At 45.2% G+C, this 72089-nt stretch overlaps 1 long non-coding RNA gene across 1 annotated transcript; it reads right to left on the bottom strand.

Moving 5' to 3' along the window:
• Positions 1–24190: 24190 nt before the first annotated feature.
• LOC135970112 (uncharacterized) lies at positions 24191–50821 on the bottom strand. The gene is made up of 3 exons (XR_010585561.2): positions 50491–50821; positions 48348–48533; positions 24191–24680 (listed from the first exon to the last, which is right to left on the bottom strand). It is a non-coding gene; the product is annotated as an uncharacterized lncRNA (long non-coding RNA).
• Positions 50822–72089: the final 21268 nt, after the last annotated feature.

Here is a 72089-nt window from a genome sequence, read left to right on the forward strand (position 1 = left end):
GAAGCTGTGGGTTAGGTTGCCTCCTGTTTATACATGTCTTTGAGCCCATGGGACAGATTTTGTGTCTTGGATGCTACAGAAGCCTTGGAAAAATCCTTCAGTGACTGCCATCCCAGCTTATAGGATGCCCAGCATCCTGGGCACCTATCCATGAAGCTCACCCATGATCAGAGCCTGACAGAGGCGTGGAGGCTCAAGAAGGAACTCCTTGGGCTGCTACAAAGGCTGAAATCAACCTCCTGCCACCAAACCTCTGAGGTACACACTCCAATCTGCTCCCAGCTGCACCAAAGCCCCTCATTTTCTTCCCACCTCTGGTTGAGCACATGTAGCTTCTTCTCTCTGGGATGCCTCTCTACCTTCTCAAATTCTCAGTCTCATGAATTCCTTTTCATCCCTGTCATCCTCACTCAATGCCTTGTGAAAGGCAAATAAATCTTGGGCCCCCCAAATCTCTAAGCTAAAGGGAAAAATCAACCTGGGAACTGCTCTGGGCCAACCTGCTTCCCATTCTACTCAAAGTCACCCCTCTGATCACTGAGATCAGTGCATATCTGATTGTCTCCTTTGGAGAGGCTAATCAGAAACTCAAAAGAAGGCAACCATCTGTCTCTTACCTACCTATGACCTGGAAGGCCCCTCCCCACTTTGAGTCTTTCTACCTTCGCTTCAAGTTGTCCCGCCTTTCCAGACTGAACCAATGTTCATCTTGCATATGTTGATCAATGCCTCATGTCTCCATAGAATGTATAAAACCATTATATGTGCTCTGACCACCTTGGGCATATGTCGTCAGGATCCCCTGAGGCTGTGTCCTGGGCACGCATCTTCAATTTTGGCAAAATAAACTTTCTAAATTGACTGAGACCTGTCTCAGATTTTCAGGGTTCACAGCCTTAATTGAGATTTAGCTCAAATCTCATCTCTCTCTGGCTGCCATCTCTATACCTTGCAGTGTGATGGTTAATTTTTTTTTTTTGAGATAGCGTCTCACTCTTGTTTCCCAGGCTGGAGTGCAGTGGTGCGATCTCAGCTCACTGCAACCTCCGCCTCCCCGGTTCAAGCAATTCTCCTGCCTCAGCCTCCTGAGTAGCTGGGATTACAGGCATGCGCCATCATGCCTGGCTAATTTTGTATTTTTTTTAGTAGAAACGGGGTTTCTCCATATTGGTCAGGCTGGTCTTGAACTCCCAACCTCAGGTGATCTTCCCACCTCGGCCTCCCAAAATGCTAGGATTACAGGCATGCACCACCATGCCCAGCCACGATGGTTAATTTCATGGGTCAACTTGGCTGGGTCATAGGACCCAGATATTTGCTCAGGCATCATTCTGGGTATTTCTGTGATGTGTTTTCCTTGGATAAGATTAACATGTAAATTGGTGGACCTTGAATGAAGAAGATGACCCTCTGTAACCCAGCTGGGCCTCATCCAATCAATTGAAGGCCTGAATAAAACAAAGGATCTCTCCCAGGCAAGAAGGAATTCTGCCAGCAGATGGCCTTTGAACTTGAACTGAAACATCAACTCTTTCTAATACACTTAATGTATTAAGGTCTCCAGTCTGTTGGCCCACCCTACGAATTTTGGACTTGTCAGCCTCCATGATCATGTGAGCATATTTTTAAAAATATTTTCTTTTTCTGCATACATATCCTATTGACTCAGTTTCTCTGGAGAGCTCTCATACACACAGACAAACTTAAGGACTCCTTCTCTTAAAAAAAAAAATTGAGGTAAAGTCTCCCTTTGTTCCCAGGCTGGAGTGCAGTGGCACGATTACAGTTCACTGCAGTCTTGATCTCCTGAGCTCAAGCAATTCTTCCACCTTAGCCTCTCAAGTAGCTGGGAATACACGTGTATACCACTATGCCCAAATAATTTTTAAATTTTTTGTAAAGATGGGGTCTCATAGTATTGTCCAGGCTGGTCTCAAATTCCTGGGCTCAAGTGATCCTCCCATCTCAGCCTCCAAAAGTGCTGAGATTACAGGCCTGAACCACTGCACCAGGCCATGACTCCTTCCTTTTAATTCTACAACATGCTTTGCCTGATAGCACTTAGGGCTTTTGGAAACCATTTGTTTACTTGTCTTCTATGTTTATAAGGTTCTTAAGAGTGGAAGCTGTACTATATATCTCTCTGCATCTCAGGGTCAGAAACAGTTGAACCGGAGTGACTCCATCTTGAATAGGGGCTGGGTAAAATGAGGCTGAGACCTACTGGGCTGCATTCCCAGGAGGTTAAGGCATTCTTAGTCACAGGATGAGTTAGGAGGTTGGCACAAGATACAGGTCACAAAGAGCCTGCTGATAAAACAGGACGCAGTAAAGAAGCCGGCCAAATCCCACCAAAACCAAGATGGTGACGAAAGTGACTTGTGGTCATCCTCACTGCTCATTATACACTAATTATAATGGATTAGCATGCTAAGAGACACTCCCACCCACACCACGACAGTTTACAAATGCCATGGCAACGTCAGGAAGTTACTCTATATAGTCTAAAAAGGGGAGGAACCCTCAGTTCTGGGAGTTGCCTTTCCTGGAAAACTCATGAATAATTCACCGCTTGTGTAGCATATAATCAAGAAATAACCAGAAAGAGCCAATGAGGAGCCCACGCTACTGCTCTGCCCGTGGAGTAGCCATTCTTTTGTTTCTTTACTTCTTTAATAGTCTTACCTTTACTTTATGGAGTAATTCGAATTCTTTTTTGGGTGAGATCCAAGAACCCTCTCTTGGGGTCTGGATAGGGACGCCTTCCCAGTAACATCAGCACCTAGAATTGTGTCTGGAACCTTATTATTACATGCAAAATTACTTGCCAGTGGAATGAATGAGTTTCAGCAGGAGGAAGTGCCGTGGTACTCCAGGAACCCTTTCTTCGGTTTCATTGTTCAGTCTCTGTCCTGCCTTGGAACCCGGAAAGAAAGAAGAGATTCAAATAATGATATCAGGGTTTAGACTCGGGACAGGGTAGGAATAGGGGTGATGAGGGGCCCAGCGAGCTGCCTGGAAGTGTAACCGCCCAATGGGTTCACCTTGCCCACTGTCTAGACAGAGCTGATTTATCAACACAGGGGACTGGAATTGGAGAAAGAGTAACTCACGCAGAGCCAGTTGTGTGGGAGATGGGAGTTTTATTATTACTCAAATCAGTCTCCCACGCATTCAGGGATCAGATTTTTTAAAGATAATTTGGCGGGTGGGGCTTGGGAAGTGGGGAGCGCTTATTGGTCAAGTTGGAGATGGAATCATAAGGGGTTGAAGTGAGATTTTCTTACTGTCTTCTTTTCCTGGGTGCGATGGCAGAACTGGTTGAGCCAGATTACCTGTCTGGGTAGTGTCAGCTGATCCATCTGGTGTAGGGTCTACAAAATATCTCAAGCACTCATCTGAGGTTTTACAATAGTGATGTTATCCCCAGAAGCAATTGGGGGCGGTTCAGAGGCTGCATGGCCCCTAAACTGCAATTTCTAATCTTGTAGCTAATTTGTCAGTCCTGCAAAGGCAGACTGTTCCCCAGGCAAGAAGGGGGTCTTTTGGGGAAAGAGCCTGTTATCAATTTTGTTTCAGAGTCAAACCATGAACCAAATTCCTTCCTAAAGCTAGTTCAGCCTACGCTCAGGGATGAACCAGGACAGCTTAAAGGTTAGAAGCAAGATGGAGTCAGTTAAGTCTGATCTCTTTCATTGTCATAATTTCCTCAGTTATCATTTTGCAAAGGTGGCTTCAGGAGTGGGGAGTCCATTGGATCAGGTAGAATGTAGGGATTCACAGTGTTCAGCTTCACGAAGCATCATGACGGGATAAGTCAGTCATTCACGCATTCATTCACCAAGTTGACTGCATACAATATCCCAGCAGTGAGCTCTGCAGACACAATTTCTGCTCCCAAGGCTATCCTAGATCACAAGTAGAGATATGCATTAAATAAATAAGCACATCAATACATATATCAAGCTGGGCATGGTGGCCCACGCCTGTAATCCCAGCATACTGGGAGGCAAAGGCAGGTGGATCACCTGAGGTCAGGAGTACAAGACCAACCTGGCCAACATGGTGAAACCCTGTCTCTACTAAAAATGCAAAACTTAGCCAGGTGTGGTGGCGGGCGCCTGTAATCTCAGCTACTGGGGAGGCTGAGGCAGGAGAATTGGTTGAACCTGGGAGGCAGAGGTTGCAGTGAGCTAAGATCACACCATTGCACTCCAACCTGGATGACAAGAGTGAAACTCCATCTCAAAACAAAACAAAACAAACCAAAAAACCCCACATATCATTATAAATCATAAAAGAAAATTGATGGAGAAATAAATGATGAATGAAGTGGGATCTGATTTAGACTGGCTGGGTCAGGGAAGGCCCTTCTGAGTAGGTGATAATGGAAACAAAGACTCGAAGGACCATTCTGGAACAGGGGATTGTCAGGGAGCCAGCAGGTTCACCCCCAAGGATTCTTCCCCTAAGCCCAAGACTCTCCAAGGGCCTCCAGTTTGAGACATTCTCAGACTTTGGAGTGCCAACTCCCCTAGAACCCAAGACCCCCTGGGCACCCCCTCATTTGCGTCAACCTGCCCTAGAGTCCTGAGCAATGGTGACACCTGTTTTAGGAATCTGTCCAAACTGAGTGTGACTACGCTTGGATGCTTTTCATCACAATGAGTGAAATCTCAGGCCACTAAGAGGCTACCCCAGGCACAGTCTTTTTTCAGGCCTTTTTATTCCTCACCAAAGGTTATCCTTCGAAGACTAAGCTCTGGTTTTTAAAATCTTGTCCAAATTCCTATCTAAGGGATCCGGGGAGTCAGGCCCTACCAACCATAAATTCTCATCAGATGGGTTTTATTTAACCCTATATATCGTGACTTTCTTTCCAACCTGACCCTGGCATAATATTACAAGACAAGGAAGAAAATCAAAATATTTTACCTGAAACATGTTTCTTTGCCTAATCTTGAAATGGCCCTGCAAGGCTGTCCTTTCTGGGGGAAAATTTGCATCTGTACATAGTCTCTATTCACACAGCTGGATCTTTTTCTTCCAGGCCCTCCCAGTCCTAAAGAGATTAACTAAAAGTCTAGCACCTTTTAACAATCTGAATAGGAAATACTTCTCATCTATTGTCTCTGAGGGCAGCCACTGTGAGACTTCAAAAGAACCTTGGTCTCCACAATCTTTTAACCTGAATGTTTCCTTTCTATTGATCCCAGGTCTTTAGACAAACTCAACCGATTGTCAATCAGAACATGTTTAAATTTGCCTATAGCCTGGAAGCCCTGAAACCCTACTTCAAGTTGTCCCGCCTTTCTGGACCAAACCAATGTATTTCTTAAATGTATTTGATTGATGTCTCATGCCTCCCTAAAATATATAAAACCAAGCTGCGTCCTGACCACCTTGGGCACATGTTCTCAGGACCTTCTGAGGGCTGTGTCATGGGCCATGGTCACTATTATTTGGCTCAGAATAAATCTCTTCAAATATTTTAGAGTTTTTCATTGACACCCTCAACTACTCTTCCAGGAGCGGATGGCAGAAGTTAAAACTCCAATCTTTGGGGTGTGTGTTGGTCTCCTCCAGGATTGCTTCCTCCTGTTGGTGGTGAAGAAGTTCAATGAGGGGGTGCCACATAGATTTGTGATGGGGGGACCTTCCGTTTCATGCAGTCCACTCCAGCATCTGGCAGGTCCACTTCCTCTGACTTCTCCAGAGAACAAAAGGCTGTGGTTTAGAATGAGATCTGCTCCCAGCTTCCCTGGAGTTTAATCCCATTAACTCCCACTGGGGGCCAAGTCTCTGGCAAATATCAAAAGAAAGGAACTAAGCTCTTTCCAAAGAGTTAGGGAGAAGGAGGGGGACGAGTGGAGGCCCCAGGAAAAGAACTTCAAAAGGGAGATTCACATACATTATTCAATCCTCCTCCGTGGGACCTCTGGCATAGGTTGTTTGGTAAGAAATGTGTTGTTGAAGGTCTCTATTGCCATAAGAAGGAAAATCACTCCACGGAGGAGGTTCAGAATCTCCTCCCCAGTTACCCTAGGCAGGCTGTGTGCACCTTGGACACTTAGCCCTGGCAATGGGTTCATGCAAGTGAGGAAACAAGGTGACCTTCCCAGTGGCCACCTTCCTTGTGAGCCACCACTCCCGGCTAAACTTTGTATCTCTTTAACAGCAGGTGATGTGGGCATTTTGCAAAGGTGGTTTCAGGAGTGGGGAGTCCATTGGATCAGGTAGGTGACCACTGGGAAGGTCACCTACATTTTACATGTGAAAAGAGGGAGTACAAGAACAAGTCAATTATGCGTTGCCTCAGACTCAGTAAGTCTACATTTTACATACAATAAAGTAAGCCATGAAAAGAAAGAGTAGAGGAAAAAGTCAGTTATGCATTTGTAGGCCAGGCACGGTGGTTCAAGCCTGTGATCCCAGCACTTTGGGAGGCCAAGGTAGATGGATCACCTAAGGTCAAGAGTTTGAGACCAGCCTGGCCAACATGGTGAAACCCCATCTCTACTAAAAAATACACAATTTATCTGGGTGTGGTGGTGGGCCCCTGTAGTCCCACCTACTTGGGAGGCTGAGGCAAGAGAATTGCTTGAACCCAGGAGGGCGGAGGTTGCAGTGAGCCGAGATCGTCCCCCTGCACTCCAGCCTGGGTGACAGAGCGAGACTCTGTCTCAAAAAAACAAAACAAAACAAAACAAAAAATAAACCCAAAAAACAAAAAACAATGATACCTTTGTTTTAGGGTAGATGGAGAGAAAATTTCTGGTCTTCCCCTTGTGCTATAAAGATAAGTTGGTAATTGTGTGACAATTCAACAGAGCTCAGGTTTAGAACTTACGGGGAGATACGTATTTTGCAAGGTTTAGAGGTTCACAAGGAATATTCCTCACAATATGTGAGGGAGAACATCTGGGGAGATATGTGGCCTTTGATTATTATCAGAACCTGGCTTTTGGATGAGGCTATGACACAGGGTTGTCAAATGACAGTTGTCTGTTTGGGAGCTAAAAGGAAGGCAGTGTTGTGTGGCTCAGTTCCCAAGTTGAACTTTCCCTTTGGCATAGTGAGCTTGGGGTCCTGAGATCCTGTTTTCATTCATGGAGGCTTCAGTGGTTTCCCGACAGCCACAGGTGCCTGTGCTCCTGGAAGCTGGCTTTTCTTTGACACTTTTTCCTCCAGGAACCTGGGTTGAGAGAGTAGAATGTTTCTGCCATGAAAAGAGCCATTCTCAGGAAACTAAAGGAAGGGAAGCTCTGAGCAGATGAAGGTGGATGCAGAAGACATGTACGGCACGATTTTGTGTATCCAAAGTTCAAAAACCATGCTAATTAATCCAAGGATAGGGACAGCTCTTCAGAGGCAGGTAGCGAACTGGAAGGGACCAGGGGCACCAAATGCTGATGGCGCTCTTGTTAGTGATCTGTGTGCCGCTTACATGGGTGAGCTCCCCTTGAGAGCATTCATCAAGCGGTATCCTTGTGATTTGACTGCTTTTCTCGGTGTCTATTGCACTTCAATCAAAATTTATCTAGCAAAGGGAAGGCCAAACACCAGGAAAGTCTGAGAAACTGTTACAGCCAGGAGAAGCCTAAGGAGTCATGAGGACTGAACATCACGGGGTATCCTGGGTGAGATCCTGAAACAGGAAAAGGGCATTTATTAAAAGCTAAGGACCTGTGAATACAGTATGGACTTTAACTAATAATAACATCTCGACATTGGGTCATGAATTATGGCCGATATGCCAAGGGAACGTAAGATGTTAATGATGGGGGAGTTTGAGCGTGGCATATGGGAATTCTGTACTATGTTTGCAATCTTTTTGTAAATGTAAAACTGTAATTTAAATGTGAAAACAGGGCCAGGTGCAGTGGCTTATGCCTGTAATCCCAGCACTTGGGGAGGCTAAGGCAGGAGGATCACTGGAGATCAGGAGTTTGAGACCAGCCTGGGCAGTATAGAGAGACTCTATCTCTGCAGAAAAAAAAAAAAAAATTAAAAAGTAGCTGGGTGTGGTGGTAAACACCTGTAGTCCCAGCTACTTGGGAGGCTGAGGCAGGAGGATTGTCTGAGCCCAGGAGTTCGAGGTTATGGTGAGTTATGATAACTCCAGCCTGGGTTACAGAGCAAGACCTTTCTCTCTCAATCTCTGTCTCTCTTTCTCTCCGAGAGAGGTTATATATATATATATAGAGAGAGGTTTCCCAGCCTCACAGTTGTAGAAGCTAGAAGACCAAGATGAGAATGCTAGCACGGTTGATTTCTGGTGAGAGCTGTCTTCCTGAATTGTACATGGCTATCTTCTCTCTGTATCGTCCCATGGTAGAAAGAGAGAGAGAGAGAGAGAGAGAGAGAGAGAGAGAGAGAGATCAAGCTGTCGGGTGCCTCTTCGTATAAGGGCACTAATCCCATTATGAGGGTCCCACCCTTATGACCTCATCTAAACCTAATTACCCCCAAAGACCCCATCTCCAAATACCATCACACTGGGAGATTAGAGCTTTGGCATATGAATTTTTGGGGAGACACAACTAATTTTTTTAAATTTTTAAATTAATTTATTATTATTATTTTAAATTTATTTACTTATTTATTTTGAGACAGAGTCTTGCTCTGTTGCCCAGGCCGGAGTCCACTGGCACCAATTTCAGCTCACTGCAGCCTCCACCTCCTGGGTTCAAGCAATTCTCCTACTTCAGCGTCCTGAGTAGCTGAGATTACAGGCATGTACCACCACGCCCAACTACTTTTTGTATTTTCAATAGAGACGTGGTTTTGCCATGTTGGCCAGGTTCGTCTCAAACTCCTGACCTCAAGTGATTTTCATGCCTTGACCTCCCAAAGTGCTGGGATTATAGACGTGAGTCACCACACCCAGCCATTTCCCTTTTTTATTGTTTTTAAATGAAAGGATCTTACTCTATTGCCCAGGTTAGGGTGCAGTGGTGTGATCATAGCTCACTGCAGCCTCGAACTCCCGGGCTCAAGTGATCCTCCCATCTCAAACTCCCAGGTAGCTGGAACTACAGGTGTGGGCCACCATGCCTGGCTAAGTTTTAAATTCTTTTATAGAGAGGGGGTCTTTCTGTGTTGCCCAGGCTGGCCTTGAACTCCTGGCCTCAAGTGATCCTCTGGCCTTCGTCTTCCAAAGAGCTGGGATTCCAGGTGTGAGCCAGCATACTACTGGCCTCTCTTTGCCTTCTTTTTAAAGCAACCTATTTGAAAGACATCAACCTGGAAATTCTTGAGGGCCTTGTTTCTTGCTGCATGGTTCACTTGAAGAGACTGATCACTGTCATGGCCAAAGGCGTGCTCCTAACCAGGGTGCACTGGAGCTGGCTTGTATTGATCACTAGAGCCAGTTGTATACATCTATTTCCAACTCCACCTTCAGTAATGTCGTTTCGGGAGTAGGAATATTGGTGCCACAGAAATCTGCAAACACCAGGAATCAGCCACCTGCCCAGAGCCCGTTGTTAAACAGTTACCAGCACACCACTGCTTCTAACTAACCTCCACTTAACCACCTCTGTCTGCTAACCAGTGCTCTTAGTTTCTTCTGTAAACACCCCTGACCAATGCCTTCGTCCCTCCGACGTTCACAGCTGTTCCAATCATGGAGACTGCATGCTTATCAAGCGTCAATTACACTTATCCCCAAACCTGTTCATGCAAATATATTTCTTATGGCAATTACAGAATTAGGTAAATATTGCAGTTCTGATGGAGTGTATAAAAGTAATAGAGTTGTCATTTCTAGGAAAATTAAGCTGAATGCTTGGGAGAGACTTAATAAAGGCAAATTACTTTGCTGCTGTCAAATTGAGTGCAGGCAAAGCAACTGTAAAATTTGGGGAATGATTATATAAACCTGGAAGGATTCTGGGCTTCAGTTGCTATAAGTGTCTTTAAGATCTTGCTCCATTTCAAGTTAATAAAACAGAAGATTTTAAAATAAGGCAGAACTTCAAGTAGTGAGTGTGTACTCAAAGAATGGATGCATATTTATACATGTTAAGCCAATCTATAAAATTGCAGGTGTGCTTTTATCATCATTTTATGACTCCACACTGTCACCCACTTTTGCTAATGATGGGCTATCAGTCCCAATCGTGCAGGCCAAGAGGCTTTTACTGTAACTTCTGTGGGCCAATCATTTCAGAGACACACAGTTTTGCTTTAGCTAAAGATCTAGCCACATAGTCTTAGCTCTGTCATCTTGAGGGTTTCTACTTGTCAACCACATGGTTCAGCCTGAAACTAGAGAAACAGAACCAATAGGATGTATGTGTGTGTGATTATCTATCATCTGTCTGCCTATCATCTCTCTATCTCTCTCCCTATCTACTTATCATATCTATCTATCTATCTATCTATCTATCTATCTATCTATCTATCTATCTACCTACCATCTATTATGTATCATCACTATCATCTATCTAATCTATCTACCTATCTCTATGTATCTATGTATGTATTATCTATTTATCTATCATCTCCATCATCTATCTAATCTATCTATCATATCTACTATCTATCTATAATCTATCATCTCTATTACCTATTTATTAATCATTTCTATTATCTATCATCTATTTAATTGATCATATCTATCATCTATCATCTATCTAATCTATCATCTGTATCTATCATCTATCTAATCTATCTGTCACCTCTATCATCTATCTAGCTAATCTGTCATCTCTATCATCTATCTATCTATCTAATCTATCATCTCTATCAATCATCACTATTATCTCTCTGTCATCTATCATCTCTATCAATAGATCTATCATCAATTCATCTATGTATCTATATATCAATTGTCTATCCGTTCATTTATGTATTTAAGTATGTATGTATGTGTGTATGTGTGTATCTATCTATCATCTCTATCAATCTATTATCCATTCATCTATGTATCTATGTATCTATGTATCTATATATCATTTATCTATCCATTCATTTATGTATGTATGTATGTATGTATGTATGTATGTATCTATCTGTCTATCTATCTATCTAGAGATTTATTTTAAGGAACTGGCCCATGTTTTGCAGAGGCTGGCAAGTCTAAAATCTGTAGGGTAGGCTGGCAGACTTGAGACTCAGGAAACGGTTGATATTGCAGCTCAATTTCAAAGACAGTCTGGAGGCGGAATTCCCCATTTCTCTGGGGTCGGACAATATTTTTTTTTCTCTTAAGGCCTTCAGTGGATTGGATGAGGCCCACCAAAATCATAGAGGGCAATTTGCCTTACTCACGGCCTACTAGAGTTCAATGTTAATCTCATCTAAAAATACCTTCATAGCAACATCTAGACTAGTGTTTGACCAAATATTTGGGTATCACAGCCTAATCAAGTTGACACATAGGATTAATCATCATACTGACATTTTAGCTTCCCCCATCCACTTCTTCCTTTAGTTGTGCCCCAGTTTGCTTTTCTCTTATGCCCCAGCTCCAGCTTCTACCATGCCTTTCATCTTTCATGCCTTTGCTCACACTGCTTCTCTTTCTTTCTCTTTCTTTCTTTCTTTCTTTCTTTCTTTCTTTCTTTCTTTCTTTCTTTCTTTCTTTCTTTCTTTCTTTCTTTCTTTCTTTCTTTCTTTCTTTCTTTCTTTCTTTCTTTCTTCTTTCTTTCTCTTTCTCTCTCTCTCTTTCTCTCTTTCTTTCTCTCCTTTCTTCCTTTCTTCCTGCCTGCTTTCCCTCCCTCCCTCTTTCTTTCTTTCGTTCGTTCGTTCATTTTTGAGACAGAGTTTTGCTCTTGTTTCCCAGGCTGGAGTGCAATGGCGCAATCTCGGCTCACCACAAACTCCACCCCTGGGTTCAAGAGATTCTCCTGCCTCAGCCTCCTGAGTAGCTGGGATGACAGGCATGCACCAACGTGCCAAGCTAATTTTTGCATTTTTAATAGCGATGGGGTTTTGCCACGTTGGCCAGGCTGGTCTCAAACTCCTGACCTCAGGTGATCCATCCACCTTGGCCTCCCAAAGTGTTAGCATTACAAGTATGAGTCACCATGCCTGGCCCTCTTCTTTCTTTCTGTTTTGGAGACAGAGACTTGTTCTATTTCCTGGCCTGGAGTGCAGTGGCATGGTCATAGCTCACTGCAGCCTCAAACTCCTGGGCTCAAGCAGTCCTCCTGCCTTAGCCTCCTGAGTAACTGGGACTATAGGCATTCACTACAATGCCTGGCTCTTTTCTTTTTTTTGTAGAGATGGAGTCTTACTATGTTGCCCAGGCTGGTGTCAAACTCCTGGCCTCAAGCAGTCCTCCAACCTCGACGTCTCAAAGTGCTGGGGTTACAGGTGTGAGCCATGGCACCCAGCCACTGCTTTCTTCTACGCTGCCTTCCCCCAGTCCTCCATGCAGCCTAATGTCCTATTCTTCCAAACCCAACTCTATCATCTCTTTCTTCATGAAACCGGTATTTATCCCCCGACTAGAGGTCATCTCAGTCACTGGCATTCCCAAATCATTTTATGTGTCTTACTAATGATTTGGATTATTTCTTAGAAAAAAATAGTTATTTTGATTATATAATTGGGGATCCATAGGAGCCTTGGAGATCCTGGCATCTACCTACCCCTTTGATTTTGTAAATAAGAAAACTGGGCCAGAGCTCTTCTGTGACCAACTTAAGGTTTACAAACAACCATAAAGGAGAGTGATACTGAGCTTGTAAATACCACCTCCCATGCGGAGGGCAGTGTGCACTGGGCGTCCTTCACGGGGCTTGCACACAGTAGGTGTGCATACATATTTTTAAGATTAGCCTTATTTTATTAAAATCTAGAGCCTCCATTTATTAAATAGCTCAGATTGGAAATAAATATATATTAATTGAAGATAATTTGGAAAATACAAAACAGCATAAAAAAGAAGCTATAGGTAGGGTGCGGTGGCTCATGCCTGTCATCCTAGCACTTTGGGAGACTGAGATGGGTGGATCACTTGGGGTCAGCAGTTTGAAACCAGCCTGGCCAATAAGGTGAAACCCTGTCTGTACTAAAAATACAAAAATTAACTGGGTGTGGTGGTGGGCATCTGTAATCCCAGCTACCCAGGAGGTTTAGGGAGGAGAACTGCTTGAACCTGGAAGGCAGAAATTGCAGTGAGCTGAGATCACGCCACTGCACTCCAGCCTGGGTGACAGAATGAGACTCTGTCTCAAAAAAAAAAAAAAAAAAAAAAAAAAAAAAAAAAAGAAGGAACTGTAAGTCACCTATTATACCAAGTCTTACTATTATACCAAGATAAGATTTTTTTTTTTTTTTAATTTTTAAAGACAGGGTTTTACTCTGTCTCCCAGACTGGAGTGGTGCAATCACAGCTCACTGCAGCCTCCACTTCCCAGGCTCACATGATCCTCCCATCTTGGCCTCCTGAGTAGCTGGCACTAAAGGCATGCAACACCATGCCCGGCTAATTAAAAAAAATGTTTTTTTGTAGTGGGGTCTCATTATGTTGCCCATACTGGTTTTGAACTCCTAAGCTCAAGCAATCCTCCTGCCTTAGCCTCCCAAAGTGCTGAGATCACAGGCATGAACCACCGAGCCCGGCCCAAGATTAAAATTTTTAATATTTAGGATTATTTCATTCATATTGGGTTTAAAGAAAAAGACAACAAACAAATCAGTATTATGCATAGATTAGTTACCTGAAGGAGTAAGTGGTTTTTTTTTTTCCTTTGAGACGGAGTCTCACTCTGTCATCCAGGCTGGAGTGCAACGGTATGATGCCAGCTTACTGCAACCTCCACCTCCTGGGTTCAAGTGATTCTTGTGCCTCAGCCTACCAAGTAGCTGGGATTACAGGTGCCTGCCACCATGCCCAGCTAATTTTTGTAGAAATGGGGTTTTGCCATCTTGGCCAGGCTGGTCTTGAACTCCCGACCTCAAGTGACCTGCCTGTCTTGGCCTCCCAAAGTTCTGGGATTACGGGTGTAAGCCACCGCACCTGGCCGGAAGTGCTTTTTGATTGAGCAAAAGAAGGGAAATGTTCCAAATAGTATCTCTGATTTCTATCCAACCACTTATCTACTCAGGAAATAAGAACCTGCCGGGGTAGGCTTTATGTCTGGCACCAGGGGTACAGAGATGAATTACATATTGCAGGTGCCAGCACTTGAACCTTTCAGAATCTAGTGGAAGAAACAGACGTGTAAACAGAGAATCACAATGCAGGCAGACAATAGGAAGATGAACAATTTCAGGCAGCTTATAATTACACGCCACATTACATGACACGGATTTTATGGCTGTAATAGCGGGCTGTAGTGGTTTATAATTTCTGGTATCAAATCAAAAGCCTCATAACAATGACCAGGGAAACTTTCTTTAAGGGTGATTGTTCATAAAGGGGAAATAATTGGAAATTTCACAAACCTGTAATTACAAAAGCAGGAAAGGTTACTATGGTCTATTTTATAACTGTAATCAAAAAAGCTACAGGGGGACTTTTAAAATGTGCCTTTAATTAACTCCATTAAAGGTTACTGTCTGGGATGAAAGATAGATCAACCTGAAATCGCACCTAATGAGAAGTTTAAGGGGATCTGAAATTGGGTGTTTGACAAATCAGCACCAAACTCGAATCCAAGTGTTTCCTGTGTCTGTCGGGTTGTTCTGTTGTGGGATTCAGTGATCAGTGAAGCCAGTCGGTTTTGTCGTGATTGTCCTATCACATGCGATGGCTTCTTAGGATTAAGAATGATATATGTTATTGAACTACTTTAAATATGCACAAGACTTTGGCCATCATTCTATGAGTCTTGTTTTCATTTCAGCCTGTCAGGTGAGTTTTTACTGAATTTGACGCCTTCCACCATATGGGATACCTGGGGTGCTGTCAGAGGGAGGGACTCTCAACATGATTGAAGTGAAGACGGGGCATGGATCATGAGAGAAACCAGTGGATGTGGGATTGTGGTCTCCTGGGACAGTACAAGGGTTTCAAATGCCGCCCGGCTTCTGGGGATGATAAGAGAGTAATTGGTCTCACTGCGTATTGCACGGGAATGTGTTTAAGTGTCAGCAGAGGTGGCCTGGAGTAACTTATAGTCCATCTGTGAGAACAGAAGTGGCTTGTTTCTGGGAGAAATGCAATTCTACCCAGTGAGATGGTGTCCAGCAAAGTGTGTTACCTGTGCCTTGATGGGGGACACGTCACTTCCCCATTTCGGGACTCATTTTCCTCTTCTGCAGAATAGCCGGATTCAACAAGATGATGTTTTTGTCTCTTTCCAGCTCTAAAACACTGAGAAGTCATGTTGGGTTTGGACGTGGCTTGGAAGGGGTGCTCTGTCTGAGCCGGAGGAGGCTGGAGCATCGTGCAAACAAACCCCTCTGCTCTCTCTCTGTTACTAAGAGTGACGGCCATTCACTCTTGAGAGAGTTTTGTTCTGTTGTCCAGGCTGGAGTGGAGTAGCATGATCTTGGCTCACTGCAACCTCTGCCTCCTGGGTTCAAGAGATTCTCGTGCCTCAGCCTCCCAAGTAGCTGGGATTATAGGCACGCGCCACCACATCTTGTTAATTTTTGTGTTTTTTAGTAAAGATGAGGTTTCGCCATGTTGGCCAGACTGGTCTCGAACTCCTGTGACCTCAAGTGATCCACTCGCCTTGGCCTACCAAAGTGCTGGGATTACAGGTGTGAGCCACTGTGCCCAGCCACCATTCACTTTTTCACTGTGGTGGCCATCCACATCTATTCTCCTGCCCCCCACTTCCAGGCTCCAATGCTGCTTTTCCACAATACCCCATGCCTCACAAAATTGATAGCCTCAGGCCTTTCTGCAGAGACTAGGTGGTATTCACCAAATCCTGATTTCTTTTGCTCTTCCCCAACAGGCAGGAGAACACTTTCCTGACTTGCTGGTAGGTTGAGATCACGTGACTGGGTTCTAACCCAGGAGGATTGGTAGGTTGAGATCTTTGCTGGTAGGTTGAGATCACGTGACTGAGTTCTGGCCCAGGAGGATTTGGGAAGAAGTCAAGTAGCCCTTCTAGTCTTGACTTGTAAAACTCGCACGACCCTTTAACTCTCTCTGCCCCTGCAATGGGGAACCTGAGCCACATACAGATTGGCGTAATCTGGCTCTTTCCCACCCGAAAGCAGAACGATTAGGGCAAAATCCAAGAGTTCCTTCCAAAAAATCAGGGCAAATCTTAGTTTTTTTTTTTTTTTCTCTCCAGTTTCCAGGTACTGCCCTTGAGTCTTCAAAGGGAAGGGGAATTCTATGGATTGGATTGAGCAGGAAAGGAGTTACTGACAACTTACCCACAAAAACATTTTGGCAACTCCTCAATTAATTAAACATAGAATTGCCATCTGATCCGGCAATCTCATTCCTAGGTATATACCCAAAAGAAAGGAAAACTGGATGTTCATATGAAAACGTGCCCCAAAATATCCATAGTGGCACTACTCATGTTAGCCAAAAGGTTGAAACAACCCGAATGCCAATCAATGAATGAATGATTACAACAGATACGGCACATCCATAACAAAGAATGAAGTACCCTCACAGGCTACCTTGAAAACATTACGCTAAGTGAAAGAAGCCAGACACAAAAGGCCACATATTGTGTGATTCACTTAATATGAAATATTAATCCAGAGAGACAGAAAGCAGGTTAGTGGTTGCCAGGAACCAGGGGAGGGAGCATAGGAAGTGATTGTGTAATAGGCATAAGGTTTCCATTTGGGGTAATGAAAATGTTCTCGGCGATGGTTACACAACACTGCAGACGTACTTAGTACCGCTGACTTCTACACTTTGAAATGATTGCAGTGGCATATTTTATGTTATGTGCATTTTTATCACAACAAAGAAAGAAAAAGTCTATAAACGTTTTGAACCAAAGAGGAGAGAAATAAACCCAACAAAACTGTGACTGGAAGGCAAATCAAGGTCAAAAGCACACAGGGAGCTTAAAGGTTGAGATGAGGTGAAAAGTCACCCAACAATGACAGAATATGAAAGGTGGAGGCAGGGAGCAGGTTGGACATTGGGGAGGCACATAGGGACTGGTGTGGAATGACTTTTTTTAGTGGGGACGTGGAGGGGTTGGAGAGAGACTCTGAAAACATTGAGGTGCTACCAGTGTATAAGTGCATTTGAGATTGCATTGGAGGTCGATGTTTCTGAATCCACCAAGAACAGAAAGGTAGCAAAAGGTGTTCTCTTTGTAATTTTTTTTTTTTTTTTAGACAGAGTCTTGCACCGTTGCTATGGCTGGAGTGCAATGGCGTGATCTCAGCTCACTGCAACCTCTGATTCCCCTGCCTCAGCCTCCCAAGTAGCTGGGACTACAGGCACCCGCCACCAGGACAGGCTGATTTTTTGCATTTTTAGTAGAGACAGCGTTTCATCATGTTGGCCAGGCTGGTCTTGAACTCCTGACCTCAAGTGATCAGCCCACCTCGGCCTTCCAAGGTGCTGGGATTACAGGTGTGAGCCGCTATGTCTGGACTTTTTTTTTTTTTTAATAACCCTTAAAAACATTCTTGGAAGGATCCTATGACTGCACCTGTGCCCTGTTTCATTCTCTTCTGCCTAACTTGGTCCATCCCACCACCCTTCCGTCCTGACTGCTGTACCTCCCACTTTGCCGTCTGTACTGGTGCCTTCCCTTCTGGAAGTGAACCTGTGCTGGCCAACACCATCTTAATTAAACTCAACCTACCTGGGAGATGCCACAGAGGAGGCGACATCTAAGCTGGGTCTTGAGGATAAGTATAATTTCACTTAGTGGAGAGGGGGAAGGACCTTTCAAATAGAGGGAAGTGCAGGCTTGGGAAGGGTGTGGTTTGTCTGGGGAATAGTGAGTGAGTTAAGGGCAAGCCTAGAGCAAAGAGCGTAGGTAGCAGTAGTCCTGGCTGTGAAGTAGCAATGGCCATGTGGTAAAAAGGCTTGCCATGTTATGTCCATGTGGCAGTGGTGTCCACTCCTATCTTTCCGCGCAGTGTTTACCAGCACCTTTTAGAATATTCCAACAGTACAGAACTTGAACTCCTGCACCCAACCCAGGTGCAACCTGGGAAATCAATGCACAGTGTCTTCAAAGTGCACATCTCGCTGAAATGCTGACTCGCATCATGTCAAGGAGTTTATTGGACAAAACCTCCTTCCAGAGGAACTCTGGTGGAGACACGGGTGCTCACCTGCACAAGTATGTCCTTGAGCATGGTATTGGCTTGGCTCTTTGTTTCTGACTTCTATTCTGGGCATCAGCATAAGGTTACTTAGCATATTCTTTTCCCTCTGAATCTGGACCCCAGCTCCTTCTAGGCCACTTGCAGATGACACAATGTAGGATCTGCATGGGTTGGGTTTCTGCTACCTTAACAAACTCTGTCCCCCATCTCCCCTCCCTGCCAACCACTTTCCTTCCTCAGAGGCTCTTGAACCTGAAGAGGCTCATTTTAGTTTCTTTACCAAATAAAAGAACTTGTTTGCCTCTGGTTGGCGACCTAGACCTTCAAAACATAATGGCTTCTTTACACATACTATGTTTGAAGGAAATGACACATCCAGAGGGCAGCTCCTCATTTCAGTTTTGAAATTCAAAAGTCCCTTCCTTCCTTCCTTCCTTCCTTCCTTCCTTCCTTCCTTCCTTCCTTCCTTCCTTCCTTCCTTCCTTCCTTCCTTTCCTCCCTACCTCCCTCCCTCCCACCTTCCCTCCTTCCCTTCTCTCCTTCTTCCCTTCTTTCCTTCCTTCCTTCCTTCCCTCTCTCCTTCCCTCCTTCCCTCCTTCCTTCCTTCCTTCCTTCCTCTTTCCTTCTTTCCTTCCTGTTTCCTTCCTTCCTTCCTTCCTTCCTTCCTTCCTTCCTTCCTTCCTTCCTTCTTTTTTTTGGAGACAGGATCTTGCTCTGTGGTCCAGGCTGGAGTGCAGTGGCACAATCATAGCTCGTTGTAACCTTGAACTCCAGGGCTCAAGCAATTCTTCCACCTCAGTCTTTCAGTTAGCTGGGATTACACGCACATGCCACCATGACTGGCTAATTTTTGTACTTTTTGGTAGACATGTGGTCTTGCTATGTTGCCCAGACTGGTCTCAAACTCCTAGTGTCAAGCAATCCTCTTGCCTCGGCTTCTCAAAGTGTTGGGATTAAAGGCATGAACCATCTCAGCCAGACTATTTCTACCTTTCTTATTGGACAATGGCACTTAACTGGTTGACCCCAAGGAGGTTAGATTTGATACCTAAGAGGCTTATTTACTTGCTTCTCACTGGAACCACACACATTCCCAAGAGCAGCTCATGGAATTTTCTGCTACCTCTGAGACTGAAGTAGAGATCAAAGCACAGTTTTCACTGTCAACAGGAATACAGCTATCCCAGGGAATTTCGAGTTTATCTTGTAGCAAATGGAAAACCATTGAAGATTGTAAAGGACAGCAGTGAAAAAACCAGAATTATGTAACAGAAAGAATTCTGATGGTCACTTACAGCAAGGCTCAAGGGTCAGCAAGAGTTGTTTTTTTTTTTTTGGTTGTTGTTTTTTTTTTTTTTGTCAAGGGTCCCATTGTGAATGTTTTCACCTTTCCAGGCATATGGTCTGATATGGTTTGTTCTGTGTCCCCGCCCAAATTTCATATCAAACTGTAGTTTCCAAAGTTGGGGGAGGGATCTGGTGGGAGATGACTGGATCATGGGAGCAGATTTCCCCTTTTTCTTTGCTAGTGATAGTGAGTGAGTTCTCATGATATCTGATTGTTTGAAAGTGTGTACCATTTCTCCGTTCTGTCTCTCTCTCTCTCTCTTTTTTTTCTCTCTCTCCTGTCACCATGTGAAGATGTGCCTACTCCCTCTTCACCTTCCGCCATGATTGTAAGTTTTCTGAGGCCTCTCAGCCATGCTTCCTGTACAGCCTGCAGAACTGTGAGTCAATGAAACCTCTTTTCTTCATAAGTTACCCAGTTTCAATTAGTTCTTTATAGCAGTATGAGAACAGACTAATATACACAGTCTCTGTCACACCTCCTCTTCTACGCTGTTATGGCATGAAAGTAGTCACAGACAATATGTAACTTTTGTGGCTATGTTTCAATAACCAGTTTCAATAAAGCTTTATTTATAAAAAATAAGCTTCAGGCTGGATTTAGCCTGAGAGCTATAGTCTGTGAGCCCTGGTACAGGATGGATGGGAGAAGGTGAATGTTAGAAACATAGGAAGCAATAAAGCTATAGTAGACATCTGTTTTGTTTTGTCATGTTTTGTTTCCATTGTTGTCCAGACACTACTCACTTTTTCTGGGTAATGGTACCTTACTTTTCCACTAAAAAAACATTCTGTCTACCACTGTTAGCCCATGTGCTTCAGGTGCAATTGACTGCACATTCATTTCAGCACAGGCATATGACCAAGGCTTGCATATTTGGAGTATTGCATTTTCCTGGCCGTAGTGATTGGCACATGGAAAATCCTGGGATCCAGTCAGAGTGAATGAGATGGGAGCGGAGACACACTCTCATCCATGGGCCTGACCCTAGGAGGACATGGCTGTGGAGCTTTGGCCAACATCTTGCCACTAAGTGAAGCTTAAGACTGAAACCAACAGAGGGAAGCAACAGGCACATCTGAGAGCTAGAAAGGTGTATGGGAAAATTGGAGGAGTACTGACTTCATGATTGATTTTTCCAAAGGTGTCTTCAGTCATCTTTTGGGTCTAGATGATCCTTTGTTCAAGCAAACCCATCAATGTGTGGCTTTAGGTCAAGTGCGGTGGCTCACGCCTGTAATCCTAGCTCTTTGGGAGGCTGGGGAGGGTGGATCACTTGAGGTCAGGAGCTCGAGGCCAGCCTGGCCAACATGGTGAAACCCTATTTCTATGAAAAATACAAAAATTAGCCAGGCGTGGTGGTGGGCACCTGTAATCCCAGCTACTTGGGATGCCGAGGCACGAGAATCACTTGAACCTGGGAGGCAGAAGTTGCGGTGAGCCGAGATTGTGCTGCTGCACTCCAGCCTGGAAGACAGAGCAAGACTCTGTCTCGAAACAAGCAAACAAACAAACAAAAACCCCAAAACAAAAAGAAGTGGCTTTAGATTAGGTATAGATGCAGCATAAACCTTTTTGGGGCATGCAGAGGCTTGAGACCATGTGGCTTCTTTGGACCTCGGCTGCTCTGTGTGATTGGGAAATGTGCTCAGGGGTCATTGTGGGAGGACCACTGCTCTAGGTTTTGTCCTGCAGAGAACTGTTGCATCTGCAAGCAGGGTTTGAGCTGTATTCATATTCAAATAATCACGTTTTCTCATGAAAAGACATAGGAGATTTTAGGAAAGGGGATGGAATGGAGAGGAGGGGATGGGAGAGGCTTGACTCATGCCTATCCATGGGACCTAGAAGCTGAGGACAGCTTTCATGAGGGGTTGTGTGAGATTCCAGGTGAGTCATTCTGCTTCAGAGGCCAAATGACAGAGTGAGGTTTGCAGTTATCAAGGCAGCTGTTCTTGGATCCTAGTCTTGGGAAAACGAGCTGCTGCCATGAGATCTTCTCAAGGAGACTTTCTCAGTGGAGGCAGCAGAAAGGAGTGCCTGATGTAGACATCTGGGTAGAAGAACCAGAACAGCCTCCCTCCACTCATCATGGGTCTCTCAAGAACACGCAGGGGGTTCTCGGCCAGGAGCAGTGGCTCATGCCTGTAATCCCAGCACTTTGGGAGAATGAGGTGGGTGGATCACGAAGTCAGGAGATCAAGACCATCCTGGCTAACACGGTGAAACCTCGTCTCTACTAAAAAATATACAAAAAATTAGCTGGGTATGGTGACAGGCGCCTGTAGTCCCAGCTACTCCGGAGGCTGAGACAAGAGAATGGCGTGAACCCAGAAGGTGGAGCTTGCAGTGAGCCGAGATCACGCCACTGCACTCCAGCCTGGGAGACAGAGCGAGACTCCATCAAAAAAAAAAAAAAAAAAAAAAAAAAAAAAAAAAAAAAAAAAAAGGAACACTCAGGGGGTTCTTAAAGGGCCCCTAAGTCCCTGCATGGGAAGATAGAGCTCTGCATCATTATTATTAATGGTGACTTCAGCTTATAGATGTCGGGGATCTAAATATATACATAAATATGGAATAACTCATGCCAGGACCAGACACATTCTATATTGTAAATGTTGAACGAATGTAAGAAAGAGAACCTGTAACTAGGGGTTTTCTCTCCTCTCCCAAAGGTTCATCTGAGTCAACCCGCAGCAAAACAAGTGGCAATGTGAACCCACCAAATGTCTGCATTATACGTGTGCAAGAGAGTTGCCTGCCTCTGATCATCCAAAGGGAATGTGGAAAAGGGAGAAGGACACCCCTTTCAGATGGGTGGGAGCCAGGAGATGTTGGCCCAAAGTCCCTTTCTTCCTCCCTCCTGCAGGTGGCAATAGGTCTTCGACTGCATCATAAAAGCTGAAACGTGTTGGCTCAGAGGGCTTCATAATTTGATCACATAATCACCAGGAGAGAAGGGTTGTTGCTTTACGGTGATCCACTTCGTGGGTGTTCTTTCCATTAGCGTGTAGTTCCGCATCATCACGGAAAACGGGCCCAATGCCATGCGTTTGAGACATCTTTAAAGATGAGGCTTTATAGACTGGTTTTCTGTTTGACTTTTATTTATTTATGTGTTTCTGGTAATGTTGTTACATCATTCTGTGAGGCCCTAACCTTCCTCTTGATTTACCTCTTTGGAGAGTAAATGAACTTCAAAGGATGCCGGGTTTGCATTTCTGGTTCAATTCAAGCCTTTGGCTCTGACTGTTTTTCTCTATCCAAACCAAGGCTTTCACTGAGCATGAGCTGCTGGGCTCAGAGGCTCCAGGTGAGGGTGCTTGGGCAGTGACTGGCAAGCTCCTTCTCTTGGCTTGACCTGTGAACTTCCTTCTTTCCTCCTGGTTTCCTGCATGCAGCTCTTGAAGGTGCTGGCTCAGCTGAAGAAGAAATCTTCAGTGAGGAGAGAGGTCTGTTCTGGCTTTTTTTTTTTTTTTTTTTTTTGAGATGGAGTCTCACGCTGTCACCCAGGCTAGAGTACAGTGGTGCAATCTTGGCTTACTGCAACCTCTGCCTCCCAGGTTCAAGTGATTCTCCTGCCTCAGCCTCCCGAGTACCTGGGACTACAGGCGCCTGCCACCACGCCTGCTAATTTTTTGTATTTTTAGTAGAGAAGGGATTTCGCCGTATTGGCCAGGCTGGTCCCGAACACCTGACCTCAAGTGATCTGCCTGCTTCGGCCTCCCAAAGTGAGAGGTCTGTTCTTTAATCTGGGTGTTCCAGGGCTGCAGGGCTGTGCACCTGATAACTTCCAGACATGCTCAGAAGGTCCTTCGTCAGGGCACAGGGGACTCACAGTGTCTGCTGTGATACTGGGCCATCATCTCCCGGCTACCATCTCAAAGGAATGAGATGGCACCTTTTCCACGTTCCCGTTGAATGATCAGAGGCAGACAATTCTCTTTGACACGTATGATAATGCAACCATTTGCTGGATTCGCATTGCCCCTTGTTTTGCTACAGGCTTACAGAGATGAACTTTTAGGGGAGACAATCCCTAAAGATGAGCCTTTGAGAGGGAAAGGAGAGCAGGCTACATTTTTAACCAGTTGGCCAATCTAGCCAGTCCCTCTTAATTTTTATAATATGAAAAGATATTTTATTTTTATTACTTTACTATATGACAGCAGTGAATACACCAGGTTGCACTTTCTCAAATGACAAACCGAGAATGAGGTACATTTTCCTATTTTTTAAAATTTCCAACTTTTATTTTAAGTTCAGGGGTCCATGGGCAGAATGTGCAAGTTTGTTACATAGGCAAACGTGTGCTACGGTGGTTTGCTGCAAAGATCATCTCATCACCTAGGTATTAAGCCCAGCATCCATTAGCCATTCTTCCTGATGCTATTCCTCCTCCCACGTATTTCTCTGATTCCCCGAAAACCTCAACATCATCTGTATTTATTTTTATTTTTATTATTTATTTATTTATTTATTTGAGACGGAGTCTCGCTCTGTCGCCAGGCTGGAGTTTTTTCTTTTCTTTCTTTCTTTTTTTTTTTTTTTTTTTTTTAAAAAAAAACAAAAACAAAAAAACAAACTTCATCAAGCCAGAAGTAGCAGACATTTCTCTGTTTTCCTGCAAATAATTGAGGGGGAGGGGAAAACAACAAAACAGGGTTTTGTTTTTTTTTTTTTACTAAATATTGATGTTGTAGCTGCTACTTAGAGAAGATTGCATGTGATGACTTCCATTAGCTTCTCTTTATCTGCCTTTAGAAGTTGGTTTTTCCTTTTTTTTAAAGAACAGGATTGTAGTGTGTTATTAACACTGACAGTTCCAGTATTCACATTGAGCTTCTGAAGGCGTCAGGGGGAAGATCTCCTGATCTAGCAACATGATCTCCACAACATGCATGGTGCTAATTTCAGAGGAGACCGGCAGGCGTTTCTGTCTGGGCTTTCTAGGAGAAACATTCTGCGCTTTCGAAGCGGGTGTTCCATCCGTCGGTGGGCACGTCCGTGCCCCTTGTAACATGGCAGAACGGAGAGTGGCCGGTGAAGGGCTGAGCTCTGTTTTGAGTAGAGGGAGGATTTCAGCTGGAGGAGGCCCGCAAAGGCTGTCTCCGAAAAGGAATTCCAGGGATCAGGACATCTTGGATTCACAGGGCTGCCCAGAAGAGCAACATTGAATATATCAACTGCTTTCCACGTGACAGGCATTGTGCTTAGGGCTTGGCATGCAGGATCTTATTTCCCACCACAATCCTGCAAGCTAAGTGTTACGATCCGCTGATGCAAGCAAAATTCTAAGATCGCCCCAAGATCCCTGCTCCCTTCTGTACATCCCTCCTTATGATATTTGGGAGTGTGAGTATGACGGATTTTATTTCCATGATTAGATATGTTTATGGCACAGTAGACTTTAAGGAAGTGAGCTTATCGGGGTGGATCTAACCTAATCACATGAGCACATTTTATTTGTTTGTTTGTTTGTTTTTGAAACAAAGGTCTTGCTCTGTTGCCCAGGCTGGTGTGCAGTGGTGTGATCTTGGCTCACTGCAGCCTCGAATGCCTGAGCTCAAGTGATCCTCCTACCTCAGCCTCCTGAGTAGCTGGGACCACAAGCACACACCACTACACCTGGCTAATTTTTAAAAAATATATATATATATTTTTTGAGACGGAGTCTCGCTCTGCCGCCCAGGCTGGAGTGCAGTGGCCGGATCTCAGCTCACTGCAAGCTCCGCCTCCCGGGTTCACGCCATTCTCCTGCCTCAGCCTCCCGAGTAGCTGGGACTACAGGCGCCGCCACCTCGCCCGGCTAGTTTTTTGTATTTTTTTAAAAGTAGAGACGGGGTTTCACCGTGTCAGCCAGGATGGTCTCGATCTGCTGACCTCGTGATCCGCCCGTCTCGGCCTCCCAAAGTGCTGGGATTACAGGCTTGAGCCACCGCGCCCGGCCAATTTTTAAAATATTTTTGTAGAGACGGGGCTTCAACATGTTGCCCAGGCTGGTCTTGAATTCCTGGGCTCAAGTGATCCTCCCACCTCGGTCTCCCAGAAGTGCTTAGATTACAGGCATGAGCCACTGTGCCCACCTCAAGCATTTTTTTTTTAAACAGAAACATTTGGGTCTAGATGTCAGACTGGGGAATTCGTAAATGTAAAGTGTGAGAGGAGGTGGACATGAGGAAAATTCTTCTGCTGGCTTTGAAGATGGGGCAGGACACATGGCAAGAATCTGAGAGCATCCTCTTGCAGCTGAGAGAGACTCCTGGCTGGGAGCTGGAAGACAGGGACCTCAGTGCTACAGTGGTCAGGAACTAAATTTGCCAACAACCTAAATGAGCTTGGATGAGGACCTAGAGCTCCAGATGATGGTGCAGCTGTCAACCCCTTCATGCTGGCTTTGTGAGATCCCAGGCAGAGAGGCCAGCCACACTGTCTACACTGCTGATCTACAGGGCTGTGGGGCAATAAATGGATGTTGTCTTAAGCTGTGAAGTGTGTGGTGATTTGCAACATATGACAATAGAAAACTAATATATTCTCCCCGGGCACGATGGCTCATGCCCCTAATCCTAGCACTTTGGGAAGCCGAGGTGGGCAGCTTGCTTGAGGTCAGGAGTTTGAGACCAGCCTGACCCACATGGTGAAACCCTGTCTCTACTAAAAATACAAAAATTAGCTGGGCTTGGTGGCAGGTGCCTGTAATGCCAGCCACTGGGGAGGCTGAGGCAGGAGAACTGCTTGAACCTGAGAGGCGGAGATTGCAGTGAGCTGAGGTTGCACCACTGCACTCCAGCCTGGGCAACGGAGAGAGACTCCCTCTCAAGCAAACAAACAAACAGGCAAGCAAACTAACTAATATATTTTCATTTAATAAAGAATTGAGGCTTAGAAAGATTCAGTTGAGTTGCCCAAAGTTACAAAGCTGGGAGGTTGAAAGCGCTGGGATTTGAATCCAGGACATTTGACCTGTAAGTAAATGTTCTGAAACTCCACCAGTGATTCTCAGCCCGGCATGGGGGGAGCTTATTCTTTTTATTTTTTATTTTTTGAGATGGAGTCACCCAGGCTGGAGTGCAGCAGCATAATTTCGGCTCACAGCAACCTCAGCCTCCCAGGTTCAAGCGATTCTCCTGCCTCAGCCTCTTAAGTGGGTGGGATTACAGGAGCACGCCGTCAAGCCCATCTAATCTTTGTATTTTCAGTAGAGACAGGATTTCACCATGTTGGCCAAACTGGTTTTGAACTCCTGACCTCAAATGATCCACATGCCTCGGCCTCCCAAAGTGCTGGGATTACAGGCATGAGCCACTGCACCTGGCCAGGAGCTTGTTCAAATGAGACTTGAACAGACCTTTTGGGGTAGGGGTATGACTGCCTCCTTTCTCCAAAGTTATGAAGCAGAGCTGGAGAGCTCCTGAACCTGATGACAGAGAATGTATTATTGCCTTTCTCCTGCAGAGAGAGCAACACCATACAGAAACGGTGGGGCTGGCAGAAGCATTGCAATGAGGAAGGGCCTTTATGCAGAGAAGATGCATGCACAGTGATGGTGAAAGGGACAGACAGGCCTAAGCAGCTGGTCGCAGAGACCTGGGTGGAAGAAAAGCCTGGGTGTATCCTGAGGCCTGCAGTTCTCAAGCCTGAACAGATTAGAACAGTGTGCTAGGCCATTCTTGCATTTCTATAAAGAAATACCTGAGACTGGATCATTTGTAAAGAGGTTTACTTGGCTCATGGTTCTGCAGGCTTTACAGAAAGCGAGAAGCTGGCATGTGCTCAACTTCTGGGGAGGCCTCAGGAAGCTTACAGTAATGGTGGAGGTGAACGGGGAGCAGGCATGCCACATGGTGAGAGGGGGAGCAAGAACAGAACAAGGAGGGGCTATACACTTTTAAATGACCAGATCTCACAAGAACTCACTCGTCATTGCTTGGACAGTATCATGGGAGATGACGCTAAACTCTTTATGAGAAATCCAGCTTCATGATCCAATCAGCCCCCACCGGGCCCCAACCTCCAACACTGGGGATTTGATTTCAACATGAGAGTTGGGTGGGGACACACATCCAAACTGTACTGAAGAGAATGTATTAGAATAACCTGGAGCTGGAAAAAAGTCCTGATGCCTAGATCACACCTCCACACCCCAGAGCAATTTACCCCAAATCTCTGACAGTGATGCCAAGGCATCAGTTCTTTTAAAATTCTCCAGGTAATTCCAATATGCAGGCAAGGTTAAGAATGACAGACTCAGGTCAGCCTGGGAGGATGGGGGGCAAAAATTCAGGGAGAGGCATATTAATTCTAGCAGCTGAGATGAGAGGAGTTCTTGAGGACTTCTGGTATGCCCATTCCCACCCGGTGGCTCTAGATGCCCACTTAATCTTTTTCTTTTTAACTTATTTTTCATTTTTGTAGAGACATGGACTTGCTCTGTTGCCCAGACTGGAGTGCAGTGGCACAATCATAGTTCACTGCAGCCTTGGATTCCTGGGCTCAAGCAATCCTCCTGCCTCAGTCTCCTGGGTAGCTGGGACTACAGGCCCGTGCCACCATGCCTGGCTTTTTAAAAAAATTTTGTAGAGTTGGAGTCCTGCTGTGTTGCCCAGGCTTGTCTTGAACTACTGGCCTCAAGCCATCCTCCTACTTTGGCATCCCAAAGTGATGGGATTGCAGGCACGAGCCACTGAACCTGGCCTCAGCTGGTTTTATGCTATTCTCCAAACCTGCAATCACTGTGGTCTTTTTGCTGCTTCTTAATCATGGTTAAAATTCTGAGTGTGGTTAGAGACCAGCGACTGCAGATACCCACACTATCCCAATGTGGGACTGTCACACTCTCATTCTAGGTAGAGCAGAGTGCTTCAAGGTCTTAGCGAGCAAAGGTTCTCACACTTGACCACTTCACAGTCACCTGAAGGCTTCTTAAAACAGATGCATGGCCCATACAGCTTCTGAGTGGTCAGGTCTGGATAGGGCCCCAGGGTTTGCATCTCTAATAAATTCCCAGTGGTGCCACTGCTGCTCCAGGAACACACTTTGAGAAATACCGTTTGGGGCTCTATGATCTGGGTTTGCAACCAGATGTATTTGTCTGCTTTCATGCTGCCGATAGAGACATACCCGAGACTGGGAAATTTAAAAAAGAAAGAGGTTTAATGAACTCATAGTTCCACATAGCTGGGAGGCCTCACAATAATGGTAGAAGGTGAAAAGCACGTCTCACATGGTGGCAGACAAGACAAGAGAGCTTGTGCAGGGAAACTCTCCTTTTTAAAACCATCAGATCTCCTGAGACTTATTCACTATCACGAGACTAGCAGGAGAAAGACCTGCCCCCATGATTCAATCACCTCCGACCCAGTCCTTCCCACAACACGTGGGAATTATGAGAGCTACAATTCAAGATGAGATTTGGGTGGGGACACAGCCAAGCTATATCACCAGACAACCACCTGCCAGCTTGAGACCCTGGAAAGGTCCCTTAACCTCTTTGTGGTTTAGTTTTATCTTCTGCTGAATGTGTGTAATCCCGGTACCCATAACATCCTGTGGTTGCATGACTTGGACAAGATAACTTAGGACAAGATAACACTTAGCACAGTGCCTGGCACAAATAAACTCTCAATAAATATTAACCATTACTTTAGTTAGAGTTCTGGTGGCAAGTTCCAGAGACTCACTCTTAATGGTTTGAGAAAAAAATTAAAAAATGGATTAGCTTACTTAATTGTCCAGAGACTGTATTTGTGTGAGGCACAGCTAGACATTCTAACTCTGTGCTGGCACCAGGCATCTTTCTCTCCCTCTCACTTTCTCTCTTTTTTTTTTTTTTTAAGAGACAGGGTCTCAGTGTATCATCCAGGCTGCAGTGCAGTGGTGCAATCACGGCTCACTGCAATACCAAGCTCCCTGGCTCAAGTGATCCTCCCTCCTCAGCCTCCTGAGACTACAGGCACATGCCGCCACGCCTGACTAATTTATTTTTATTTGTTGTAGAGATGAGGTCTCCCTATGTTGCTCAGGCTGGTCTCGAGCTCCTGGACTCAAGTGACCCCCCGCCTCTGCCTCCTAAAGCGCTGGGATTACAGGCCGGAGCCACCATGTCAGGTATCTTTTCCCTTGTCTTGAGTGTCATTTCAGGTGTTAACATGATAGTATCACACACATTAAGTAAGACCAGTGGAAGCCTCGATGTCCCAGAGTGGCATGTGAAGGGAAGCCATGGGGTGTCAGGTGAGTGTGGACACAGCTATGATCTGGCTTGCCCCTCATCTGCAGACAACTCCTTGCCCTGCTCCCTGGGCAGCTGGAGATTGGGTGTAGGCAACCACCAAGGCATCCTGTTGGATTCTCTAGAAGACACCATCATCTTATTTTTTTCTTGCTTTTTTAAATCATCCAGCTCAAAATGTCATTTTTTTCCAAAAGTAATTGGGACAGAGTCTCGCTGTGTTACCCAAGCTGGTCTCAAACTCCTGATCTGAAGGGATCCTCCCATCTCAGCCTCCAAAAGTGCTACAATTACAGGCATGAGTCGCTGTGCCCAGTCCCAGGCATCTCTCTCTTGTCTCAGCCTTTCTGCTTCCTCCAGGTGAGCCTTGTTTTCAGGTAGGCTCTCCCTGCTTATTGAGGAGCATGCCCCTGGCTCGTCCTTACAGCTGTAACCCCAGGCTTTTCCATCATTTCTATGCTGTGCCACATTCACTCTGCATTTGTGAAGTCAGCTTTTGAAATCAAATGAGGGAGTTAACATTTATTCCTACTCAGTTGCATCATGGTATGATTTATTTATACTTCCAGCCTCTTCAGACCTTTCTAGTTCCAGCCTATTGACGTCATTCTGGATCTTTCTTCCTCAGGTCATCCATAAATATGGATGCAAAATTTACAGCTGCAATGTTCACTCATGTGAACACATAGTGAAAAGCTTTGCGGAGGCTGGGCACGATGGCTCACACCTGTAATCCCAGTGCTTTGGGAGGCCAAGGCAGGATGAGTACTTGAGCCCAGGAGTTGGACACCAGCATTGACAACATAGTGGGACCTTGTCTCTACTATGGGGGCCACATGCCACTCTGGGGACCACACTTTGAGAACTACTGTTTGGAGCTCTATGATCTGGGTTTGAAACGAGTTGTATTAGTTTTTAAAAAAATAACCAGGTATGCTGGCACATGCCTTTCGTCCCAGCTACTTAGGAGGCTGAGGTGGGAGGAGTGTTTGACCCCAGAAGTTAGAGGTTGCAGTGAGCTGAGATTGTACCACTGCACGCTGGCATGGGTGACAGAGCAAGACCCTACCTCAGAAAGAAGGAAGGAAGGAAGGAAAGAAGGAAGGAAGGAAGGAAGGAAGGAAGGAAGAAGAAATAGAGAGAGAGAGAGAAAGAAAGAAGAAAGAAAAGAGAGAAAGAGAGAGAAAGAAAAAGAGAAAGTAAGAAATAAAGAAAAAAGAAAGAAAGAAGGGAAAAAGGAAGGAAGGAAGGAAGGAAGGAAGAAAAAGAAAGAAAAGAAGGAAGGAAGAAAGGAAGGAAGGAAGGAAGCAAGTAAGCAAGCAAGCAAGCTTTGTGGCAAGTCACAGAAACGCTTCTTGTGCCCAAATCATTAACAACAAAATTCTGAGGACATTGTCCAATGTCTTCCTCCCATATAGACACCATGCATTTTCCCCATTAGCTAGTCTGGTAATGTAGTTAAAAGGGAAATGTGGAAAGTCTGACATGATTTGTCTGCAAGGGCCCTCTGCTTATTTTTTTTCCTAGGGATCATCATTTCTTTTCCTAAGTCCCTACAAACTACCATCTTGACTGAGTCATGTTCATTCGATCGGGATCTGGAGGTTAGCTCCAGATGAGCTGCTGCTGCTCACTGCTCCCCAGGTTGCAACAAATAATTCACCCGTGTAGAAGGAAGGTGAAATAAGAATAAAAGAGGAACAGGGCTGGGACCAGTGGCTCCACTCAGGGTCTGGAAGTTAGCCCGGGATGAGCTGCCACTGCCCACTCTGAGTCTGCAAGAGTAGACTCTCCTATTTAGAACCCAATCCCTGTCCTGGGTTTTGGCACCAAATGTTAGGATGGAGAAAAGAGACAGAGGTAAGGAGAGTGGCTTGACAGCAACACAGGTTTATTGCACAAAGACCTGTGGAGGGAGAGCACCAGCCAGCGAGTGCCAGAGCCCCCTTTCCTGCTTGCAGGCTAGGGCAGTTATAGGTCCTGGCTGGAGAGGTCTGGGATTGCTGTGGAATGAGGTGGGGCCAGTGTGCTGGGCTGCTGTTAAGGAAGGAATTTACTGGGTCAGGGGTTAGGCCTGGGACTTGTCCAACAGGATGTTTCTCACTGGCCAGGCCCTGGTGGAATTTTCCACTCTGTAAAAGGTGAGGATCTGCAAAATGGCGTGACTTGGGCACACAAATTGTTTTCTGTAATTTCTCCTGGGATCCGTGTTAGCTCAATTTTTCTGGAGTTTGGATGATCTGTTTTCTAGTTTTGGGAAATGAAGATGGCATGTGCCATCTGCAAACACCTGAGGACTCTCCTGTTATTATTTTCCTTAGCAATAATGACAGGTAACCCATGGGGCATTTGCTGTGTGCTTCACACAGGGATAAATCTTTCACACTCACCACCCCACTGGATCCTCCACCATTTTATTTTTCTTAGAAAACAACACAATTTTCTCAGAAAACTGGAGCATTAGGTAAGTTAAGTAACATTTCCACTAGGTGAGTAAAATGCTCATTTTCTAGAATGAGGAAATAGTCAAAGTGTCAAATGCTAGAGAGGTTTACTAGTCTAAGAGTTAAAGAAAGGAAAGAAACATGCAAAGCAGCTCAACAGTCAAAGACAGGTTTATTGTGGAGAAGAAACCTGAGAGGGGCTTCTCTCTGATTTCAGTCAGGAGCATTCTTTCCTTACAGACTAAGTGTATTTAAGGGTTTAGGAAAGGGGCAGTTTATCACAGGTTCAGAATGTTTCTACATGAGAGAAAGTTTATTGTGGGATTGGAATGTCTCTGGTCAGGGGAGGCTATCTCTGGTTGGCATATTTCTGGTCAGAGGAGGGTTTATCTTAGGGTTGGAATGTTTCTGCTTATGCTGTCATTAGTCATTAGGCTGATGTTTTGGGGCTGGATTTAGGCAGTTTTCTCATTAAGGGGAACTTAAAATGGTGGTGTTTGTCCAAGATGGTGATGCTCCTGCTCTGCCAACTAGTTTGAGAGCTCATGAAGTCATTTGCAAGGTATCCTTGGCAACCCCTAAGAGAACATTTGGAAAGAGTATTTGTCTAGAAGGCATGTGATGGGGAGTTCAGAAGTGGGGGGAAAGTAAAAATAAAGAAATTGACAGCTGGGCACGGTGGCTCACGCCTGTAATCCCAGCACTTTGGGAGGCCGAGGTGGGTGGATCACGAGGTCAGGAGATTGAGATCATGCTGGCTAACACAGTGAAACCCTGTCTCTACTAAAAATACAAGAAATTAGCCAAGCGCCTGTAGTCCCAGCTACTCTGGAGGCTGAGGCAGGAGAATGGCATGAATCTGGGAGGTGGAGCTTGCAGTGAGCGGAGATGGCACCACTGCACTCCAGCCTGGGCGACAGAGTGAGACTCCATCTCAAAAAAAAAAAAGGAAATTGACAACAGATTTGAAGTATTTAAGAACCAGAAGCAGGGCAGAGTCAGGGGAAAGGCGATTTTCCAAAAGTCCATGTGAGATAACGTATACTCATGTACCACATAAAGATCTTTTGGTTAATGATGAACCACATCTACAACAGTGGTCCCATAAGATTGTAATGGAGTTAAAAAAGTTTCTGTTATCTAGTGACATTGATAGCTGTTGCAACGTAGTGCAATGCATTACTCATGCGTTTGTGGTGATCCTGGTGCAAACAAACCCACTGTGCTGCCAGTCGTATGAAAATATAGCACACCCAATTATGTAGAGTACATAATACTTGTACTATACTTTTGTATAGTATGTAATTGATAAACAACTTATGCTACTGGTTTATGTATTTGCTACATTACATATATATTTATATATACACATATATTTATATATGTAAATATAATATTTATATAAATACTATATATAGTACTCATATATTATATTATATATAGTATATGGTATATATAATACTATAGTATTTATAGTATTTATGTAGTATATTTATATATACTATATAATATATAAATGCTATATGTACTATATCCTTATTTAGTATATTTATATATACTACATAATAAATACTATATATACTATATACTATATCCTATAACATATAAATACCATATATACTATATCCTATACATGTTATACTATAGTATTTATATATAATATTTATATATTTATATGTAGCATATTTATATGTAGTAAATACATATATAAATATAAATTTAAATATATATAATAAAATAGATATATTAAATATATAAAAATATAATAAAATACATATATTAAATATAAATATAATATATATATACACACTGTTTTTTGAGACAGATTCTTGCTCTATTGCCCAGGGTGGTGGTGTGCAGTGGTGTGATTTCGGTTCACTGCAACCTCTGCCTCCCAGGTTCGAGTAATTCTCCTGCCTCAGCCTCCTAAATAGCTGGAACTACAGGGATATATCACCACACCAGCTAATTTTTGTATTTTTTGTACAGACAGGGGTTCACCATGTTGGCCAGGCTGGTCTTGAACCCTTAACCTCAAGTGATCTGCCCACCTCGGCCTCCCAAAGTGTTGGAATTACAGGCATGAGCCACTGCACCTAGCCTACTATAGTATACTTTTAACCCTTATCTTAGACATCAAAATAATGATACTAAAATGTTTTAGTAATTTATATTACTAAATTTAATTTATATTTAGTAGTTTATATTTAGTAATTTTTAGTAAGGATACTAAAATATTGTAAACATTTGAGATATTAAAATAATGATATCTTTACTTATTTTAAAAAGTTAGCAATAAAACAGCCTCAGACACGTCCCTCAGGAGGTATTCCAGAAGAGGCATTGTTATCATAGGAGAGGCTCCGTGCGTGTTACTGCCCCTGAAGACCTCCCAGTGGGACACGATGTGGAGGTGGAAGAGAGTGATGTTGACGATCCTGACACTGTGTAGGCCTAGGCTAGTGTGTGTTTTCATTTTTAACAAAAATTTAAAGAAAAAAATGCTTTACAAATAGATGAAAGTTTATGAGATATGAATATAAAGAAAGAAAATGTTTTTGTACTGCTGTACAATGTGTTTGTGTTTTAATCTAAGTTTCATGACAAAATAGTCAAAAAGTAAAAACAAACAAACAAACAAACAAACAAAAAGGCTGGGTCTGGTGGCTCACACCTATAATCCCAGCACTTTGGGAGGCTGAAGTGAGAGAATCACTTATGTCCAGGAATTTGAGACCAGCCTGGGCAACACAGTGAGACTCTGTCTCTACAAAAGATAAAAAATTAGCTGGATGTGGTGATGTGCACCTATAGTCCCAGCTACTCTGGAGGCTGAGGTGGGAGGATCACTTATGCCCAGGAGTTTGAGACCAGCCTGGGCAACATAGTGAGACTCTGTCTCTACAAAAGATAGAAAAAAAAAAATTAGCTGGATGTGGTGGTGTGCACCTATAGTCCCGGCTACTCCGGAAGCTGAGGTAGGAGGATTGCTTGAGCCCTGGAGGTCGAGGCTGTGGTGAGCAAAGATCACACCACTCCTCTCAACCAGAGTGACAATGAGATCTTGACTCAAAAAAAAAAATTAAAACAATTAAAAGTTTATAAAGTAAAAATGTTATAATAAGCTAAGGTTAATTTACCATTGAAGAGAGAAAAAAATTTAAATAAATTTAATGTAGCCTAAATGGACAGAGTTTATAAACACTATAGTAGTGTGTACAGTCATGTCCTAGACCTTCACATTCAGTCACCACTTACCACTGACTCACCCAGAGCAACCTCCAATCCTGCAAGCTCCATTTATGGTAATTGCCCTATACAGGCGAACCATTTTCAATCTTTTATATCAGATTTGACTGTACCTTTTTTATGTTTAGATATGTTTAGGCACACAAATACTTCCATTGTGCTATCAGTGCCCCCAGTATTCGGTACAGTAAATGCTGTTCAGGTTTGTAGCTTAGGAGCAATAGGCTATACCATCTAGTCTAAGCGATGTGAACCTCGACTATCTGAGACAGGTTCCAGTTAATTTAGAAAGCTCATTTTTTTACTTTTATTTTCATTATTTTTGAGACAGAGTCTCACTGTCAGCCATACTGGAGTGTAATGGCGTGATCTCTGCTCACTGCAACCTCTGCCTCCTGGGTTCAAGCAATTCTCCCGTCTCAGCCTCCCGAGTAGCTGGGATTACAGGTGTGCGCCACCATACCCGGCTAATTTTTGTATTTTTAGTAGAGACGGGGTTTCACCATGTTGTCCAGGCTGGTCTCGAACTCCTGACCTCAGGTAATCTGCCTGCCTTGGCCTTCCAAATTGCAGGGATTACAGGCATGAGCCACGGTGCCCGGCCTAATTTAGGAAGATTTTTAGCCATGGTTGAGGACGCACGTCCGCGACAGCCTCAGGAGGTCCTGACCACATGTGCCCAAGGTCATCAGGGCACAGCTTGGCTTTATATGTTTTAGGGAGACATGAGACATCAATCAATATATGTAAGAAGTACATAGGTTCCCTCCAGAAAGGTGGGACAACTGAACAGGCAGAGGGTTTCCAGGTCACAGGTAGGTAAGAGACACATGGTTACATTCTTCTGAGTTTCTGATTAACCTTTCCAAAGGAGGCAATCAGATATGCATTTGTCTCAGTGAGCAGAGGAATGACTTTGAATAGAATGGGAAGCAGGTTGGCCATCAGCAGTTTCCAGGTTGACTTTTCCCTTTAGCTTAATGATTTGGGGGCCCCAAGATTTATTTTATTTATTTTCCTTTCACAGTGTATAGTAGACTAGACCACTAGGTTTGAGGAAGTACACTCTCTGACGTTTGCACAATGACGAAATCACCTAACAATGCCTTTCTCAGAATCTACCCCTGGTGTTAAGTGGTGCATGACTGTATATGAAAGCCTCTTGGGCCTAGTGTGGTACACAGCAGGTCTTAATTAATATGACTTACCTTGAAAGGGGGAAGCATTGATCATATTTGAAACAGAAGAGGGCATTTGTTGAAAGGAAGGGAAAAAAGATGTTGAAAAAGAAAATAATTGAGGAGTGTAGATCAAAATAGGATAAAATAGCTGTGGTTTTGAGTACGGATGGAGAAGGTAACTTTCAAGAACAAAGAAAATTCTCTGAATTGAAGGTAAGAAAGAAAGGAAGGGGAGGGAAGGAAAGTCATTGATTGAGGACTTATATCATGCTAAGTGAGTGCAGATATCATCTTAGTCAATCTATACAGCAATACATTGGAGGTTGGATGAACATTTAATTAATTATTTTTTTAATTAAAAAAATTCTTTTTTTGAGACAAAGTCTCACTCTGTTGTTCAGGCTGGAGTGCAGTGGCACAATCTTGGCTCACTGCAACCTCTGCCTTCCAGTTTCAAGTGATTCTCGTGCCTCACCCTCCTGAGTAGCTGGGATTACAGGCGTGTGCCACCACGCCCGGCTCATGTTTGTATTTTGGTAAAGACGGGGTTTCACCATGTTGGCCAGGCTGGTCTTGAACTCCTGACCTCAAGTGATCCACCCGCCTTGGCCTCCCAAAGTGCTGAGATTACAGGCATGAGCCACCATGCCTGGTCCAGATTTTATAGGTAGAAAAACTGAAGTTGAGAAGAGGTAGGAGATTTGCCCAAGAACACAGCACAAAACTGGTATTTGAATCTCGACTTGCAAGGCTGATGACACCCAATGTCCCTTTGTTGCACCACACTGTGTGAGAAGTTTGCCTTAGGAACTGCTGCGGCCAAGGTGAAGTTGGAAGAACCATGAGCAGTTGGGCAACCACACATTTTTTTTCATTCAAACTGGAACCCACTGGGAGGCAAAGGGGTTGGTAATATTATTTATTTTATTTTATTTTATTTCATTTTATTTTATTTGAGATGGAGTCTTGCTCTGTCGCCCAAGCTGGAGTGCAATGGCACGGTATCAGCTCACTGCAACCTCCACCTTCTGGGTTCAAGGTGTTCTCCTGCCTCAGCCTCCCGAGTAGCTGGGATTACAGGCATGTGCCACCACGCCCAGCTAATTTTTGTATTTTTAGTAGAGATGAGGTTTCCCCCTGTTGTCCAGGCTGGTCTCAAACCCCTGATCTCAAGTGATTCAAAGTGCTGGGATTACAGGCGTGAGCCACCGCTCCTGGCCTCATGTTGGTATCTTATTGCTACAAAGAGTCTTTTGTCAGTCTTAACGTCTTTGTTTTAATGTGAATGCTGGTCGGCTGTGCCTGAATAAGCTTTTGAATGCCCTTGGCTGAGAGGAGAGGTCTGCTCAGTTGTGGGGGCTTAGAATTTTAGTTTAGTTTGCATTGCGATGAATAATGAGCCAATGATACAGCTCTTTATCTTGGCTGCATCCTCCCTTTTCAATGATGTGTCTTCAGAGAGAGGAGTTTTTAGGAGGAAAGAAATGTGGAAGAGTAATGATTGGGTAGTAAGCCGAGGAGATGAAGAGTGTGATATGGTTTGGACCTGTGTCCCTACCCAAATTGCATCTTGAATTGTAATCCCCAATGTTGGAGGTGGGGCCCTGGGGGAGGCAATTGGATCATGGGGAGGGTTTCTAATGGCTTAGCACCATCCCTCCTAGTGCTGTTCTCGTGATAGAGCTCTCATGAGATTTGGCTGTTTAAAAATGTATATCACCTTCCGCACTTTCCCTCTTTCTCCTGCTCTGGTCATGTAAGACGTGCCTGCTTCCCCTTCATCCTTCACCATGATTGTAAGTTTCCTGAGGCCTCCCAGCCATGCTTCTTGTACAGCTTGCAGTTCCATGAGCCAATGAAACCTCTTTGCTTTATAAATTACACAGTTTCAGTTGTTCCTTTTTTTTTTTTTTTTGAGACAGTTTCACTCTTGTCCCCCAGGCTGGAGTGCAATGGCATGATCTTGGCTCACTGCAACCTCCACCTCCTGGGTTCAAGTGATTCTCCTGCCTCAGCCTCCTGAGAAGCTGGGATTACAGGCATGCACCACTACGCCTGGCTAATTTTTGTATTTTTAGTTGAGTCGGGCTTTCACCATGATAGCCAGGCTCATCTCATACTCCTGACCTCAAGTGATCCACCTGCCCAGGCCTCCTAAAGTGCCAGGTATTTCTTTATAGCACTGTGAGAATGGACTAATACAGGGGATGAGTTACGAATAGCAGCTACCTGCTAGTGGCTACCACATTGCTCTGAAGCATGTGAATAGAAGAGTGGTGGTCGGTGGTGGTGGGTGCTCCAGAAGTGGGGTTGGAGGTTGTAATTTCCCAACAGGTTCTTTCTGTCTGGTGCATAGACAAAAGCAATTCACAGAGATCGTGATACAGCAGTAAAGAAAGAGTTTAATTTGTGTGAGGCTGGCCATGCAGAAGATGGAGTTATTACTCAGATCAATCTCCTGAAGGCTTGGAGGTGAGTGTTTCTCAAAAATAGTTTAGTGGATGGGGGGCTAGGGAATGGGGAATGCTGGTTGGTTGGGGATGAAATCACAGGGATGTGGAAAAGAGGTTTTGTGTGCTGAGTCAGCCTCTGACATTATTCCTGCAGAATACCATAAGATTAGCTGTAAGGGTTATAAAATGCGGCCCAAGATAGAATGATCTTTGGTTGTATAATTTTTGATAAGTAGGACATAGAATATTGCTGGTTTAATGAAGACAGCTAAATCATGAGTGATTGGTAAAAATACCCTTATATTTAACTATAAGTTTTCTTACTTAAGTAAACACCTGAAATTCATAGCTATAAAAATGGTTAATATGCTGGGCAAAGTGGCTCACGCCAGTAATCCTGGCACTTTACAAGAATGAGACAGGCAGATTACCTGAGGTCACAAGTTCAAGAGCAGCCTGGCCAACATGGCAAAACCCCGTCTCCACTAAAAATACAAAAAAAATTAGTGGGTTTGGTGGTGTGTGTCTGTAATTCCAGTTACTTGGGAGGCCGAGGCACAAGAATCGCTTGAACCTGGGAGGCAGAGGTTGCAGTGAGCCAAGATCACGCCACTGTATTCCAGCCTGGGCAACAGAGTGAGACTCTGTCTCAAAAAAAAAAAAAAAAAAAAAAAAAAAAAAAAAAAAAATTAACAGGAAAGCAACTTAAAGAATGACTATCACAGTTTTTGTAAATAAATGATCCTGGTAAACTATTAAATCAGTCAACCAATGAGATAAATGTAATGGAATAAGTCTTTGTAAACAAACTTGTCATATGATTATATGGAAGCCACATAACCCACTGAGTTATGAGTCACAGGCTCTGGGTGAAGTCAACTGGGATCGTCAGAAATGTAGAAGTCTGAAAAGACATCTCAAAAGGTCAATCTCGAGTTCTACAATAGCGATGTTGTCTACAGGAATCACTGGAGAGGTTACAAATCTCGTGACCTTCTGAACAATGGCTGGCCATCGTTTAACTACATCTGCATCTTAGCAGAATTCAGGCCCTTCTCATAATCCTAACCTTGTGGACTTTCATTAGTTTTACAAAGGTGCTTTCATTTGGGGAAGGGCTATTACCATCCTTGTTTTAAGTTTGAACTATAAATTTCTCCCAAAGGTAGCTTGGCCTATGCCCAGGAATGACCAATGACAGCTTGGACATTAAAAACAAGTTGGAGTCAACTATATCAGATTTGTCTTACTGTCATAATTTTGCAAAGGTGGTTTCAAGGTGAAGATCTCATTGTAGCCCTTGTCTGGAAGAACAGGGGCTGTGAGACTGTTGACCACAGCGTTTGCATGAGTTGAGACAGAGGACTCACTAAGCCAGCAAATGGAGGGAATGACAGAATTTGGGAAGAGAAAGGGTAGGAGAGGGAAAGAGAGACAAAGGGAAAGAGATGGCTAGGGAGCAGGCTGCCCCAAAGATGACGTGATCTGTCATTTCTTACATGAAATTCCTTGCTTGCTTCCATTTCTTGAATAAGTAGTGTTCTTGTCTAAGTAGCTGCTCTGTAATGCTTTGTATATAATAAAACTTCAATTAACTAATTGCTCGGGGGAATGGGGGTGTTGTTGTTAATTGAATTATCTGATTAACTGAAAGTTAATTAGCTAGAAACCCATTGGAATTCCAAGGCTTGCTGTGAATATGCCAGCATATCTAAGTTCCCTTTCCTACCAAGGTTGGGAAGGGTAGGGAGTCAAGGCAGAAAGGAAGTAGAACCAGCTTTTATGGAAGGTCTAAGGTGAGTTTGGGACTTTACATGAATCTTATTGTCCAATCTAATTCTTGTAACCATGATGTAAGGCTAACATTACTATCCCATTTTATAGATAAGAAAATTGAGAAGTATCTTAACCATTACAGAATATTGCGTTGCTGCTTGAGAACATGAAATATTCTTAGAGGCATCTCTGGGATATTACTCCACAATGAACAGGTCTTTGCAAACCCACCCCCAAAGGCCCAAGGGAGCTAAGAGGTGGAAGAAAGTGGCTGACAAATGCAGTTTCTCTGAAAGAAACATTTCATAGGGACTTATAAACAGAAGTCATGTCTTGGGTGGCCACTGTTACCCCTGAGACCTAGGGCTTATATACTGTAGGGAAAAGGCTTCTTGCTTTAGAAGAAATGTGTTGAACAATTGAAGTTGACTCCTCAGGGAAAGTCAAGAATTTGCCCAGCAACAGAATTGATGGCAAGTACGAGCTCTTACTTACGTTCTAAGATAAAGTGGAAATCTTGGAACGTTCCCGGAACTGGGATTAATCAGAAATCAACATGCAAGATTTACATCCAAGATGACGTTGCTTTAGCCTCCCCATGGATATCAAAGCTAGAGTCAAGTCAAGTGGAGGTTTTAGACTAGAGTGTTCCCCCTTTAATAAGCTCTGATCCTCACCCCAATTTGTTGGCGACCTTGATGAAGCTGAGGGTTATTGAATGAATGTACCCGGAGCAAATCACACTGGGTTCAAGTTCTCACTTTACCATTTTCTGGGTTGTGTGCTCTGGAGTCAACAATTCTTTGTCTTTATATCTCAGCTTCTTCATCTGCAAAATGTAGCACTGCTTACCTTGGAGGGGTCCTGGGAGACCACAGATGGGTTATGCACGAAATATAGCTTGATCACTATCATTGGCAAGGCCCATGGCCTTGTTTGGGAAACAGAGAAGAACTATGATAAAGACCTGGCAGACACCTTCATTTTAAGATCATCTTTGACATTTCCCTTTATATTAAATTTATCTTTATTTTTATTTTTATTTTTTTTGAGACAGTCTTGCTCTGTTGCCCAGGCTAGAGTGCAGTGGCACCACCTCGGCTCACTGCAATCTCCGCCCCCTGGGTTCAAGCGATTTCTCCTACTTCAGCTCCCCCTGAGGTTGGGATTACAGGCGTACACCAACACGCCCGGCTAATTTTTGTATATTTGGTAGAAATGGGGTTTTACCATGTTGGCCAGCCGGGTCTTGAACCCCTGACCTCAAGTGATCTGCCCACCTCAGCCTCCCAAAGTGTTGGGATTGCAGGCATGAACAACCATGCCCAGCTGCTTTATAAATTAAATATTGACTCTAATCTTCCTTTCTCATTCTTTCATTCTTTCCCCTCCAAGTATGATGCACAAAACCTGTCTTAGAAGCGTCTATTTGCTAATTTCAGTTTACTCCGGTGTTCTTGCATTTGCTTCTCCAACAGAAGAGAACACAATAGGACCCACAGGTATTGTTAGCCACTAAATCAAGCATTAGTTTGGCTAAGTCACCAGCCTCTGCTGCCATCGTATTTTTAGGGAATGAAAAGAACAGTTCTTTTTGCTCAGAATGCTAGATTTATATTGCTTTCACTTAGCAAGTTAATAATTGATAAGTTGGGGCAGCAAATTAACACTGAACAAAAGAGGCTGGTGGTACCAGGGTCCTGGGAAGGCTGCCTAAATCAATATACACTCATGAATTTTGAGTGCAAAAGGTTGAGTTGAGAAAGAGAGCACAGATTTAGACCTCCATTAATATTTGAAACACTGCACAGGAGAGGCTTGCTACAGCCCAAATGTTAACTGAAGGGGCTTCAGAGAAATAGCTTTGAAACAAATTTGATCGCGGGAGATTTTCCCCTCCGAAGATTTCGTGAGAAAAATCAGTCATCTTTGTTGTTTATGGTGTGAGAAGCCATCTATTAAAAATCTAATCAGGGTATTTTTTAACCAATTAAACATACCAACGCAACATTTGTCTGACTCAATATTCACAGATGCTAGAAAAAGCAAACACATCATCCTCTGTGATCAACTCAGATATGGTAAAATATTCCAGCCACACCTGCACGCTCTGTCCTCCCCATGCAGGATGTGGCCTTAAAATTTGATTAATCTAAACATTTTGTAAGGTGTCAAAAGAGGTTTCTTGCCTGATGCCTCATGGTCACCCAAACTGTGCCAGCCCAATTGAAGTCAAAATAATATCATCATTCACAGTTTGCTTTTGGTATGTCCCCGGCTGGGCCCCCAATCTGAGCTATCAAAGCTGGAAATTTTAAACCAAATGAGAAAATACTTCTGATGTTAATGATTCATTGAATCCAGCATCCTGCTCTAAAGTCATTTACAGTGTCTGATAACAGCAGTGCCATGGCCAATGAAGATATTCCATGTCAGATGTTCATAGTGATGGCCACTGCAGCTGTTCAGTATCTGAGAACACGTGTGCACTGATATGCTAATCACCTAGTCTGAGAAATAATTCTGTCGGTTAAGGGCTCACCTTTTAGAAGACATTAGATAGAATCTTGGCAGAGCACGATGGCTCACACCTGTAACCTCAGTGCTTTGGGAGGTCGAGGCGGGAGGATTGCTTGAGTCCAGGAGTTTAGATCAGCCTGGGCAACTTAGTGAGACCCCATCTCTACAAAGAATAAAATAATAATAATAGTAATAATAAAATCTCACAATTGGAAGGGCACTGGGTGATTATTCAGTGGAGCCTCCAACTTCCTATACAAAACAGCAATTCCTCCAGTCAGACTCAGGCTCTACTTGCATATCCCTGGTGATGGTGAGCTCATTACCTTGTGAAGCAACTCATTTCTTCTCAAGATACCTCTGACTTTTGGAATGAAGCTTCTTGTGTTGAGCTGTAACCTGCCTCCCCATGCCCAAGGCACAAGAAGATCACTTGGAAGCCTCACAGACGTGGCTTTCTGAATACTGTCTGATACCTCATTGGTTTGCCAATGCTGCTCCTCTCCCATGAAGCGGTTAATTTGAAGAATAATTCAGAACATGTGCTCATTACTGGGTCTTAAAGGCTAAAAGAAAAATTTGGCCCCTCCACAGTACAGGTGGTATTTGTTCTTTCCCTGGAATTCTCATGCTAGATATCTTACTTAATGAATTAATGAAAATTTTCAGTTGAGTGATCCTAAGGAATACTTACTTTTGCAATCTCCTCTTTTGCCCATCCACATGGTTTTTCTGTTTCCCCTCCAATAATACCCCAATTAACAAGCAAGGAAAGGTCAAAGCTATAGCTTTCAGACTTGCTGAAAAGGAGTGAGATTCTTTTTATTGTTGTTGAGATGAAGTTTCACTCTTGTCACCCAGGCTGGAGTGCAGTGGCATAGTCTCAGCTCACTGCAACCTCTGCCTCCCTGGTTCAAGCGATTCTCCTGCCTCAGCCTCCTGAGTAGCTGAGATTATAGGCTCCTGCCATGACGCCCAGCTAATTTTTGTATTTTTAGTAGAGACAGGGTTTCACCATGTTGGCCAGGCTGGTCTCGAACTCCTGACCTCAGGTGATCTGCCCACGTTGGCCTCCTAAAGTGCTGGGATTACAGGCACGAGCCACCATGCCTGGCCGGGACTGAGATTCTTAAAAGCAAATCGCATTTAAAGATAAAAGAAAAAAATGCCTGTCCCCCAAATTCCAATATACTTTTAAAGTAGGGCCAGGAATATCAGCTATGTAGGATGATTTGTTCCCTCATGAGGAAGATCGTCCTGGCGTGGGCTTCTGCAATCCTCCTTTTAAGTAATCAACTGTTACTCTTACCTGGGGGAAAGAGAGAAGTTGCTGGAGGGGAGTGTCCCTTATTGAGTCAAGTAGGATCTGAGTTTTATTCCTAGCTCTTGCAATTTCTAGCTGTGACAACTTCTGCAAGTTGCTAAAGCCTTTTGGACTCCAGTTTGCTGCACCGTACAATTGGGATAAATATCCTCAGCTCGTAGTATTCTTATAAAGTGAGATAGTGTACTCAAGGAACTTAGCATGGTGGATTGGTTAGCTGTCCCTAGGTTACAAACCACCCCAAACTCAGAAGCTAAAATCATGAAGCATTTATGGCCTCTCATGTGTGTATGCATCAGCTGAGAATTCTGCTAGTTTGGGCCAGGCTTGGCTGATCTTGGCTGGGCTTGTTCATGATCTTGTGCTAAGCTGATGGACGGGCTGAGGGTTGGCTGTCTAGGATGGCTTCATTTGCATGTCTGGCAGTGGGCTGGGAGGCAGCTGGAGTTATTGGACCACATGTCTCTCAGCCACCAGCAGGCTAGCTTGAGCTGCTTCACATGGCAGAGGCTCAAAGAGCAGCAGAAGTGTGTACAGCTTTTCAAACTGGCACTGCATCCCTTCTACCACACTCTCTTGGCCAAAGCAAGTCATTCATCGGATTGCAGCATGGATTCTACCTCTTGATGGGAAGTCACATGGCAAACGGCAGCCACTTTTTCCAATGAATCTGCTTCACACCGAACAGGGTGCAAGTACTCCAAAGATGATAGCTGTTAAAGATGGATTTCACAGGCTGAAAATTGCAAGGACTGGTTTTGTCTGTAGCCTCTTAGTGGAAGCACTTACAAATTGTCCGTTAGGAATCCCACATCATAAGCATTTTATTGTCAATATTGGCAATACCTCTTCATTATATTTTTACTAGAATTCATGGAGGGGATGGAGAGCTGGATCAAGCTGTTTGAGGCAGAAGGTGGACAACCTTCTAAGACAGAATGGAGAGAACTCCTGGTGAGACTTGCTTCCGTCCTTGCAAGGGAGGCAACTGCCAGGAAATCCTGGGGTTCAGAACTATACTCTTGACATGGAGAGGAGCCCACTTTTTTTTTTTTTTTTTTTTTAAGATGGAGTCTTACTCACTCTGTCGCCCAGGCTGGAGTGTAGTGGCGTGATCTTGGCTCACTGCAAACTCCATCTCCCAGGTTCATGCCATACTCCTGCCTCAGCCTCTTGAGTAGCTAGGATTACAGGTGTGTGCCATCACACTCAGCTATTTTTTTTTTTTTTTTTTTTTTAATTTTTAGTAGAGACGGGATTTTGCCATGTTAGCCAGGCTGGTCTTGAACTCCTGACCTCAAATGATCCTCCTGCCTCAGCCTCCCAAAGTACTGGGATTACAGGCATGAGCCACCGTACCAGGCCCAAAGAGCCCACTCTGATGGTTATTGTCTTACTTTCCCTAGATGGGGCAGGGTGGATGTATGCTCCTGGCCTGGTTTTGGGATCTTTATATTTAATTCTTATGCCGGCTCTGTGGTTTCTCCATTATTATTCCCATTTTACTATTGCTGAAGTTGAGGCTCTGGCAGCTAGGATGATTTGCAAATGGCAGAGCTAGGGTTGAACCCAGGGAAGTGCTGCTTGACAGTCAGAGCTTTTTCTTCATACCTCGCTGCCCTGAGTTTACCAGCAGCAAGACAAGGGTAAAGGAGAAAGAGGGGTCATCTGTAGTGAGTGCCTAAGCTAACACAGGTTAGGCACAGATCTAAGCTGTTCCTATCATTATTTCTTTTCATCCTGATTGCCCTACTGCTTTTAGCCCTATTTTACAGATGAGGAAATTCAGGTTCAGAGAGGTTATGCAGCCTCTTCAAGGTTGCACAGCCAGGAAATGGCAGAGCTGAGATGAAAACTCCTCTGATTCTTCACTACCACTTCTCTGCAAGATCGTCTTTACAGCAACAAGGAAAAGAGAAAGCTCGCCAGGAACTCCGCACCCTGTAGCCTATGGGCTAATTTCCCTCTCAAGAAAAAGCCCCTGTAATGAATGATTCCACAGTCTCTGGGAGGTGGCAAGTGACCTGAGCTTTGGTAATTGGCTGATAAACATAGTGCTGTTGTCAACCAGGGGCTCCTGGGCCACCTGGGCTGATTCTAGTTGCTCATAATCAAGGTAGGGAAGACTGGTTGAAACCAAGTGGCACTGTCTTTAATCTAGAAGGACTCAGAATGGAAGTACCAAGGACAAATCAAACCAGCCTGCAAAATTGCTCATGGCTTTGCAGCACCCACTTAAAAACAATATTCAGGTCGGGCGTGGTGGCTCATGCCTGTAATCCCAGCACTTAGGGAGGCCGAGGCGGGCAGATCATGAAGTCAGGAGATTGAGACCATCCTGGCTAACACAGTGAAACCTCGTCTCTACTAAAAATACAAAAAATTAGCCGGGCGCGGTGGTGGGCACCTGTAGTCCCAGCTACCTGGGAAGTTGAAGCAGGAGAATCACCTGAACCCAGGAGGTGGAAGTTGCAGTGAGCCGAGATTGAGCCACTGCACTTCAGCCTGGGTGACAGCCTGGGTGACTGTATCTCAAAACAAAAAACAAAAAACAATATTCAAGTGTATTAAACACATTTCTAAAAGTTTTTTAAAATGCTTAACTTTAATCAGCTTCAGCATTTATGTTGCTCCCACATTTTGCATAGAACTGAACTCTTAAATCTGCTGACACCCATTCAATTGATCCTAATGTGGACTCTGAGGCATCAATTTCGTCTTGCTTATTTGTCTTTTTCTTTGCTTCTTCTAACATTTTTTGTATTTCTTTTCTCCTCCTCCCCTTCTCCTCCCTTCTCCCTTCTCCTCCCTTCTCCCCTTCTTCCCCCTGCTCCCCTTCTCCTCCCTCGTCCTGCCCACCTCCTGCCCCTTTCTCCTCCTCCTCCTTCTTCTTCTTCCTCCTCCTCCTCCTCCTCCTCCTCCTCCTCCTCCTCCTCCTCCTCCTCCTCCTCCTCCTCCTCCTCCTCCTCCTCCTCCTCCTCCTTCTTCTTCTTCTTCTTCTTCTTCTTCTTCTTCTTCTTCTTCTTCTTCTTCTTCTTCTTCTTCTTCTTCTTCCTCCTCCTCCTCCTCCTCCTCCTCCTCCTCCTCCTCCTCCTTCCTCCTCCTCCTCCTCCTCCTCCTCCTCCTCCTCCTCCTCCTCCTCCTCCTATTCTTCTTCAACAAGGTCTTGCTTTGCTGCCCAGGCCACAGTGCAATAGCACAATCATAGCTCACTGCAGCCTTGAACTCCTGGGCTCAACTGATGCTCCCTTCTCAGCCTCCCAAGTAGCTGGGACTACAGATGCATGCCACCATGCCCTGCCAATTTTTGGTATTTTGTAGAGATACGGCTTTGCTATGTTGCCCAGGCTGATCTTGAACTCTTGGGCTCAAGCGATCCTCCTGCCTCAGCCTCCCAAAGTGCTGGGATTACAGGTGTGAGCCACTGCACCCATCCTTCTTATGTTTCTTCTTGAGAATGACTAATGAAAACATTACCAATTTGATAAGGTATCATTAAGCCGTCATCATCCTCAAGCATGATGTCATCCCAAGCATCTTCTAAATTATAAAAGTGCTTCTTTTTTTACTTCTGTTTCTTCCTTTACCTTGGTAGAGCTAAAGGAAGGAACAGAAACACCTTTAGCTCCACCTCCACCTACCTGTATTCTCTGCAAATCTGTTTGTCTTTTGTTTATCTTGGAAAGTAACATGGATATTTTCTCTGCCTTCACGGTGGCCATCATCTTTGCAACACCTTCTTGATATACTGGGTGTTCTGGGGCTTGTCAGCTCTTCCACACAGAAGCTGGGTGGGGTAGCAGGCGCACGAAAGGGCTCTGCAGAAGCTGTGAAGGAAGAATAGATGCATTCTGCGGATGCAGTTACCTGGGTCCCTGTGACAGCAAGAAGCTGAGACTGACTGCCTCTAGTCCCACCTGCTGAATCAATGACCCTGGGCCCCTTGTTCAAGCCCCTTCTACCTCCTGCCATGTTCCCAGGTGGCGGCCTCGCCTTGGATGATATCTTAGCTGCTTCGTGCCCTCTCTGTTCACTTGGTCACTTCTGCCTCTGCTGTGGCCACTGTCACTCCCTACATCTCTTTCCTGGGCCTGGGGCATTCTACATCTCCACCTCTCTCTTGCTTCATGTGACTGATGTTGCTCTGGGCGTCTGAATCCAGATCCTGGGCAGTCCAGGGTGGTGGTCTCAACCCCTGCTCTGGAGACCGGCTGCCCTGGAGCTGAGCTGCCCTAGGTTGGGCCTGGGCTTTTGGCTGAGGAGTACTTCTCTGACCTAGTGTTTTTTTTTTTTTTTTTTCCCCCTAAGAGGCAGTGTTTTGCTCCATTGCCCAGGCTGGAGTGCAGTAGTGCTATCCTAGTTCACTGCAGCCTTGAATTCCTCGACTCAAGTGATCCTCCCTCCTCAACCTCCAAAGGAGCTTGGACTACAGGCATGCACCACTATGCCTGGCTAATTATTATTATTATTAAATTTTTTTTAGAGATGGGGTCTTGCTATGTTGCCCAGGCTGCTTTTAAACTCTTGGCCTCAAACTATCCTCCCACCTTGGCCTCCTAAAATGTTGGGATTATAGGCATGAGCCGTTGTACCCAGGCTGACCTAGTTCTGGGAGCCTAGGGAGAGCCCCCAAAGCACTGAGCCCCTCTGTCTGTGGGAATGGAAGGTTCCAGGGTTTGTGCCCCTTGACTTATTCTTGGGAACTTTCCTTGCATGCCTCCTTTGTCATGGAGCTCTTGAAGGTCCCTCTTACCCTCTTTCATTTCTTGTTCGTGTCTCTCCTGCCGGCCTGCGAACCCTCTAAGCACAGGGATCTGGGCCAGGACTGCTCTGTGCACCCCATGACCAGCCTGTATCTAAACCCCAGCAAATGGAATAGAATCTTTCTTCCTGGGGGCACATCCCTCCACTCTGCCCTCTCCCCTGGCCCCACACAACATTCAACATTCATTTTCCTCCTGAGATCCCTCAGTTCTCACTCCCCTCATTACTCATTCTACAGTTGTCTAAAATGACATTGCAGGAAAATACAGAAGAAAGACATCACGGGGTCCCAAGGGTGAGTAGTGAGCATGGTGCAGTCAGGGGTGACTTCTCAGAGAAGGTGAGGTTGAGGCGAGTCAAGGTGGGCCATGGGCTTTACAGGAAAGATGAGGGAAGGACCCTAGGTGGGCAAAGGCCAGAGGACTTGAACCTGCCTGGAGGGAGGGGCGGCCTGGGTGCGCATGTGGTGAGCATGTGTGTGAGTGCATGTGGGTGTGCGCGTGTGTGCGCGTGGGTGACTGTGTGAGCGCGTGTGTGTGCAGATCAATAATGAGAAGCCAGGTTGCTAGGCAGCCAGTCCCAGATCTTTGAGTGCCAGTTTTGAGCTGCCTTGAGTGGCAGCAGCAAGCCACAGGAGAAGCTGAGTGAGCAGCCACCTCCCTTGCATTTCAGCCCCAGGCTGGCCGTGCCCCTCTGCACCCACAGCATGGCTACCTTGCTGTGCATAGTCGGGCATTGCAAACACTCGTGGACAATTCCTCTGTCTGCTGCCTGACACCCGTGTGACCGACAGCAGGTCCTGACAACTCAATCTCTGAGTTGCTTCTTAGATCTATGGCCTCCTCCCTGCACCTGTCCTGGCCAATGGTCTCCCTGCCTCCAGCCATTCCTGTCCTAATCACTCTCCACTCCGCTCCCTGCTGCCTGGTTGGCCACCGTCAACACACTCCTCTGTTTACAACCTTTAAAGGCAGAAGGAGAGTCCATAATCTTGCACGTGGCATTTACTACCTCACTGACCTTCTGACTCTTCAGTGCAAGGTAAGATCCAGCTCCAGCCCCAGCGAGTCACCTCCTCTCCCCGTAACATCTTCTCTGAATGCCTCTGTTCACATCTTTGCGGTGTTTTTCCTCTTCTTTCTTTTCTGTTTGAAACGCTCTTTATCACCTTGTAAAATCCTATTATCAGCTCAGAAGTCACTTCCTCTCTGCACGCTTTCCAACCCTGGCAGGTGGAATTAATTTCTCCAGCTCCAAGCATCCTCAACCCTCTGCTCATTCTGCTGGCTCCTGCCTTCACAGCTAGACTGTTGCATCCAGACCTGCCCCACCTGCTTGATGCATCCCCAATGCCTGGCACAGGGACGACTTGTAATGGCTGCCTTGTCGGTGGTGGCGGGAAGGAGGGACCCATCAGCCCAGGCAGGGTGCCATCCAATGCACACATCCACTCCTGGGTTTCCCAGGCACACTCACAGGGGCGGCTCTTGCTCTCGGTCAGGTTTCTAGTTCTTGGTCTTTTTCACATTCTGTTGCTGGATTTGATTCACTCCAATTATCCCCACAGTCCCGAAGGGCTGCTGGGGACTTGTAAATTCAGCTTTCTGCCTTCTTGCTAACCACAAGCAGTTTCTCTAGAGAGGTGTCTTCTTCCCTATCTAAAGTTTCTTTCTGAAGCTTATTGAATTTCAAGACCACGTTATATTTCCAGCTGGTGTTTTTCAAAGATGGCACATCCTCTGCTGGTGCCCGGATGTAGGAAGCCACACGCCTGGATGGCCTGGGGAGAAAGGAGCGCTGGGAGCGGTGACCTACCGCAGTGTAGGATGGTGAGTGAGGCTCGCAACCAGAGAAAGAGGCTGGCACTCATTGCTGTGAGAACTTGGCAGGCAATTAATTGCTCTGTGTCTATTTCCTTATGTCTAAAATGATGTAAACACAGTGTCTCACTTCTGTGGTCACTATAGGGTTGAATAAGTGAATATATGTAGTATGCTCAGTGTCTAACACAGAGTAAGCACTCTGAGTTAGCTGTGTTATTGCCTTTCTTTTCTGTCTTCCTTTCTTTTCCTTTCCTTCTTTCCCTTCCCTTCTTCCTTCCTTCCTTCCTCCCTCTTTCTCCCTTTCTCTCTTCCTTCCTTCCTTCTTTCCTTCCTTCCTCCCTCCCTCTCCTTCCTTCCTTCCTTCCTTCCTTCCTTCCTTCCTTCCTTCCTTCCTTCCTTCCTTCCTTCCTTCCTTCCTTCCCTCCCTCCTTCCTTCCTTCCTTCTTTCTCTCTCTTTCTTTCTTTCCTTCTTTCTTCCTTTCTTCTTTCTTTCTTTTCTTTCTTTCTTTTTTCTTTCTTTCTTTCTTTCTCTTTCTTTCTTTCTTTCTTTCTTTCTTTCTTTCTTTCTTTCTTTCTTCCTTTCTTCTTTCTTTCTTTTCTTTCTTTCTTTCTTTTTCTTTCTTTCTCTTCCTCCCTCCCTCCCTCCCTCCCTCCCTCCCTCCCTCCCTCCCTCCCTCCCTTCCTTCCTTCCTTCCTTCCTTCCTTCCTTCCTTCCTTCCTTCCTTCCTTCCTTCCTTCCTTCTTTCTTTCATTTTCAAAATAGAGGCAGGGTATCATTATATCGCCCAGGCTGATCTCAAGCAATCTTCTTGCTTCGGCCTCCCAAAGTGCTGGGATTACTAGCATGAGCCACCATACCTGGCTCATTATTGCCTTTCCTGGTGACATCGATTTGTAGCATTTGAGAGCTAGGCAGGGCTAGAAAGAAGAGTTCAAATCCTTAAGTTCATCATTGAGGAAACTGACATTCTCAGAGAGGAAGGTTTTCACAAAATCACAAAGCCAGTGTAGGGGGACTGGAAAAGTCTGGAGCATGCTGCAGTCCAGGCCAGGGTTCCTTCTTTCTACATGGTGCTGGTGTTTTGGACATTGGGTACTCAGAGATGAATGCAGATGATGGCTGCATTGCCAATGGGAGGTGGGTGGGTGTCAGCTGCAAGGCGTCCTGACCTCACTAGCACTGGAATTGCACAACTGCTGGTCTCTGTCCACATGAGACATCCTCTGCAGAGCAATTAAAGGTGAATCTAGACCCCAGAGATTCTCTCGGCTCTGCTGTGCATCTTTTTTTTTTTTTTTTTTTTTTTTTTTGAGATGGAGTCTTGCTGTGTCACACAGGCTGGAGTGCAATAGCGTGATCTCAGCTCACTGCAACGTCTGCCTCCTGGGTTCAAGTGATAGTCCTGCCTCAGTCTCCTGAGTAGCTGGGATTACAGGTGTCCACCACCATGCTAGGCTAATTTTTGTGTTTTTAGTAGAGATGGGGTTTCTCCATGCTGGCCAGGCTGGTTTTGAACTCCTGACCTTGTGATCTGCCCACCTCGGCCTCCCAAAGTGCTGGGATTACAGGCGTGAGCCACTGTGCCCAGCACATCTTTGTTCTTTTTGGGTGAACATCATCAAACTATTAAATGAGTTTAGAAAAATTTAAGCTAAAAAGCTCCATTGGGAAGGCTGGAAAATGGGAGTTCAGACAAGTTTAGTGTCTTGCTGAAAGTCATGCAGCTACTGAACCCAGGAATTCTACCCCTCAGACTCACTGTCGCTTCTTGCCGCTCAGCTTCCCTGGTCATCTGAGTTTGGCACTTGTCACCACAAGGGGTGAACTAACCCTTGCATGCTTTGGCCTCTGGGGAGAGGTCAGCCCTGCATCCTTGTTGGCAAAGGACAGTCCTGTTTGCCCTGTGTGTGGTGTCTGGTTTGAATTTTTTTCAAGGGACAGGACAGACAGAGCTAGATATGATGCCACGGCTCCGGCAAATGGGCTGTGATTTCGCAGGCTGCAACCTCAATGACTAATCAGAATTTTAGACAGAGGTGGCATCTAGAAGTTATCCGGTGTGGGCCAACTCAGTGAGTGGTGTGGAAGCAGGAGGAGAAATGGGTAGGTGTGAACCCCACCATTATCCGGAGAGACACATCAACAGAGCTACTTCCACACCTGGCTGGATGGTGAGGTCCATGCTGTGATATTCTCCAACCTCTGCTCGGGTGAGCTTCAGAGCTGGATAGCCTGCTGGATTATGGTCATGGAAAGTCCCATGTACGTGGTGGTCTTTGCCTTCAAATGCAAGCTATTTGCAATCCTTATCAGTCTGAGTTCTTCACGGCTTTCATGTTTGCATGCACGACCTCACCATAGATGTTCCCGGGTGAGGTATAGAGAGCATTCATTTACTGTGCCATTGAACAGTTTCTCATTCTGTAGCCCAGGCTGGAGTGCAGTGGCACGATCTCGGCTCACTGCAACCTCCACCTCCCAGGTTCAAGCAATTCTTGTGCCTCAGCCTCCTGAGTTACTGTGATTACGGGTGCTCACCACTATGTCCGGCTAATTTTTTTGTATTTTTAGTAGAGAAAGGGTTTCATCGTGCTGACCAGGCTGGTCTCGAACTCCTGACTTTAGGTGATCTGCCCGTCTCGCCCTCCCAAAGGAGGCCTCCACATCTGGGATTACAGGTGTGAGCCACTGTGCCCAGCCTGTTCCCATTTTATTTCTAAATTATTACTATTATTAGTTTTAGAGATAAGGTTTCACTCTGTCACCCACAGCCTCTAACTCCTGGGCTTAAGAGATCCTCCTGCCGCAGAGTACAGGCAGGTACCACCACGCCTGGCTAATTTTTAACTTTTCTTGCAGAGATGAAGTCTCACTAATTTGCCCGGGTGGGTCTCAAACTCCTGGCCTCAAACAATCCTCCCACTTTGTCCTCCCAAAGCTTTGGGATCACTGGTGTGAGCCACACCATGCCTGACTTGTTCCCATTTTATGAGGAAATTAAGAATAGAGAAATGATGCAGCCGCCTCACTGACCCACAGAAGACAAGAATCCGGAAGTCCTGGTTCTTAATTCAGAAGCTTTTCAATTGCACAACTTTCTCTTCCGGGAGGAAGTCCTCTGACCTTGCCTTCCTTAAATACATCTCAACAGTGAGAATGTTCTTTGGGGTGCAGTCTCAAGTCTTTACAATGACCTCAAAGGTTCGCCCTGCTCGTGGTCAATCCACAGCTCACTCACGCTCCAGCCACATTGAACTTGCAGCACAGCAGGTCCCCAACCTTTCTGGCACCTGAGACTGGTTTCATGGAAGACAGTTTTTCCATGGATGGGGTTGGGGGTGGTTTTGGAATGACTCAAGCACATTCCATTTATTGTGCACTGTATTTCTATTATTATTACATTGTAATATATAATGAAATAATTCTACAACTCACCATCATGTAGAATGAGTGGGAGCCCTGAGCTTATTTTCCTGTAACTACACAGTCCCATCTCGGGGTGATGGGAGACAGTGACAGATCATCGGCATTAGATTCTCATAAGGGGCGCGCAACCTAGATCCCACCCAAGCGCAGTTCACAATAGTGTTTGAGCCCCCATGAGAATCTAATGCTGCCACTGATCTGACAGGAGGCGGAGCTCAGACGGTAACACAAGGGATGAGGAGCAGCTGTAAATACAGATGCAGCTTCACTAACTTGCCTGCCACTCACCTCCTGCTGTGCAGCCCAGTTCCTAACAGGCCACAAACAGGTCCATGGCTTGGGGACTGGGGACCCCTGTAGTAGCAGATTCTCATCTTTCCCGGACTCTTTTTTGCCTTCAGCCCTTTGCACAGCCTGTTTCCTCTATGAGGATTCCTTATCTCTTTTGTCCGGCTAACTTGGAGTCTTCCTCGAGGCATCAGCCGGATTCAGTGTCTCCTCCTGGAAGCTGTTGTCTCTGAATTCCTGAGGCTGTTCAAGTAGTTGCCCCTCCTGCAGAGGTTCTGTTGGAGCGAGACCCAATGTCCCTGCATCTGGTCCCACAAAAAGGTGATGTTCAATGAGAGCCTGACATAGGAACAACAGGGAAGAAATCAGTAGGCTACGCCAGTCCCTTGAGCTGAATCGGGCATATTATGGGATAGATGGCAGGAAGGAGGGGCCATATCTCTCCTTCCTGGGACCTTGGGATTGCTGGAGGGCAGGTGAGGTGGAGGGAGGTTGCTCTATGAAGAACTGGAGCATCTACAGCACAATTCTCCAGCTTCCTCATTCCAGCAAGCTCATGGTCACGGCTGGACATGTTCAGACACCCTTAAGTAATGTCTTTAAAGGCTCTGTGCACTTTAAAGCGGTGTTTTATTTAATTTCAACAAAGTTGTAGTTGCAATTAGATCTGTCCAGATAATTAACTCCAATTTACTAGTTTGCAACTAGTAATTAATTACTAAAGTCTCCCGAGCGAGCCTTGGCAAGGAAAGTCGCTCCTCTGAGAACAGAGGCTTTATTCGAAAGGCTCAGAAACGTAGCCACTTTTGGGAACTTGTTTTCCCTGAAATTCATTATGGCTTGGCCCTGACACAAGGTTGTTGGTGACACTGGGCAAGTATCTTAACCTCCCTCTTGGGAGAAGGGAGCGGTTCTTCACTGAGCTCACAAGAACCAATCATTAGGAGAAACACGATTCCTGAGTTGGGATGCAACTCCTTTTCCTGCAAAGCTGCTTAGTTGCTCCTGGGCAAGGATGAAGAGTGTTTACCTGCTGTTCCACTGAGCATCTCCTGGGTCTGGAGTTTGTGCCTTGGTCACCATTTTCTTTTTTCTTTTCTTTTTTTATATACTTTAAGTTCTGGGATACATGTGCAGAATGTGCAGGTTTGTTACATAGGTATACATGTGCCATGGTGGTTTGCTGCACCCATCGACCCGTCATCTACATTAGGTATTTCTCCTAATGCCATCCCTCCCCTAAACCCCCACCCCCCAGCAGGCCCCCGTGTGTGATATTCCCCTCCCTGTGCCCATATGTTCTCATTGTTCAGCTCCCACTTATGAGTGAGAACATGGGGTGTTTGGTTTTCTGTTTCTGCATTAGTTTGCTCAGAATGATGGTTTCCAGCTTCATCCATATCCCTGCAAAGGACATGAATTCATCCTTTTTTATGGCTGCATAGTATTCCATGGTGTATGTGTGCCACATTTTCTTTATCCAGTCTATCATTGATGGGCATTTGGGTTGGTTCCAAGTCTTTGCTATTGTGAACAGTGCTGCAATAAACAGATATGTACATGTGTGTTTATGGTAGAATGATTTGTAATCCTTTGGGTATATGCCCAATAATGGGATTACTGGGTCAAATGATATTTCTGGTCCTAGATTCCTGAGGAATCACCACACTGTCTTCCACAATGGTTGAACTAATTTACACTCCCACCAACAGTGTAAAAGCATTCCTATTTCTCCACATCCTCTCCAGCATCTGTTCATTACTGACTTCTTAATGATCGCCATTCTAACTGGCATGAAATGATATCTTATTGTGGTTTTGATTTCTATTTCTCTAATGTTGGTGACCATTTTCTTATGGACCCTTTGAGGAATGCAGGAAGAGAAATGCATCTATGTGAGCACCAAACAACATGTGCAGAAATGTTCATAGCAACATTATTGATGGTAGCCCCAAACTGTAAACAATCCAACAATTCCTCATCAGGAGAATGGATGAGTTGTGGTACAGTACAGAGAATGCAATGCTATCTTAGCAATTATTGCTATCCACTATGAGTCAGGATGAATACCACAGACACATGTTAAGCAAAAGAGATCAGATAAAAACAGTAAAGCATATGGAATGATTGCGTTTATACAAAGTTGGACAGCAGGTAGTTTTAGGGTGATAGAAGTCAGAGTCATGGCCGGGTGCATGGCTCACACCTGTAATCCCAGCACTTTGGGAGGCCGAGGCAGGCGGATCACGAGGTCAGGAGTTCGAGACCAGCCTGGCCAACATGGTGAAACCCTGTCTCTATTAAAAACACAAAAATTAGCCAGGCTTGCGGTGGGTGCCTATAATCCCAGCTACACTGAGGCATGAGAATTGCTTGAACCCAGGAGGCGAAGGCTGCGGTGAGCCGAGATTGCCCCACTGCACTCCAGCCTGAGTCATGGTTACCTTAGGGATGGGGATTAAGAATAGAGAAAATGCAGGAGAGAAGCTTTTGGAATGATGGTAATGTTCTGTATCTTGTTTTGGGTGATGCCCTCCTGGGTATTTTTACTATCTAAAACTACTGATTGAGCAGCACATTGAAGATTTGTGTAATTTATTGCATTATACTATTCTTCAGTAGAGAAATTTACTAGAAAATCCAAAATGGGCTGGGTGTGGTGGCTCACACCTGTAATCCCAGCACTTTGGGACGCCAAGGTAGTCAGATTGCCTGAGCTCAGGAGTTTGAGACCAGGCTGGGCAACATGATGAGACTCCGTCTCTACAAAATATAGTAATAAAAATACAAAAAAAAATAGCTGATCTTGATGGTACACGTCTGTCATCCCAGCTATAGGAGGCTGAGGTGGGAGGATCTCTTGAGCCTAGGGGGCTGAGGTTGTAGTGAGCTGAGATCACACCACTGTGTGCCAGCTTGAGTAACAGAGTGAGACCATGTATCAAATATATATGGACTCAGGCCTCAGACTAACTGAATGACAATGTGGGTGCTACACTGAGGCTTGAGTGAAAGTATCTGTCTGGTTTCTCTGGTGAGTCTTTTTTTTTTTTTTTTTGTGAGACAGAGTCTCACTCTTGTCGCCCAGGCTGGAGTGCAATGGCTCCATCTCAGCTCACTGCAACTTCTGCCTCCCAGGTTCAAGCAATTCTCCTGCCTTAGCCTCCTGAATAGCTGGGACTACAGGTGACTGCCACCATGCCCGGCTAATTTTTGTATTTTTAGTAGAGATGGGGTTTCACCATGTTGGCCAGGCTGGTCTTGAACTCCTGATCTTGGGTGATCTGCCCACCTTGCCCTCCCAAAGTGCTGGGATTACAGGCAAGATCCTGAGAATGAGTAAGATCCATTCAATCCAGACACTTCTCAAAAGAAGACATTCATGCGGCCAAGAGACAGATGAAACAAAAGCTCAATATCGCTGATCATTAGAGAAATGCAAATAAAAACCGCAATGAGATACCATCTCAAGCCAGTCAAAATGGTGATTATTTAAAAGTCCAGAAACAACAGATGCTGGTGAGGTTGCAAAGAAAAAGGAACGCTTTTATACTGTTGGTGGGAGTATAAATTCATTTAACGATTGTGGAAGACAGCGTGGTGATTCCTCAAAAACGTAGAGCCAGAAATATCATTTGACTCAGCAATTCCATTACTGAGTTTATACCCAAAGGAATATAAATCATTCTGTTACAAAGACACATGCGCATGTATGTTCATTGCAGCAGTGTTCACAATAGCAAAGACACAGAATCAACTCAAATGCCCATCAATGATAGACTGGATAAAGAAAATATGGTACATATACACCATGGAATACTATGCAGCCATAAAAAGGAACAAGATTATGCCCTTTGTGGGGACATGGTTGGAGGCGGAAGCCGTTATCCTTAGCAAACTAATGTAGGAACAGAAAAGCAAACACCGCATATTCTCACTTATAAGTGGGAGCTGAACAATGAGAACACATGGATACATTGTGGGGAACAATACACGCTGTAACCTCTTGGGAGTGGGGAGGGAGAGCACCAGGAAGAATAGCTAATGGGTGCTGGGCTTGATACCAAGGTGATGGGTTGATCTGTGCAGCAAATCGCCATGGCACACGTTTGCCTATGTAACAAACCTGCACATCCTGCATATGTGTCCCGGAATTTGAAACACAAGTTGAAGGAAAAAAAAAAAGATCCATTCAGTCATTGTCTAAATGGTGAACCAGGCAGATAGGCATCAGTGATAGCACTGGTATATAGCCAGTAATGGGATTGCTCAGTCAAATGATATTTCTGGCTCTAGATCTTTGAGGAGTCACCACCATCATGGCTTTGGATGCTCTGATCTAACATTTGGGAAATCCAGGCTTTGATCTGGTGGTCTCGGTATCTTCCTACGGTCATTCAGGTGTGCTGGGATTTGGATCTAGGTTCCTAACTTTTCTGAAGCAAAGAATCATAGATCCAAAGCTTTGTACACGGGGAGAAATTAAAAATATTTGAATAGATCATTGATAGCAGGGAAATAAAAGACAAGAAAGGGAGTCAACCTGCCTTTCTGACTCATACTCGATGCAAGATCTTCATTTGTGGAGGTGGAAAAATAGATTTTGGATGTATATTATAATCATTATTGCATTTTCTGTTTCTCACCTCAAGTACGGTCTCAGATCAAGCCTGTTTCCTAACAAGAATACACCGGGAGTTGTGTTTTATCTTGCTCTGACACTCTCTACCACTGTTCTTGATCTACCGCCCTGTAGGAGAACTCCAGACTGGGGAATCTTCTTCAGAACGATGTTATGAGTTGAGATTAGTTAGGCAAGTGGCAGAATGAATACATAAGCAGTGATTTTGCATAATGAGGCGTGTGAAATCCCACTGGAGGTTGTTAAAACAGCAGACAGACTGCGGTAAACAAGGAAGAAGGTAGGCTTTGAAAACAGATGGCTTTGAAAACCTGGCAAAGCCCCGTTTCAGACTTTTAAAAATTGGTTTCGTGAGCGCAAGCTATTCTTTTTTTAAATCTGCACGCATATTTTAAAGTTCTGTTTTAATGATGAAGTTCTGTGGGTAATTGAACATCAGTTTACATCCTGCTGTAAACGTGCTTATATCCAGATGTGATGGACAGCTTGCACAGAGACCCGGACTGTTCTGGTACATTTGGATTCAGAGACATTTGTATTTCAGTTTGGAGTAGCTTTTCTGACTTCCATGCTGGGTAGGTATACGGGGGTAGCCTGCCCCTCCTTGCCTACAAGAGGTCATCTGCAAGAGACCACCTCCAAGCCAGTATCAGAGCTGCTCTGACGGCCCTCTTCCTTATCTCTCCTTATTTTCTTCAGGAGATGGTCTGACCCTTAACTTCCTTTCCCTGCTTCATCTCCATCACACCTGACCTTATTCCTCTTATCTCTCACAGTGTGTCTGTTTCTGAACATGGCATTATTTCTGAAGTCAACTGCCTTCATGCAGGCTGAACCCTTTCCTGGAGTGCTTTTCTGTGGATAGGTGCCAAATCAGTCACCCATCAGCATCGCATTTCTAGGCAATTTGACAGAGGATGGGCCTCTCCAATTACCTTACTTTTGAATTCAAGGCAGCCTCACTGACTTTTGTGTATTTGTTTCTGTACGATGTGGATATTATTTTTTGGCCACATTCAAGGGAACTCCACTTAACCAATTCACGAGGTTAAAAATACTTTCTTGACTGGGCGTGGTGGCTCACAGCTGTAATCCCAACACTTTGGGAGGCCGAAGCAGGTGAATCATAAGGTCAGGAGTTCGAGACCAGCCTCACCAACACGGTGAAACCCTGTCTCTACTAAAAAAATAAATTAGCCGGGCATGGTGGTATGCACCTGTGATCCCAGCTACTCAGGAGGCTGAGGCAGGAGAATCGCTTGAACCCGGGAGGCAGAGGTTGTAGTGAGTCGAGACTGTGCACTTCAGCACGAAAGACAGAGCAAGACCCTGCCTCAAAAGAAAAAAAAAGAGCTTTCTTAGGGTGGCCATGGTGGCTGGTGCCTGTAGTCCCAGTGCTTTGGGAGGCTGAGGTGGGAGAATTGCTTGAGCCCAGGAGGTTCCAGGTTGTAGTGAGCCATGATCATACCACTGTACTCCAGCCTGGGAGACAGAGTGAGACCCTGTCTCAAATAAATAAATAAATAAAAATAAAAACGCTTTCTTCTTAATAATCTCAGCCCTCCACAGTCCACGTCCTCTTTCTCTGATCACAGTGCAAGCACATTTGGAGTGCTTTGTGACCATCTTGGCTGTCTTCAGCACTCCCATACTGTAGAACATCCAGTGCATAATGAGAATCAAGACTTACTCCTCCCTGAATGGGTGGCAGGGGGCTTGGATGAACGCATTAATCTGGAGTGGGGTCAGGGCAACTAGGAGGCTTGGCCACTGTCAGATAAATAAGATAAGAATGAGGAGGATGGAGTCTTGATCTTCCATAGCAAGAAGCCATCACTCAACATCTGCTCTCCGGGCGTTGTTGTAGGCGTCTACCCTGAGATGTTCGGTTTCCTGGGTTTGTGGCCTGGTGTCCCATTCCATGTGCTTTTAGCTTTCAAAATCTGAAGGCAGGGCTAGACTCAGATTGATCTGTGATGAGCATTTGGGAAGTGTTCTCAGCTGCACCTACCCCCCTGGATCCAAGTCCTCACTGGCATCCTGGGATAATGACATCTTTCCAGGTCTAAAATTCATGCTCCAGTTTCCCAGCCAGGTTAATATTAGATGCTTTTGCTATCGTCATGTCTTAATGAGACCCTAGAATCTCAACCCCAAAGTCCAGCACAGAAACCCTGGAGACTCTCTGACTGGGGATCGTCTCCAACAGAACCGTACATCTCAATCACAAAACCCTAGCACGGCTTTCTCATTCAATAGAGATGTTGTAAGTTTCAGTGTCTGGCATCCTAATTTATCCTTGGAAGGAGACTTAGATCAGCTTGCTTTCAATAAATAGATTTCAGAACAAAACGCTTCTGTGTAATTATGTTTACTAATAGTATTAACTCATTGCCCATGGGCAAAACACAAAAATCCTTCCGTTGCAACAAAAGAAAACCTGGTGAGCTGAACTTCTGGGCAGACATAATGCGTGGGGTGGATAAAACCCTGGGAAAATGAGAGCCCTCCAAAGGGTGATTTAGGGAAAGATCTGTACGATACCCTCCATCTTCGATGTCCCAGAATTATATCATTACACTTTTCTCATATGTATTTGCACGTCTGATGTACTTGTACTGGCATCCATTATGACTGGTCCATTGTGTGTTCTGTTTGGTGGATGATATTCTGATTATTCTCCCAGATTCTAGCCTTTGTAGTAAATTTTATTTTAGATACTGCCCTTGCATAAATCACTGAAAACATTTCATCTTCCAAAAATTGTGCATTGACCTTAAGATTCCATTCAAGTGTTTTGTGAAGACCTACGTTATAGAGTTAAGGATAAAAGCCTAGTTGCAGCTCATATTCATGTTCTCTGGCTTGCGTTGGGTCTATTTGGATGGGATCCCTATAGACCCCCAGTTCATGGTCTAGTTCAAGTTCCCCAGGCTGTTTGAAGCTGCTTCTAACCCCAATAACCCCATAAGCACCCTCTGCCTGTCTTCCGCGGAGTTTGCAGTACTTCTCAGAATGTTCTTCTGTCATTGTAAGCTCACTGAGGACAGGGTTCTATTCCTCCATATCCCACCAAGCTAGACTCCATCCTTGGTGACCCATAATTACCAGATGATTGATGTATTTCAGAGAAAGAGAGCAAAAACCTTGAGGGAAAGGTTTGCTGGGGATGTTTGTTTTCGTGTTATTTATTTTTATGATTTTTAACTTTTATTTATTTATTTTAAAGACTAGGTCTCACTCTGTCACACAGGCTGGTGTGCAGTGGTGCAATCATAGCTCACTGCAACCTCAAACTCTGGGGCTCAAGTGATCCTTCTACCTCAGCCTCCTGGGTAGCTGGTACTACAGGTGCACACCACCATGCCTGGCTAATGAAAAACAAGTTTTTAAAATGGAGATGGGATCTTGCTATGTTGCCCAGGCTAGTGAAGGGATGTTTATTTTCAGAGTTGCATTGGTAGTCTAGACAACATGGTCTCTCCATGGTCTGTCTTAATTGTTTTTATTATTTTACTTAAAAGAGAACTCCTCCTACTCTTATTTGTTGAGTCCAAGTCCTGAGCTGTTCTTTCCACTCTCTCTTCTATTCTCCTCCTGACTTATGATTTTTTTTTTTTTTGGAGATGCAGTCTCACTCTGTCACCCAGGCTGGAGTGCAGTGGTGCAACTTCGGCTCACTGCAACCTCCACCTCCTGGGTTCAAGCAATTCTCCTGCCTCATCTTCCTGAGTAGCTGGGATTACAGGCATGTGCCACCACACCCAGCTAATTTTTATATTTTTAGTAGAGATGGGGTTTCACTATATTGGCCAGGCTGATCTCGAACTCCTGACTTCAGGTGATCCTCCTGCCTCAGCCTCCCAAAGTGCTGGGATTACAAGCAGGAGCCACCGCACCCAGCCTGACTTATGATTTTGAAGTTGACTCCCTCATTTTTGGTCTTGCTTTTTCCCCAAGTAGTATATTTTGCTTTATACTTAGTGCCAACTTGGTGGCCAAGACCTTGAACTCTCCATAAATCATGATTCCTCTCTTCCCTCCAGCCAGGATGCTCCAGTCTGTCCAAGGCCAACACTTCTCTCATCTCAGTCTAGTTCCTTTTGCCTGTTCTTCCTTCCCAGGCCTGCCATGGGGTAGGCTTACCCAGCCCTCGGGTCATGAGCGGGATTTTAAGAACATGCTTCGGAAACACTCATTATGGTAGTTTATTTGAATACTTTAATATTTATATTAAAAGGAGATTTGACACAGAAGAGAAGCCCGTGGCAACATCCACTAAGAACCTTGGAATCAGGCCGGGCGAGGTGGCCAGCAGGGAGGGGGCATGGCGGCTCACGCCTGTAATCCCACTGAGACAGTCAGGTGGGAGGGGGTTTCTGGAGAAATTCCAAACAGCCTGCCCACTGAGGTGAAGCCTCAGGAAGTTCTGCCCTTTGCGGTGGGAAGGAGCCTGGCCCCTCCTCTTCCTGTGTGGAACCTGGGATTCAAGCTGCGGGTGGGAAGTGCTCTAGGAGGGGACTCTGGCCTTGTGGGAGATCCCTGTTTCCCCCCTTTTTTCCCTTTTCACCCAATAAAACCCTGCTTTCTTCACCCTTTAAACCGTCTGTGAGCCGACATTTTTGTGGCCATGGGACAGACAAGAACCCTGTCTTTAGCTGAACTAAGGAAAAGTCCTGCAACACCAGCACTTTGGGAGGCTGAGGTGAGCAGATCACCTGAGGTCAGGAGTTCCAGACCAGCCTGGCCATCATGGCAAAACCCCGTCTCGACTAAAAAAAATACAAAAATTAGACAGGCATGGTGGTGGGAACCCATAATCCCAACTACTCAGGAGGCTGAGGCAGAAGAATCGCTTGAACCTGGCAGGCAGAGTTTGCAGTGAGCCGAGATTGTGCCACCGCAGTCCAGCTTAGGTGACAGAGTGAGACTCCATCTCAAAAACAAACAAACAAACAAACAACCACAACCTTGGAATCCATCACCAGTCCCAAGGTTGCATATGTGTTGGATGCGGCCTAAACAGCATTTGGAACTGCTCAGACCCTTGCTTGCTTGGAAAGGGTTGACATTTACATGCCTTTTTCTGTTCTCTTTGACTCATTCTGAAATCTAAAAGAAATCATACAAAGTTGTGCTCTGTCAGTAGTTGGGCAAAGAGATACCAGTAGATACAAAATGATAGATAAAAATGTCAGCCCTATCATTTGAAGATCCTTGGTACTGATGTTGACTTACAACAGCAATCGTGGGCAAATACTTTTTTTATACAGTAGGCAAGAATGTACTGCACACTCCCCTACACACACCCTTTATTGAAGTATAATACACAGAAAGCACACATAAGTGTATAACTCTATGTATTTTCACAATGGAACATACCCACTTAATCAGCAGCACCCAGGTCAAAAAAAGAGCAGTACTGACTCCCGAGAGGTCCCCTTTCACCCCATCTTCCAGTTCTTACCCTTATTTCCAGGGTAACCACTATCCTGATTTTTAACAGCATTGTTTACTTTCCATTAATAAAACTATACAGTATGTACTCTTGTATTTATCTTCTTTCACTCAACATTATGTTTATGAGATCCCTCCACATTGTCAAGAGTAACTGGTAAATGATCAAATTTTTAACCACTTAGTGGGATTTTTTTTTTTTTTTTTTTGAGACAGTCTTGCTCTGTTGCCCAGGCTGGAGTGCAATGGCCTTATCTCCACTCGCTGGAACCTCTGCCTCTGGGGTGCAAGCGATTCTCCTGCCTCAGCCTCTAGAGTAGCTGGTATTACAGGTGCACCTGCCAACACGCTGGGCTAATTTTTAGTATTTTTAGTAGAGACGGGGTTTCACCATGTTGGGCACACTAGTCTTGAACTCCTGGCTTCAGGTGATTCACCGGCCTCGGCCTCCCAAAGTGCTGGGATTATAGGCGTGAGCCACCCCACCTTGCCCACACTTAGTGGGGTTTTTCAAGTTACGAGAAAACAAATCACTTCATTTTTATTGGTTATTGGCACCCACTGGATAACATTCTTCGGTGCCTATATGCACTTTCACATCTGAAAGCTACCATTTTCTTGGTTGCACAAACTCTGTTGTTAGGGAATGCATGGAAGGCACTTGGGTGTTCTCAATGATTATATCTTGGTTAAAGTATACCAGGGATCAGTTGTAACACTCAAACAGGGGGTTCCCAATGCAGAGGCATTCCTCCTGGAGGGGACTTATACCATGTAGTCCTTTATACTCAGGAGTAGGGGAAGGGCCAGTGCTACCCAGTCTTGGTGTCCAGAAGTCTCCAATTTGATGGAACCAATGGCAACCACCTGTTCCATGGTTTGCCCTTTGGAAGCATTTTCACTCATATGATGTCATTCTTTCTTCTCAGTTGCCCCATGAGGAAGCCATCTCAATTGGCAGAGGGAAGGACTGAAACCCCAAGGACCTAAGCAGCTTGTCCAGATTGTGCAACTAATAGCAAGATTAAACTCTATCTACTTTCTCCTTTCGTCTCCCTAGAGAAAGTACCGTTGCATACTCCATACAATAGATGGCTCATAAAACCCAGGAACTCTGAGTAGGAAGTTTGGGTGTTCTATAGAGCAATCATCCAAGAAATAGGGAAGTTTCAAGCCCATGCCCAGGTTAAGCTGGCTGCTGTCATGCTGGAAGGCCTCATGGTTCCTGGAGTCCCACTTCTCACCTTTGCTCTGTCCAGCAGCTCTTAAGAGGGTGAAATCCTCACCACACAGGGCTTGCCACTTTTCCATCTCCGGCATGAATGGAAGCCATTACAGGGACATGCAAAGGTGGACAGAGAAGAGACAGAAGGCATGTGATCTGGCCTTGGAGGTGAGAAATTGAACAGGGCAGCAACAGGACTATTTTTTGTGTCGACTGGGAGCCAGACAATTCCCAGAGCACACAACAGTTGGTAGGTATTCTCTTGTCCCTATCTGGGATATTGGGGATGAGTATGGTGTCGGCTACACAGTCCCTAAGGCCTGATGATTTCCTTCCTCCCTCCCTCCTTCCCTCCCTCTTTCCTTTCCTTTCCTTCCTTTCTTCCTTCCTTCTTTCTTCCTTTCTTCCTTTCTCCCTACCTCCTTCCCTCCTTCCCTCCCTTCCTACCTCCCTCCCTCCCTCCTTGCCTTCCTTCCTTCCCTTCCTTCCTTCTTTCTTTCTTCCTTTCTTCCTTTCTCCCTCCCTCCTTCCCTCCCTTCCTCCCTCCCTCCCTCCTTGCCTTCCTTCCTTCCCTCCTTCCCTCCCTTCCGACCTCCCTCCCTCCCTCCTTGCCTTCCTTCCTTCCTTCTTTCTTTCTTCCTTTCTTTTCTCCCTCCCTCCTTCCCTCCCTTCCTACCTCCCTTCCTCCGTCCTTGCCTGCCTTCCTTCTTTCCTCCCTCCCTCCCTCCCTCCCTCCCTCCCTCCCTCCCTTCCTTCCTTCCTTCCTTCCTTCCTTCCTTCCTTCCTTCCTTCCTTCCTTCCTTCCTTCCTTCCTTTGCTTCAGAGTCTCGCTCTGTTGCCCAGGCTGGAGTGCAGTGGTACAATGTCAGCTCACTGCAACCTCCATCTCTTGGGCCCAAACAATTCTTGTGCCTCCACCTTCCAAGTAGCTGGGATTTACAGGTGCCCGCCACCATGCCTGGCTAATTTTTGTATTTTTAGTAGAGACGGGGTTTCATCATGTTGGCCAGGCTGGTCTCGAACTCCTGACCTCAGGTGACCTGCCCACCTGGGCCTCCCAAATTGCTGGGATTACAGGAGTGAGTCACTGTGGCCGGCCAGGCCTGATGATTTTCATTGCAATAATTCTACAATCATTTCTTCTGGACTTTAATTCAAAGTTGGTCTCTTTTGCCCAGACTGCTGTCACAGCTTTCTCCTGGGCTCTCTGCTTCCTGGTTCCTTCCTCCGACTCATCTGGCCCTTGTTGCCCTGGTGAAAGTGAGACCTTCCTGATCTCCTCTGCGATTCTCTGCGGTCCATCCTTGTAGACCCCATCTTCAGTCTGGCATGCAGTGACCTCCACAGCCAAGCCCTGATCATCTCTGTAACATTCTCACTTGCTGAAACCCTTTTTCTCATGCCCTGTGTTCCGGTCGTGTTCAACTATATTCCATTTCCCCAAGTGCTTGCAATTTCACGCCTCTCCACTCTGTCGAAGTGTGTAAGTTCTGCCTGTGACTCTGTTACCTGCTTCTTTGCTCAATAATGATTGGAGTCTCACTCTGTTGCCCAGGCTGGAATGCAGTGGTGCGATGCGATCTTGGATCACTGCAACCTCCAACTCCTGGATTCAAGCGATTCTCCTGCCTCAGCCCCCCTAGTAGCTGGGATTATAGGTGTGTGCCACCATGCCTGGCTAATTTTTTTTTTTTTTTTGAGACAGAGTCTCACTCTGTCACCCAGGCTGGAGTGCAGTGGCACGATCTCTGCTCACTGCAAGCTCCGCCTCCTGAGTTCATGCCATTCTCCTGCCTCAGCCTCCCAAGTAGCTGGGACTACAGGCACCCGCCACCACGCCCGGCTAAGTTTTTATATTTGTAGTAGAGACGGGATTTTACCATGTTACTCAGGCTGGTCTCGAACTCCTGACCTCAAATGGTCTGCCCACCTTGGCCTCCCCAAGTGTTGGGATTATAGGTGTGAGCCACTGCACCTGTCCGGATTCCTCTTTCAAGGTTCAGCTCAGGTGCCATTCTTCCAGGAGACATTTCCCAATTTCCCATTGGGGTTGGCCCCCTCTCCCCTGTTCTGCAGCCCCGGTGCTTCCTTTGATCCAGTTCTCACCGTACCACGGAAGTTTACCCATTGGATAGTTTCTCCCTCTAGATTATATGATTCTTAAGTTTTGGGCTTCTAGCAGGGTTATGAGACCTAGTTCAGTGACTATTTCTTGACCTAAACAGTTCAAAGATTCATTAAGCCAGTTTGAGGCAGAGGGGTTGAGAGGGGCCTTGTGAGCAAAGAACAGAACTCAGGCCAGCAGAACAACTGTGCCCAGAGACTGTTCTGGGCAGAGTCTATGAGTCTTTTTGCTACGGTCCTGAGAATCCTGGAGGCCTCACGACACCTGGCAGCAAAGATCGTCATTTGGGGGCATGTGTGAGCCCTGCATGCTATTAGGGGATTTTTTTTTCTAGTTCTGGGGTTAATGGATCCATTTCCTGTAAATGGAGCCGGGTGTCCAATACACATCAGGGAGAGAAAGAGCCCAGGGGGAGAGAGGGGAAGGATATGCGGTTTGAGTTGGTTAAACAGCCGACAGCTGCACGGACTTAATTGGGTTTTATTCTATTTGATCTTGGATAAAGAGGATTTTTGAGAGTCCATTTTCTCCTTCTTAAGTGTTCTTGCTAAAAAAAATTTAAAAATAAGATAAAAATCCTGGGGTTGGCTGGGTTTCCAGATCCTTGCTAGCCCTGCTGGCTGCACAGGGGGGCAGTAGCACACCACCGTCCTGCTTCGGATCACCCGCGGGAGCTGGTAGATAAATCCGGAGCCTTCGCCGGGAATTTTAACTCTCGTTAGCTATTTTCCATTTCATAGCTATCGGTGAGAAACATCACTTAAGACAAAGTTGGAAATAAATTAAGCAGAGAACCACATTAAGAGGTTTATATTTGCTTTCTCGCCATCATCCGTGAATTTTCATCCTTTGAATATTTCCAGACTGGATCACAGACCCCCAGTTTGCATCTGATGGTGCCGTACGGTGGTTCCCTACAACGTGAAGGTGTTCCCAGGGATTCCAGGTCAAGATGGGAAATCTCTGCGTGCCAGCTCATGGTTGGTGAATGCCTAGGCTGTTCCAGGCACTGTTCCACGGGTGGTCATATGAGCGACTCAGTTTTAACACTCTACAAGTTTCACACATTATCCTTAGATACCAGAAGAAGGGTAAGGCTCACACGGATCAAGCGAACTGCCCAAGGTCACACAGCTCCAGGGCATAAAGGAGCTTTCTTGTCTCTTCTGGAGAGGCAGAAAGGGTGCTGATTGTCTAGTTCACTAATGTATTCTTTTTGGTCTTTTTTTGAGATGGAGTCTCGCTCTGCTGCCCAGGCTGGAGTGCAATGCAGTGATCTTGGCTCACTGCAACCCCCGCCTCCCAAACAGCTGGGATTACAGGTGCCCACCACCACACCTGGCTAATTTTTGTATTTTTGATAGAGATGGGATTTCGCCATGCTGGCCAGGCTGGTCCCAAACTCCTGACCTCAAGTGATCTGCCTGCCTCGGCCTCCCAAAGTGCTGGGATTACAGGCGTGAGCCACCGTGCCCGGCCACTAATGTATTCTTAACACCCAGGGCAGTGCTACCTGGTTGACACCTAACACATATGTGTGGAGTAAGTAGATGGCTGAAGAACGTGTTGACTCCCAGCATGGTTTTCTTTGCATTGTACTGTGCTTTAAGGAGGCTTTAAGGAGGCGGCTGGCAATCCTTCCAACATTCCAGTGGATACTCTTTTGCTATAACAGCTCTTGGATTCCAGGAGAAAGCTCCTCCCTCTCAGGATCCTGATCCTGCACATCCACACTCCAGAATCAGAAGGCCGGGGAGAGCGATCAGCACGTCTTAAAGTGTGATTCCTTGTTGAACGAATTCACCCTGAGGCAAAAGAAAGAAATCCCAGCAGGGTACACGGAGAATGTCAGATTTCATCCTAAGTCAATGATGTGGAACTGGGAGGTAAGGAGCTGTTGGTTGTGCTTTGGTTCTAGTCATTCCAAACCAAGGAAATATTCAGGCATGGGCAAAAAGAGGATGTAACCCAAGGGGAGACTCCTGTGTGAGGCAGAGACTCAGATATGGGAGAGAGGATCACTGAGGGGCAAATGGCCTACTTGGGAATAGGACCTTCCAATGGCCACCAGTTTATCCATGTGGTTCCCACCAGTTTATCCATGTGGTTCCCACCAGTTTATCCATGTGGTTCCCACCAGTTTATCCATGTGGTTCCCACCAGTTTATCCATGTGGTTCCCACCAGTTTATCCATATGTTTCCCACCAGTTTATCCATGTGGTTCCCACCAGTTTATCCATGTGGTTCCCACCAGTTTATCCATGTGGTTCCCACCAGTTTATCCAGGTGGTTCCCACCAGTTTATCCAGGTGGTTCCCACCAGTTTATCCAGGTGGTTCCCACCAGTTTATACATATGGTTCCCACCAGTTTATCCATATTGTTCCATCTTGCCTGTCTCTCTGCTCTGCACTGGGATAAGAAACCTCAATGAAGGAAAATAGGGCATGGGGTTGTTGAGTGGTCTAGAGAGTGACAAGGATCTGAAGAGCTGGGAGGCTTGCTGGGTTTCACGCTGGAGTGCAAGAGGAGCTCTGAGCCTCCAGAAGGGTCTGAGGACAGCTTAAAATAGGAGGAATGTGCACCGAAACCAGGAACTAAAAGACTTCTGTGGACCAGAAAAGGTTGTAAATTCCACATGGTTGTTGTTCCCACCTCCTGAGAGCCGCCCTGTGGAAAAAGGCACTGTAACAGAACACGGGTCAGTGTGCTTGTCTTGAGGGAGCTGGGCAAACTGTGTCCCCCTCCATAAACAGACCTGGGAAGGATGGAGCCCCATGGAGGAGACAGTGATGGAAGAAGATAGGTGGCTAGAACCAGAATCAAGAAGAAAGGGGCCATGTGCGGTGGCTCACACCTGTAATCCCAGCACTTCGGGAGGCTGAGGCAGGTGGATTACCAAGTCAGGAGATTGAGACCACCCTGGCCAACACGGTGAAACCCTGTCTCTACTAAAAATACAAACATTTGCTGGGCCTGGTGGTGCACGCTTGTAACCCCAGCTACTTGGGAGGCTGAGGCAGGAAAATCACTTGAACCCAGGAGGCAGAGGTTGCAGTGAGCTGAGACAGCATGACTGCACTCCAGCCTGGCGACAGAGAAAGACTCCATCAAAAAAACAAAAAGAAAGAGAGAGAGAGAGAGAGAGAGAGAGAAAGAAAGAAAGAGAAAGAAAGAAAGAAAAGAAAGAAAGAAAGAAAGAAAGAAAGAAAGAAAGAAAGAAAGAAAAGAAAGAAAGAAAAGAAAGAAAGAAAGAAAGAAAGAAAGAGAAAGAAAGAAAGAAAGAAAGAAAGAAAGAAAAAAGGAATGAATTCTTGGTCCCTTCAGCAGGAAGAGAGAGGGCTCATTTTCAGCCTAAGATGGAGAATGGGCTGTATAGAATTCCTAGACTCCTCTATGGGGGTGTGTGGTGAGTCCGGTCCTAAGTTGGGCTCAGAGATGTCTGAGTATTTGTCATCATCAGTCATTAGACAAGGTTGGAGGTTTATAAAGCAACAGGTTTCTGGTCTCCTTGGTGGGTAGAGCCAGGCTGGTTTCTTTGTTTGCAACAAGAAAGCACTCATTGAATTTTCTTCAAAGTAGATCCATGGAGGAGATACTGTTAAGACTTATGAGAGCCAGCCCTGCTCCCA

The sequence above is a fragment of the Macaca fascicularis genome, chromosome 3 (assembly GCF_037993035.2).
Source record: "Macaca fascicularis isolate 582-1 chromosome 3, T2T-MFA8v1.1".
Taxonomy (NCBI): Eukaryota; Metazoa; Chordata; class Mammalia; order Primates; family Cercopithecidae; genus Macaca; species Macaca fascicularis.